Source organism: Medicago sativa, chromosome 8 (genome assembly GCF_051527215.1).
Source record: "Medicago sativa cultivar Bolivia chromosome 8, Bolivia_mono, whole genome shotgun sequence".
In the NCBI taxonomy this organism is placed as follows: domain Eukaryota; kingdom Viridiplantae; phylum Streptophyta; class Magnoliopsida; order Fabales; family Fabaceae; genus Medicago; species Medicago sativa.
This window is the reverse complement of record NC_140756.1, coordinates 14,817,835-14,889,923: the sequence shown is the minus strand read 5'-3', so window position 1 is coordinate 14,889,923 and position 72,089 is coordinate 14,817,835. Positions and strand designations below refer to the sequence as shown.

Here is a 72,089-nt window from a genome sequence, read left to right as displayed (position 1 = left end):
TCGGCATGACTCCAGCATTCGCTCGGAAGTTCTTTTGTTCCATTCAAAAGGTTAAATTCTTGTTGGCTTAGTTTAAATGTTGGTATTGAGGTGTCAAGGTCTGGACCTCATTCGGTTGGCACTTGGATACTATCATTTTAAATCAAGACCAACAAGAATTTAACCTTTTGAATGGAACAAAAGGACTTCTGGATGAATGTTGGAGTCCTACTGCTTAGCAAGTTTGAATTTGCCCCATTCAAAGGCGAGACAATTGTTGTAATTGGAAGGTGCATTCCCGAATGTAATGTAATGTAATGTAATGACAGGACACATTTATGAACATATATAGTTAACATACATGTCGTTTATGTAATGTAACGTAACCTTTATTCGAATTTATTCAATACGCAATTTTTATTCTAATTCATTTATTTACTTTATTCGAATTTATTAATTCAATACGCAATCGTAAAATAAATGCAACAATTAACAAAAATAAAGAAACAAAAATAATAGATATAAAATATCATTTTATTAATATAATTCTTATTACATTTACAATGGGGTAAAACTAAATCTGCGAAAAAATAAAAACCACCAGAAAATCGACCTCCCTGGCGTAAAACTAAAAGAAAACCACCAAAAAACCGACCTTCCTGGGGTAAAACTAAACCTGCACATTTAGTTTTACCCAATCTGGTTCTTTTCCCAAGAAAGCTGCTCACTACTTATCTTTTCCCCAACATTCCCACTACTTATCATTCTTTCTCTTTTTACACCAAAATAAAGAAGGAAAAAAAGAAGGAAAGGAAGAAGATTCATAGGGGGAGAGAGAGAGGAGGAGAGTGAGAATGTGAGATGGTGTGAGGAAATGGGGAAGTTTAGAGGTGTATGTATAGGGGGAGACTGTAACATAGGTCATATCTACCATAAATAGGGTCAAAAAACGTGAAAAAACTTAACAAAAACGTGTAAAATCAATTAAAATGCATTGAACAAAGTCAAAAAAAGGTGTGTTCTTGAGCTCTAACACTAGCGTGAGTTAACTCACGCCCATGTCAACAGTAGCGTGAGTTAACTCACGCCAGTTTGGCCGGTGGTCACAACTCAAGAACACGTTTTTTGGACTTTGGTCGGTTATTCAACCATGGTTTTATTGAGTTATACACTTTTTTTTTACTGTTTTTTGACTGCATTTAGTGCATATAAAACCTATGCACTAAATTATTTTCAATTAGACCTTTATTCTTTTTTTTTGTTACATTTAGGGATTTATTCTAAATTATTTTATTAACTTTATTCTAAATTATTTTGTTTACTTTATGCTAAATTATTTTATTTACTTTGTTCTAAATTATTTTGTTTGCTATATTCAAATTATTTTATTTAATTTATTCTAATTTATTTATGCACTTAAAATAAATGTTGATTTGATACTATTTATTAAATAAATACAAATATAAATAAAAGTAAATGAACAAAATTAATATTTATTCATTAAATACAACATTAGAAAATAAATGCAAATATAAAATAAAAAGGAATGAACAAAATTGAGGCATATAACAATATCTCATTTTATTAATAATTCATACAATACAATAATTCATACAATAATTTATTCAAATTCACTACTTATTTTCTCCTTCTTGGGGTAAAAAGTGACCAACCTTCTTGGGGTAAAATAGTGAGCAGCCTTCTTGAGGAAAATACATCATCAACCCTTGGGCTAAATTTAAATCAGGCTTTTTTTTTACCCCAAAAAATTCTTTTTACCCACGGTAAAAAGTTTCTGGGGTTAAAAAAAGCAGATTTAAACTTATCCCAAGGGTCGATCACTTGCCCAAGTCGTCTACTCACTATTTTACCCCAAAGAAGTTTGATCACTTTTTCCCCCAAAGAGAATATTGAAAAGAAAAAAAAACGAAAGAAGAGAAATAGAGGGAGAGAGTGAGGAGGGGGAGAAAGTGATATAATGTGAGAAATTAGGGAGGTATGAAGGGGTATTTATAGGTGGGAATGATAGCATAGGTTGTAAACACCATTAATGTGGTCAAAAAACGTGTAAAATTTGGTAAAAAACATGTGGATTGAATGTTGAAAAACTGGCAAAAGACCAAAAAACGTTTGTTCTTCAGTTCTGACCACCGGCCAACTAACGTGAGTTAACTCGCGCTAAGGCTCAGTGGTGCGTGACTTAAGTCACACAGAGCTAACACTAGCATGAGTTAAGTCACGCTGTGTGTCTTAAGGCACGTAAATTATACACCAGCGTGAGTTAACATGCATAAGGGCATTTTGGACATTTATTTTGGGAATGAGCAAAACAGTTTGGGTAAAGACCAGGATTCTTTAAACAAATATTTTATGTTGGGCCCGTGAATGCACCATACGTAATCGATTCCTTTAAAAAAAAGGAATACTCCAAGTACAATACTAGAATAGTAAAAAAGGAATACTCCAAGTACAGTACTAAAATAGTAAAATTTGATATCTAAAGTTTGATATTTAAGTGGATAATGAGTTTTATTGAAGAATAAATTGTTTGCAAGAATTTATGTTTGATTTTTTGTGGAACAATTTTTTATCAGATCTGAGACGTAACTATGGGTTGGCTTTGGAAGGTCATGGCCACTCAATTTTTATCATTTTTTATATGTGGGAATTGTTAACTAGTGTTCTTATGTTGAAAATGTTAACTGGTGTCCTTGAGACACTAGTTAAGAAAACAAAATTAAAAAGATTGTATTGAGAATTGTGAAAAAATAAATATTTAACTTTTTTAAAGTAAAAAAATTGTTGTTTTTAATAAAAAAATTCTATATTTAACTTTTTTAATTAGTGTTCCTCCGGCACTAGTTAACATGACCATTTATATATCTGAATTGCTATAAATATTTCTTGCAATTTTTTCTAGTTTTATTTTGGTCCCTTAAATTAAAAATAATACAGTTCAATGATCGCCATTAAATACAACAACTTCAATCCATTTAGTTTTTGTGGAATATTATTGTGTCTATATCCATACAAAAATGTAAATTTTTAACTTAAGTTTGGATTGATGACGGTGAGAATACATAATCAAATTGAATCACTGCAATTTTGACAACACTTTCTAGCTTCACAGAATGACACTATGCCCTTAATTTTGTCAAACTCATTCTATCTTCTATGTTTAACTAGTTCATTTCCTAAAAGAAGCCATAAACAAGCACATTCAATAAGCTACGGAGGATTTTCATCTGTCCCAATTTCTTTAGGGCTTGGACATGAAACTCACAAGCATAACAATAAACTCAGTCCTTAGACAATAAATGGCAATTCAATAAAGCCTTTCTTAAAATTTCAGCTCCTAATATTTGCAAATCTGAAACCTAACTCCTATGTAGTAAATAAGTAAAGGAAGAAATAATTTAAATACGACTAATATAAGATAAACTCCAATGTACTTACATACAAACTATTTGAAGGTGTGAATAAAAAAGCATCAAAGATCCATAGGGAAACTCTCGGTGATACTAGATTGAAGTGTCGTATAAAGAATAGCTACAAGCACATCAGAGAAACTTTGTATAAGGTCAACCAACGATTCTCCAAAAGGTTTCACCAATTTTTGTAGATTCGGCCGATTGAAACTATGGTCATTGATTTTGCTCCTACAAAGTGTGGACGCATTTAATTACTACTACTTATGGAATATTAATAATATGTCAAGTAAACCTTGTATAAGCCACTTCTGGTTGTTAAATCACGTGGGAACTACATTAAAAGAAGGTGTGAATAAAAAGTTAAAATAAAGAAAAAAAGTAAAACGAATTTGTAAAATAACATATAAATTAAGTTTTTTTTTACTAAAAAAGATAATATAAGTTGTTTTGCAGTCTTTACAGCCAAAAAAACTATTTTGTTGTCTGAAAAAACTCAAAAAAAAAAAAAAAAAAAAAAAAAAAAACTAGCCAGTAGCTACGTACTGAAGTAAGTGGATGTCATCTAAAGCAGCAAGAGGTGGATGGAGGATAACATTGGACGGGGGAGTGTCTGATTAATGTTAGGATGGCTTTTATATGTAGTGTTTGGTTCCGCATTTTGCCACCTATGCTGCATGTTTGGACGTCTTTTTGTCGTGGTTTTGAGAAGTTGCTATTTTATGCTTCTGTGTAAAGGTTGATTCATGTTGTGCTTTTGGTCAAACGTGGAAATTGTACTCCACAACCAAACATAGGCTAAATAGAGAGAGGTCAGTTTCATGGTTTCATCTTTATTATATAGGAAATGTTGACTTGTGCCCTCAAGGCATCAGGGCCGGTCCATAGCCCGTCGAGGCTGGGCGATGGCACTGGGCCTCGATTTTTTGGGGGCCAAAAACAGATTTTTTTTTTTTTTAATATGCAAGGCACTTAATTAGTATTTATATTTAGTTAATGCACTAATTAATATTTCAAACTAATTAGGGTGCTTCAGTGGCGCACCTACCTAGAACTAGAATTGGGTGTGTGTACGTGGTTTCAACTATTTTCTTTTAAGTGCATTATTTAGTCTTTTGGGATCAAAATTTAATTTTTTTTTTTCCATCCTTAAAAACCAAAACAGGGCCAACTTTTTTCTTTTAAGTGCATTATTTAGTCTTTTGGGGACCAAAATTTAATTGTTTTTTTCCATCCTTAAAAACCAAAACAGGGCCAACAAATTTGTTAAGACGGCCCTGCAAGACATAAGTTAATGATTCAAATATAGAAAAAAAAAACTTATTGAAATGTGTGCATTGCATTTAATATTTAACTTTTTAATCATTTTAATGCACAAAATTTTAGAGAAAATTTCTTCTTTTAGATTTCTTAACATGTGCTCCAAGGGCACAAGTTAACACTACCCTTATTATATTCATTTTTTCTTCTTCTTCTGTATCTTTTCTTAGTTATTTGTATATTTTATTTGTTTTGTCATTCAATCTTATAGATGCAATTCATATGCCATACATAATTGTGTGATGTTTAGAAGAAGAAAATACAAAATTTCAGTTGTTGCTTATTTATTTTTTGGTTTCAAAATGAAAAGAAGACGAATCTAATTCAACAATCCAAAACAGCTCAACCGTTGGTTTTCATTGGTCTTTCTGATTTTCGTCCAATTTTCCATTCTTCATCCTGATTTGTTGTAAGGCGTTTTGAGGGACTTTTAGACCAATCATAGGTCGGGTCATAGTTGAACTGGCCATGCTGATTTTAGTTACCATGTCTCATAACATCGAATGTTAAATCCCTAAACATATGACTTTTAAAAAAAATATCATTTGAATTAAGAAATTTGATTATTGTATTAATTTTTTTATAATTGTTATTGTTTTACAAATTCACCCTTTAAAATATAAAATTAGTTGACGTTTTCATATATTTATTACAGATTGCAGAAAACTATCTAACATAAATATGAATGTATTGGTAAAGAAGAAATTAAAGCACTTTGAAATTTAAAAATGATCTTATAAAAATGGACAAGTAAAAAACTTAAAATGATCTTGTATTTAAGGATGGATGCAATGTTATTGTTCTTACACTCACTGGTTCTATTCGGGCCTATATATCGAATACAACTGCAAATTTAATATCACTAAAAATGAAAGAATAAAAATATGAATATGAGGATAAACTCACTACATTCAAGCTAATAACATACAACGAGAAAATGTCTGCAAATAATATGATAAAATCAAAGTGATAAGAATACTCATGTCTCTGGATCCGCAACTCTAACACTCAAGTCTTTGATTAGATTTGTAAAAAATTGAAGTTGATATTTCAAAATGACCCAAACGAACACCGCAACAAGACGAAAAATCAAACGATGGCACACCAAAACGAAGAACAACACGTAGCCACACTCAGAAGACGAATGATAAAAACACAAAAGAATGTTTTGATCTAAGTAGAAATCACTATTTAGGTTTCAAGTAGGGAAAAAAGATGCAAATGGTTTTCAGGCCAAAAAATGATCCAAAACCAACCTTATCCGATGAGTGAAGAGTCGGGAGAACTTTTCTAATCTACCATGATTAAAGTCATTGAACTCTGTTTAGCCAAAAATAAAACAAAAAATAGACTTTCCAGGATATCCCCACAACTTAGATTTTTTTTGGGCTTACTTAGAAACTAACCAGAAGAGTTGTGTTAGTGTTAAGAGTTTAACCTAATAACTTCAAAGTACATAGTTCAAAACTCTTCATTTGAAAGGCTTGGAAGTACCAACCCTTGATCTAATGGGGGTACTATTCTTCCTAGCTGCTTTAACTTTATATACTTTCTCTCATATTCTTGTCACCACTTTTTGAAAACCTTGATCATCAATAGCAGGAACAACATTGTCTACACTTTTTGAGGCTTTATTTAGATCAGAAGAGAAATCCTAGCCACACTCTCTTTCTAACACTCTCTCTAACACTCACTCTCCTATTAGGTGAAACTCATGCAGGTCTCACCACTTTATGTGGGATCCATTTCCAATGTGTGGTACCCACATGAATTTCACCCAATAAGAGAGTGAGTGTTAGAGAGAGTGTTGAAAAGAGAGTGTTTATAGCACTCCTCTAGATCAGAATTTCTTGCTACGGGAGTTGTTCTAACTTTTCTTGCACTTGCAATTTTATCAGGGATTAGAACATATTGATCATTTATTATAGCATCATCTTCATTCACTTCCATTTCAGCTAAGTTAGCCCAAGATTCTTTTAAAAACTCAATATCTTTATGGACTGAATCATGGATTTCTTCACCGTTATCATTAACAGTTTCATTGCTTTCACTTCTGATGTCATCATCATGAATTTGTGTGGCATCCACAAATTCAGAGTCAGAGGCATTATGCACTTCCTTATCTGCAATTGTAGTAGGTGTCCTGCTACTGCTAGCTTTATTAGAGGCTTGCACTGCCTCCATATCTTCATTAACTTCTTCTCTAGTTGCAAATCCTCAATTGATCTTAACTGTTCCACATTCCGAGAGTCATTACTTTCTAAATTCACTAGTATTGGTTCTTTTTGTTTAGGGACAAAAACCTTCTTAGTGATAGTAGCAGATTTTTTGAGTTGCTCTTTAGGCTGATTGTCTATATTCACACCCTTTCTTCTCTTGCAGTTATCGAAGTGATGGCCAGTAATATTACAATGAGAACAAAAGTCTGGCAAATTCTCATAATCAAGGTCTACAAAAAATGCATAACCTTTCCTTTCTGTTAATTATTTGCTTTTAGGACTGCATTATGTGGCTTTTCTTTATGTTTATTTTTATTTTTGTTTCAGTTTTTCAGTCAATTAGTGGTTCCTACATTTTAGGAGCAAGTAGTTGTTATTTGCTGAAGTGTTGGAAACGTGTTGTGTTCAGTTTTTGTTTTTTTAAATTACTTAAGTGTATTGCTTCTGCTGTAATGAAAAACTGAATTCCTATTCCTACTCAACCTGCAACTTCCTTTCTATTCTTCTACGTTTTTCATCTTTCAGTCATAAAACCAACAAATTGGTAGCAGAGCTATCATCTTACGGGACCTGTGAAAATGGAAACTGAAACCAGTTTCTCAGCAGTTGCTCCTCCCATCTTTGATGGTGACAACTATGACCTTTGGGCAGTAAGAATGGAGTCTTACCTGGAGGCTTTGGATCTTTGGGAGGCCGTGGAAGAGGATTATGAAGTTCCTCCGCTGCCAGATAATCCTACCATGGCTCAGTTAAAATATCACAAGGAGAAAAAAACTCGGAAGGCAAAGGCAAAATCGGTTCTTTTTTTCTGGTGTTTCACAAACTGTTTTCACCAGAATTATGACCCTCAAAACAGCAAAAGCAATCTGGGACTATTTGAAGGAAGAATATGCGGGGGATGAGAGGATTCGAGGCATGCAAGTGCTGAACTTGATGAGGGAATTTGAATTGCAGAAAATGAAAGAGTCTGAGACAATCAAAGATTACTCTGACAGATTGCTATCCATTGCAAACAAGGTTAGGTTACTTGGCACTCAATTTGCTGATTCCAGAATCGTTGAAAAAATTCTGGTTACAGTGCCCGAGAGATATGAAGCATCAATAACCACCTTGGAGAACACAAAAGATTTGTCTAAGATCACCTTAGCGGCAGTTTTACATGCCTTGCAGGCTCAAGAGCAACGAAGGCTCATGAGGCAAGATCAAGTGGTTGAAGGTGCTTTACCAGCCAAACATCATGCAGGTGGAAGTACCGTAAACAACCAAAGCAAAGATAAGGGGAAAAGGAAAAATTTTCCGCCTTGTGAGCACTGTGGGAAATTGGGACATCCGCCATTCAGATGTTGGAGAAGACCAGATGCAAAATGCAACAAATGCAATCAAGTTGGACATGAAGCAGTGATATGCAAAGGCAAGTCTCAACAAATTGAAGTCGATGCCCAAGTTGTCGAGCAAGATGAAGAAGATCGAATGTTTACAGCATCATGTTTTTCAACGAAGAGTGGCTCAGAATGTTGGTTGATTGATAGTGGTTGTACAAACCATATGACATATGACAAAACTCTTTTCAAGGATTTACAGCCTACTAAAGTTTCAAAGGTCAAAATTGGGAATGGTAGTTATATTTCTGCAAAAGGAAAAGGAACCATCCTAATTTCAACAACTTCGGGTATAAAAACAATCTCAGATGTTCTTTATGTACCTGACATAGACCAAAATTTGCTTAGTGTGGGTCAGTTGTTAGGAAAGGGATTTAAAGTAACTTTTGAAAATAAGCATTGTGTTATCTTTGACACTACTGGTTGGGAGATTTTAAAGGTTAAAATGAGGCTTAAAAGCTTCTCATTTGATCCAACTGAGGAGGAGCAAACAGCCTATGTCAGCCATATTAGTTCGACAGAACTTTGGCACAAGCGACTTGGTCATTGTCATATTCAAAGAATGTTGAACATGGAAAAGAAAGATATGACAAGAAGTCTACCGGTACTGTCCAATCATTTGCCAAATTGCAATGCTTGTCAATTTGGTAAACAACACAGATTACCATTTCCCAAAACAACTTGGAGAGCCTCTCAAAAGTTGCAACTCATTCACACCGATGTGGCAGGACCTCAAAGAACACCATCATTACAAGGTAGTCTCTACTTCATTCTATTCATAGATGATTTTACAAGAATGTGCTGGATTTTTTTCTTGAAATTCAAGCATGAAGTGGCTGGAGTATTTGTAAAGTTCAAAAAAATGGTGGAAAATCAAAGCGGTTGCAAGATTCAATTTTTGAGGTCTGATAATGGCAAGGAGTATACATCAACACAATTCAATTTGTTTTGTGAAGAAGCTGGAATTGAACATCAACTCACAACACCATATACGCCACAACAAAATGGAGTTAGTGAAAGGAGAAATAGATATGTAATGGAGATGGCTAGATGTATGTTGCATGAGAAGGAGATGCCTAAACATTTTTGGGCTGAAGCGGCAAACACAGCAGTCTTTCTTCAAAACCGACTTCCTTCAAAGGCTTTGAAAGATAAAACTCCTTTTGAAGCTTGGTATGGGTATAAGCCGTCACTATCCTTTCTTAAAGTGTTTGGTTGTGTTTGTTTTGCACATGTTCCACAGGTTAAGCGTGACAAACTTGACAAGAAAGCAATTCCGGGCATCTTTGTGGGCTATAGTTCAGTTTCAAAAGCCTACAAAGTGTATCATCCTCAAAGTGGAAAGGTGACTGTCTCTAGAGATGTGCATTTTAATGAAGATCAACAATGGGATTGGAAGAATCCGCAAAGAACAATTGGATCTTTCAACAATAATGAAAATGATCATCTTGGAAAGCAAACAACAGAGTTGTGTGAGAATGAATTAGAAGATGATCTTCCCATTAGAGGCACAAGGCTGTTGTCTGACATATATCAAAGGTGCAATGTGGCAATATGCGAACCGGCTTGCTGTGAGGAAGCATTAAAAGATCTAAAGTGGAAAAATGCAATGGAGGAGGAGATATCAATGATTCAAAAAAACAAAACATGGGAACTAGTGGACAGGTCTGAAGATAGAAAAATCATTGGAGTTAAATGGGTTTTTAGAACAAAACTAAATGCAGATTGCTCAATCAATAAATACAAGGCCAGACTTGTAGTTAAAGGGTATGCACAGATTTTTGGTGTTGATTATTCTGACACTTTTGCACCTGTGTCAAGAATGGATACAATAAGATTAGTGTTGGCGGTTGCTGCTCAAAAGGGGTGGAAAGTATTTCAGTTAGATGTCAAATCAGCCTTTCTAAATGGAGTTTTACAGGAAGAAATATATGTGGAGCAGCCAGAGGGATTTGTGGTGCAAGGTAAAGAAGATAAAGTTTATCTACTCAAAAAAGCCCTTTATGGCTTAAAACAAGCACCAAGAGCTTGGTACAGTAGGATAAATGATCATCTATTGAACATAGGCTTTGAGAAAAGCTTATCTGAGTCCACTCTTTATATGAAGCATAAGGGAACTAGAGTTCTGATAGTTTCTCTCTATGTTGATGATATGTTAGTGACTGGAGATGATACAAGGCTGGTTGAAGAGTTCAAACAAGAAATGATGCAAGCTTTTGAAATGACAGATCTTGGTCTTATGACCTACTTTCTTGGTATTGAAATCAAACAAAATGAAAATGATGTGTTCATTTGCCAAAAAAAATATGCAAAAGAAATATTGAAGAAATTTCAGATGGAGGAGTGCAAAGTAGTTAGCACACCAATGAACCAAAAGGAAAAGTTGAGCAAGGAAGATGGTGCTGATAAAATTGATGAAGGATATTATAGGAGCTTGATTGGATGTTTAATGTATCTCACAGCAACAAGGCCAGATATTCTATTTGCTGTAAGTCTTCTCTCTCGATTTATGCATTGTGCTAGTGAAATGCACTTAATAGCAGCAAAAAGAATACTAAGGTATATTAAAGGTACTGTTGATTTTGGCGTCAAATTTGAGAAATGTCAAGAGTTCAAGTTGTATGGATTCTCTGATAGTGATTGGGCTGGATCCATTGATGACATGAAGAGTACTTCAGGGTATTGTTTCAGCCTAGGCTCGGGAATGTTCTCATGGTGCATAAAGAAGCAAGAGATTGTAGCACAATCCACGGCAGAAGCTGAATTCGTAGCAGCAACAGCTGCTGCAAATCAAGTTTTATGGTTAAAAAAGGTTTTATGTGATTTAGATATCCAGCAGAATGATAAGACAGAAATATTTGTTGACAGTCAGGCAGCAATTGCAATTTCAAAGGATCCGGTATGTCATGGGAAGACTAAACATTTCAACATCAAGCTCTATTTCTTAAGAGAGGTGCAGCAAAGTGGAGAAGTCTCTTTGGTTTATTGCAGATCAGAAGAGCAATTGGCAGATTTATTTACAAAACCACTTCCTGTTAGCAAGTTTGAGTTCTTAAGGCAGAAAATCGGAGTTTGCAGATCCTAAAGCAAGGAGGAGTGTTAATTATTTGCTTTTAGGACTGCATTATGTGGCTTTTCTTTATGTTTATTTTTATTTTTGTTTCAGTTTTTCAGTCAATTAGTGGTTCCTACATTTTAGGAGCAAGTAGTTGTTATTTGCTGAAGTGTTGGAAACATGTTGTGTTCAGTTTTTGTTTTTTTAAATTACTTAAGTGTATTGCTTCTGCTGTAATGAAAAACTGAATTCCTATTCCTACTCAACCTGCAACTTCCTTTCTATTCTTCTACGTTTTTCATCTTTCAGTCATAAAACCAACACTTTCAACCAAAAGTTTATATCTCAATTTTTCTGCTAAATTCATATCCACTAAAACCCTAACATAATGACCGAAGGACCTGTCAATCATAGGCTTGCCTGAAATGTTTCCTGTGAAAATGGGTTATTCCACACCACTTGCAATATAAAATAAAATTTTCTTTCTCCAATATTCCTGGGACAAATCGTAAATTCTTACCCAAACCTGAGCAGTTGAATGTTGTTGAGAACTAGGGTTAAAGTCGTTGCTCCATGCAAAAAGCTTTGGTATTCCAGGAATCAAATTCCACGAGCCAACTGATCTCTTACACTTCTCATATCTTCAATGGATGAAAAAGAGAGTTCATAAAAACCTTTACCAGGAGATGTCAATCCCCATCTTTCTAAAGATTTCCACATCGAAGCTAGCTTGGATCTCAAGCTATCCAACATAATCGGCGTCATACTCTTAGGTCAGATGATTCTACCTTGAAGGTTATGCTTGTGTGCATCAAGCCCGGCTCCGTACTCCTCTTTCGGAATGATGATAGACATTTCATCGCCCTTCACACAAGGTTTTGGGAGCTGCTTTGAGGAATGTCACAAACATTACTTAAAGCTTGTGCAAAAAAAAAAAATTGTTGGGTAATAGGTGATGGATTAGGTTTAGATGGTGGTGGAGGTGGTGTAGAAGAATCCACTTGGAGACAGGGCCATGATAAGATGAAGGGTTTCACAGTGGTCATTTATTTTGTTGGTTGTTGACAGTGGTTTGGTGGTGTAAAGTAGGTTACTTAGTAGGAAGGTAAGGAACAATGAAAAACGCACTAAAAATTTCCAATTGATCGCCTAAGCACATGTTGTGTTTATTCCCACTTTCCCTCTTCAATAACTCATGTTCAATTTTCTTTTTATTGTTTTGCTCTATATAACTCTGATTCACATATTTTTGTGACTCCTTTTTCCTTTTGTTATTAGTTTTTCATCATTTTTCTTAATTTTGTTTCTCCGCTGCCCATTTTACCTCCAGAGACTTCCATTTCATCTTAGATAAGCCACTTAGTTTCATTGTTATTCTCTGAATCTTATGTCCCATTAGATGTAACATAATGACTTTGTAAATTAAGAAACATCATTGGTGGGTCGTGAGAATGGCTGAGATGGGCGATATCCCACACTCTCATACTTAAATGGTGTCATCTTTTTTAGTAAACAAAAATAAATTTCATTAACCATCAACAATTATTTTGGCCAACTTAGTCCTTAAGAAGCAGAAGCATGGGTCTAAAACAAGATTTACTTTGGCTTATGAGTATATGTTTTTCCATACTCAATTAAAAAGTTTTAAGTTATAAAAAATTACAAATTTAGTACATTCAAGGCTTAATTGCATGTTTGGTCCCTTATGTTTATTTTAGTTTTCAAGTTGGTCCCTTACGTTTTGAAAGTTTCAAGTTGGTCCCTTACGTTTTAAAAGTTTTCAAGTTGGTCCCTTACGTTTTGAAAGTTTCAAGTTGGTCCCTTATGTTTATTTTAGTTTTCAAGTTGGTCCCTTATGTTTATTTTAGTTTTCAAGTCGGTCCAAAACATAAGGGACCAACTTGAAAACTAAAATAAACATAAGGGACCAACTTGAAAACTAAAATAAACATAAGGGACTAACTTGAAACTTTCAAAACGTAAGGGACCAACTTGAAAACTAAAATAAACGTATGGGACCAACTTGAAACTTTCAAAACATAAGGGACCAACTTGAAAACTAAAATAAACATAAGGGACCAAACATGCAATTAAGCCTACATTCAATTAAAATAATGATGTGGCGTCCACATAACTATCCATATCAAATTAAAAATGACATGTAATCAAAAGTTTAAATGTAGGTCTAACTTTAGAAATTAAAATAGGGACCAAAATCACAAAATTAGAAATATGAGGCTAAAATAAAAAAATTGCAAATAAAGGAAATAAAAAATACGATTAAGCCTTTTAATCATTGTCGATACAAAATTATCTCTTTTTAATACTATTATGGATCAAATTATTATTATTTTTTTCAATTTTTTGTCAAACTTTACTTACCTCTTTGCCGAACTCTCCAGATCATTAGGGCCATTTTCCCTAATGATCGAAAGGTTAATGCAAAAATTATATTTTTTTTAAACTATTATCAGAATTTAATTATCCCTTTTAAAAAAGATATCACGTAAGACATTGATGAGTCATTGCACATATCATCTTAAGAGAAGAAAAAATTAGTTGTGTTTGTATATATAGGCCCTTATATTATAAGGTAGTAAATCTGTTTTCACTTCAATATTCAATATTCAATATTTCATTCTTTCTGTACTAGTGAGAACATTCCAATAAGTCTACAATATATATAATGATCAAATTAGAAAGTTCATAACAAACAACATGAATTTTTTTATTTGATGCTTGTTTTGTTGCCTGGTCAAAGCTTCAGTTGCTAATTTCCTATTTACTTGGTGTTACTAAGTCAATCCTAATCACTTGTGTTACAGTCATGCTTACTAAAATAGTGGCAACGTCCGATGGGGTGCTCTTTCACTGTGTTATGTGAATCATGCCATAGTTAGGCCTCATTGAAACCCTCAGAATCGTGCCAAACTACATATATTTATTCGAATCGATATATGTAACATCAAAAGGGAAATTGGGAGTCTCTTGTTGACATGTCAGAGCAACGAGTGTAATGGCTGGAACCATGAAGTTAGCTTATTCTAGAGATTATTGGAGAGATAAGGGCGTGGTGACTAACTATTGAAGCAAAAGTCAGATTGAGTCGAAAAGGCTTCACCTAGACACAAAGTCCTTTACTGTTGGCTATAGCGCTAAGCTTGTTGTATTTTTTTTTTTTTTTTTTTTTTTTTTGATAACAGGTAGAATCACGAAACAATGAAACAAAGGCAAACTCAAACAAAAAAGGTCTAAGGCCTTGTAAGCTTAACATCAAGCACCAAATTTTTTTTAGTAATACATATTTATAGATTCACTAAAAAATATTAGATTAAATTACACTCTTCTCAAAGGCCTTGTAAGCTTAACATCAAGCACCAATTTTTTTTAGTAATACATATTTATAGATTCACTAAAAAATATTAGAGTAAATTACACTCTCCTCCCCTCTTGAACTACACTTCATTCCCCTTTTATGTTAAAATATACACTTTCCTCCCAACTTATTCAAAACATATTGAAAAACATTTCACTCCTCTCCTCCTAAGAGAAGTTTCAATTACATTCTCTTCCCCTCTTATGTTGAAATCTACACTTTACTCCTTCAATAGTTTTTTTATATTTATAATAATATAGCAAAAAAAATAATGTAACACACTTCAAAGAAAAATAGTATTGCGAGTCCATTTTAATGTAATCAAAACTTGAATACATATTTTTCGCTATTTTTTATTCACAATTTCATTAGCATATAGTTTTAATCCCTATTATAAAATATGAAACAACCCAAAATAAAATAAAAAATGTGAAAAATTGGTAAAGTCTATAAAGTATGGTTCTTCAAAAGTGAATTTTATACTCTAGATTATAAAATTAATAACAAAATATTTAAATTTAACTATCATTGACATTTAAAATATTAAGAAATGAATTTATTTTTCTTAAATTGTGGTTCAAAATTAGTATATATCATAAAAAATATATATATTTATGTTAAAATAGATTAAAGTATAGTACATGTTTAATTATTAAGGGAGAGGGTTGCAATTCAAACATCTCATGAGGGAGGAGAGTATATATTTTACATTTCAAGGGAGATGAGTATGTATATTAACATAAGAGGTGAGGGAGGTGAGGGGAGTGTAATTCAAGCTTCTCTTATGAAAGTGGAGTGTGGTTTACTCAAAAAATTATCATGGTATATGTTAATAGTTAGATGGGTGATATTTTTTGGTATGTGTGTTTACAAAATTGTCTATTGTTTCTACGTATGTGTGCAAAAAGAAGAAATAAAAAGAAAAAAAATACAAAAGTATATATGAAGACCATAATTTTCAATTTTTTTTGCTCAAAAAAAAAATATGAAGACCAATAAGAGAAGAAACAAATAATTAATGTTGGTGTTCTTCTTCATATATGTTCAAAGTACTAACTGCTATAATTTATAATTTTTCAATAAAATAATAGAACATTGCAAAATTATATGTAATTATTTGGAAAAAAAAATGTTATTTGATAGATGATGTATAAGTGTAAGATGAGTTGAATTTTTTTTATTCCAAATATATATAATATTCAATGCCACATGACATATATGACTTCAAGAGTCATGCTTAATACATGAAGAAAGAGAGAGATATGTATTCTCACAAGATATATCGGGGGTGTGTCATGAAAATTAGGTGACATTTTTTGTGATTGAAATGCATGACTCTGAAAGTCACATTTAATTCATAAGAATAAAGGAAAATCAATAGTGCGTGATTTATCTATTATTTAAAATTTACTTTTTAATTTAAAATTAATATGTTAATTATGGTTTTACCTTTTATTTAATTAGTATTTGTAACACTTAAATTAATAAATCAAAAGTTAAATTTTCAATTTTAGATGTTCAAAATTAAATTGTAGATTATGAGTATCCAAGTTTGATCTCTAATTTAAATAATACTTAGTAATTTTTTTTTTGTAGATAGACGAAATGACAAAGTCATCATAAACTCACACACACAAAGTGGAGGTGTCGGGGTTCAAACTCCGGTTAAAACGTCTGGCCTAACAATTTCGGCACTTTTGCCAGTTGAGCTAAGACTTACACCATCCGATTACTATTATAAGCAAAAATCAACATTCTAGGTTCATTCATTAAATGATGCATGCAGTCTTTATTATAGACGTCTAGCCTAACAAATGGAGAGGATCTTTACCCAAGGCAACCAAACGTGAAAATTCTGAAGTTGCTATTTAAAGCTTCTTGATAGACGTGTGTTTTTTTTCCTTTTCACCGCTCAAGCAAACACAACATTAGTACATTTTCCAATGGTGGGATGAGATTGATATAATCACGTACACCCTCCGGTCACTAATATAAGCAAAAACCCACTTTCTAGATTCATTCAATAAATGATGTATGTAGCCTATAATAAAGACTACATACATCATTAATTGAATGAACCTAGAAATTGGATTTTTGCTTATATTAGTGACCGGAGGGTGTACTTCCTCTGGTCACATTTATAAGCAAAAAACAACTTTTTAGGTACATCCAACAATTAATGTATCTAACCCATAAATGTGACCAGATACATTGATTATTCAATGTACCTAAAAAGTCATTTTTTGCTTATAAATGTGACCGGAGGGAGTATTAGTCAAAGTGATTTTAACAAAAATTATACTTTTAAACTTTACAAAATCACGGTGTTACCATAATTTTGCCAAAATCTTCTATGTTTTACTATCTCGTTTCCTAAAAGCAGCTATAATAAACAAGTACATTCAAAAACATCTCCCAGAAAAAGCTATACAAATACATATATAGTATGATTTCATCAGTTCCAATCCCCCCCACGAATTCTCACATCAGCTATAAGCCTATAATAACGGTTGTCTATTAGACTTAACCGCAATTACTATCCATTATTTTCAACTATCCCAATTTGTTGAGTCTTTGACATAAATTTCTCATGTATAACATGTAAAATCAGCCCTTAGTCAATAAATTGTAGTTGGGTAAAGTCTTTCTTAAAATTTGAGCTCCTAATACTCGTGAATCCGAAATCTAAACCCTATATTGTCTCTACTGCCCGAGGTAGTCGGTAGATTCGCTAAGGGTCTGTTTGTTTCAACTGATAGAGGGAGGAAAGATTGTGAGTGGAGAGAAAGAAAGTGGAAAGGAGAGCTTTCTATTGTTTGGAACATCATAGAAACAGATTGGAAAGAAGCATCATCTATGGGACCCACACTAAAATTGTTTCTGCGCTGCTTTGGACAGAAAGTGAGAAGAAACCCATTTATAAGCTTGAAAAGTCACAATTACCCTTACTTTATTACTTTTATAATTTTCATTGTTTTTTTTAGTTCCAGCTTTTTTTTTTGTCAGTGGCGTTTTTAAGGTGCAGGTTTTAATTTTATTACTATTCCTATGTTCTTATTTTTGGCATTATTTTTTCATTGGTACATTTTTTTTGGGTATAATATTATATGAGGAATGCTAGCAACACTCTCTTTTGATCACTCTCTCTAGCACTTACTCTTTTATTGGGTAAAATCAATGTATGTCCCACCACTTTATGTGGGTTCCATTTTCAAAATGTAGGTCTCACATTGATTTCACCCAATAAAAAAGTGAGTGTTAGAGAGAGTGCTCAAAAGAGAGTGTTGCTATATATATGGGGTTTGCTACAATAGACCCACCTTTTTTCATGAAGGTCTATTTTAGCAAGGTGCACCTTTTGCTTTAGACATAAATACCCATATTTTTGTTTTTTGAGAAAAAGAAAAGCAAGGGACAAGTGTGTAATTCTGCTTTAGTCATTAATGTTTTTTTATTTTATTTTTTTTGTCTCAAAAAACAAAAATATGGGTATTTATGTCTAAAGTAAAAGGTGCACATTACTAAAATAGACCTTCATGAAAAAAGGTGGGTCTATTGTAGCAAACCCCTATATATATATATATATATATATATATATATATATATATATATATATATATATACACATATGAATTTAATATGTGGGTATAAATGTCATTTACTAAATATAGTTTATTCTTTCCTTCCACTTTCTATTCACTTTCACTATAATCAAACAACCTAACAAATCATCTCACTTTCCATTCACTTTTCTCATACTTTCTTTCCTTTAACAATCTTTCCTCTTACAATCTTTCCTTTCACTTTCTTTGGTGATCCAAACACACCCTAAACGATGACCTCTGATATGGCGGTAGAGATGAGAGAAGATCTAAACTCAAATTGGTATGAAAGTAAAAAAGTAAAGAAAGAAATACTTTAAATATTTGCAATTTAGACATGAATAAGACTAATATAATCCTGATTAACTAATCTGGATATTACATACATAATTTACATAGAAACTATCTGAAGTTTGTGAACAAAAAAGCATCAATAAACTACAGGGAAAGTCTCAGTGATACTAGATGGCAGAATCATATAAAGAATAGCTACAAGTACATCAGAGAAACTTTGTACAAGGTCAACCAAAGATTCTTCAAAGGATTTCACCTGTTTTTGTTGATTCTGATTATTACTATGGTTACTGATTTTGCTCCTACAAAGAGGACATGTAGGATTGTTCTTCAACCAAGCACCAATACAATCAGCATGATATCTATGATTACATAAAGGTAATACCTTAACTTTTTCTCCTTTACACATTTGGCTTAAACAAACTGAACAACAATCACTTTCACCTTGATCTATTTCCTTCACTGAACCATCATTCTTGTAGAGTTTATGCAGAATCTTGGTTATGTTTTCTTGAAATGAGTTAGCCATGAGAGCAATTATTGTGAGGAATTCAAGAATGGTTGTTGTTTTCATGTTTGGTTTTTTGGAGCTAAGAGAAATTCTAAGGGAAGAGGTTGAGATATCTAAATTGGACACATCTAATTACTTATAGGTCCCAGCTGGTTGTTGTTATTTATTTTATATATAAAGAAAAACTTTGGTTTAAGAATATTTTAACTTGGTTGTTGGGGTAATGCTAAAGTATGCGTGTACTAAGATTAAAAATGACTCAGAAATTGGAATGTTAATATATGTAATTATTGTTTTTTTTAAGGAAAATATGTTATTATTGTTGTTCCTATCATTGTTTCTATTTGGGCCAACTGCTTTGTTAGGCGTAGAAATTTTGTTTGGCTGCTAATGATTTTGAATGCTGACTGGAAATTTCCTGTAATACTTATCAAAATCAAATATTAATATCTTGTGTACAAGAAAGGTGTTGCACAAATTGTAATTGAGTCTAGCGGAATGAGCTAATCTATTATAATGCGAAAAGTTAAAATTTGAATTTTGATTAAAAGATATGTTTATATTTAATTTCGGTTGTGTCTCCTATAGGATTACCTCAAATGGTGAGAATATGTGGAAGAAAAAAATGAAGGAAGGTTGTCCCAATGGGATTGTATATGTTCACTCTCAATCTAATTTATGGTCTTGAGTTTAAATTTAACACTTAATACCAGTATCGTTTTGGTCTCCAATTTCATTTGATTTGACTCGAGAGGTTAACTATGTAATAAGTGGTTTTATTATAGAGATCAATGACAAATCGCTATAGTAAAACCTAGTTGAAAAATCGTGTGTCAAATTTAACTCACCTCTTGGTAGAATTACATATTATTAGAACCTATTCCTTAAACATGCGGGCTAAGACAAAAAAAAAAAAAAAAAATAATCTTTTTTGACATTATGTTATTTATTCATATGCTTCTATTACATGACAGTGTACTAAAATTGAATCTGAAATTTATAAAATGTATCTGTCTTTTGTATTTTTACGTGTGTACAATGAATCCGTCTTTTGTTTTTTCAGGATTGTTATGTGTTAATGAATCTGATGTCACGATTGATTACTCTATAATATTTGTTGTTGTTGTTGTTATTTATTTATTTATTTATTTATATTTAGTGTAAAGGCTGATTCATCCATCTTTCTTCAAAGAACATGAGCTGCTTGGTTTAGAAGAACAGAAAACTTCTGGAAACACTTTACTTCTAGTTCGTACTATCATTTTAGTTCCGTGAGTAGACTGGTGGCATTTAGTATGCACAAAGCACAAATTTGTGCACATTTACAAAGTTACTTTTTCAATGCACAAGTTTTTGGTACACCATTAGATCAATGAGGAGTACCGATTTTATCATGGTCTAGCTGTATTATATTTTTTACATTCTTTATCATGTTGTCTTCAACCTCCATTAGTACTAATTTTTTCAGATTTCAGAATTTTACATTCACACACCACTGATAAAATCCCAACATAAGTTTGTTGTTGCCTGGGCTTAGCATTTTAACAGGATTCAAATAATTGAATGTGTAGAAAAGGACAGGATTCAAATAATAGATTATTGGCTGGGCTTATCAATCCGGTTAAAACGTGTGCATCTTTGCTCATGAACCATTTCGTTAAAGATTCTATTTTTCTGTAAAAGTATTGAATATATTCATATTTTCAACTAACCCATGAAAAATAAACAAACAAGCATTTTCTTCAACAACTCATCCTCTTCAAATGAAGTTTTATGCTTTTGAGTCTGGAGAATGAAATGAATGAAGGAATGGAAAAGGAAAAGATTTTGATTATTTTTTTAATCAAGACAATCTGGAAACAACGACTTGGAATAACATGGTGTTATTGGTTTGGTGAAGACAAAGTAAGAAAGATGTGATATGGGCAGACTACAATAAAGATCAATGTTCTTTTTAATCTAATGGTTCAGAAAATACTTTCTTTAACTTGTGTATGATACACAAATTTGTGCAGTGTGTAGGCTAAATGCCACCGAGTAGACTTAGAAGAAAGAATAATCAAAGTCCTTATTATTGGTGAGTATAATAGACACCTGGACTTTGGCAGTCTTGAAAATGATGTCACGTTGAAATTTCTAACGAGCTTGAAAGAAAAATCTTGGTTATTACATTCACTGATGTTCTAAGAGACAAGTAATTCTTTAACTTTGACTCAGAACAAAATCAGTTTCTGTTTGAATATATTCATGTAAAAATGAGTTAAAATATAAATTTAGGTGTATAAATCAATTATAGAATCAAAAGCTTGCTTTTAAGTAGAAACAACTCTTTAGGCAAAACCAAATCTATTCAAAAAATAGTCAAACATGTTATAACCAATTCTACACCCTCAAAATCAGTTTTGATCCCTCTAAAAGTGAAACTGAACACACATGTTATCAAACAAACACCAAGTTAATTTATTACATACTTGTTCAAGCAAATAGAATCCATTCTTTGAGTTTTTGAATAAAATAGTAAACAAACACCAAGTTAATTTACATATGTGTACAAACAAATAAAGTCCATTCTTATAGAGTTATGGAAAATTGGAACGTAAAGTCTACTCTCATGTTGTCTACTAGTGTGTTTGGTTCAACATTTTAAAACCACAACGACCTCAAAATTGTGTCTCAATATCTTTTTTTGTTGTGAACTGGAGAAGCCATAATTCCTAACTTCCTCCAAGATATCGCTATGACTTAGACTTTTTAGATCCATACCATGGAACTAATCTCAAGTCGACAACGAGCCATCCAATTTTTATACGAGTTTGACTACTTGCCATGACTTCATGAATCGAACTCGAATTCTTTTTATGAGAGAGTTGTGTGGTTAACTCTCCTAACATCATGTTGGTCAAATACTATATGTATAGGAAGAATGATGCAACAACATATGTTGTGTCGCTTTTTATTTAATTAATGAAGGGCTTCGTGTCTAAATGTAACAATAAAAATACATTATCTTTAAAACTAATGAATGTGAGCTTCATCGCTAATAAGACCTTAATTATCCAAGGTTAGTCTATACAATTATATGTATGATATTCAATTTATAAAAAATATACGGCTTGTGTGTGATATTTGTTTCGGACTAGACCGAAGCACATCAATAAGTGAGTCGGATCACCCTAAGTTACTGGTTTAGGTCATCTTAAGCCACTAGGGTCAACGGCGGAGACAATTGTCCACATGACAGTATTGGGTCCTATCCTTCTAACCCGTGATTATGAAGTTTGACTCCAGGTAAAAGGTCCAATAAGTCCCAAGTCCCAACTACTCTCTTCTAACCCTGGCTTCATTTCCCACTCATATACTGAGCGTCATAGCATATGCAAAGTACACAACCCCCTCCATTCCACCAGGGGCTGAAGGTCAACTGTCATGATGATTATCATCTATCCTCCAACATTCTGTCATCTTCTAGTCCATGCAAACATCCGGTAAGAACAAAGAACAATATTCATTCATACTTTTCTAAGTACACTTGATGTTATGGCTAAGTGTTAAGAGTTTAACCTTGTAATTTTAAGATATAGATTTCAAATCTTATTAGATACAATTGTAAAATAAATATCAATGTCACTTTAACTAATAAAATTTTCGACTTCTCAATTTTTTTATAGCTTATATTTTGTATTTAATTAAATAGTTTGGTAGATTTAAAAGATTTTTCTCTGTGGTAACATTTAAAATATTATTTTATAGCTTATATGTTACATTTAAAATATTATTTTATAGCTTATATAAAGATTAAAAAAAAATTAGATTTTTCAAAGTGGGTTATTTGAAAGAGAAAAAAAAAAGTCTTATTTTTTACTGCTAGCTGTAGGCCTAAGTGTTTCTAGCTTCCAACCTAGTTTAGAAGGACACAGAACTTCTGGAAACACTCGTAGAAATTAGAAAGTACTCTACCGCCCATTTTGGTTCCGTGATTTGACTTAGAAGAAAGAATAATCAAAGTCGTTAGTAAAGATACACGACCGGGACCTACGTAATTTTGAACGTGATAACATGGAAATAATGAATGATTATCATAGCTCATAAACAGATATGTGTACTTCCCCGACATATGGGTTTTAAAATGTTGAGACATGGTTGTGAGAATTTTTTTTTTTTTTTTGACATAAACCAAGGCATTTCATTGATAATGAGGGAAATCCTTCCATAAAGATGGATAGATTTGTTGAGGGAGAGACCCCACCCAACATCTATTTCCAACAGTTTTTGCCAAACCCACAAGACTATGGGCTACTTGATTACAATTTCTACTAGCAAAATTAACAGAACAATTGCTAAAACGTGACAGATAATCTAAACAGTCTAGGATTAGAAACTCAATAGCTGCAATTTTCTTCCTACGGCGCAGGCAATGAACAACCTGTTCAGCATCAGTCTCTATACACAGACTTGCGAATTGCTCCCCTTCCGCCCAGCTTAAACACCATCTAAGAGCAAGCGTCTCAGCCACGAGCGGGTTCACCACCATCTCTTCCTTACGGGTAGCAGAGAACAGAACAGCACCATGGTGATCTCTAGCAACAAAACCCCAACCTGTGCTGCCATCAGTGAAAACTCCTGCATCTACATTGATCTTGACAGTACCGGTCTGAGGAGGGCACCACCGTGTGGGAACGCGGGATATTGGCTGACAATCTGCTTTCCTATTAGCCAAATTGAACTCTTCCACTAGCAGCACTGCTGACTGCGCTATTGAGGCAGGATCAAACGGTGAATTTTTAAAAATCAATTGGTTCCTTCCCTGCCATAACCGCCAAAGGGTAATACCAAAAAACTGGACAGCTAAAGGGTCATCCTTCTTCAACCAAAGTTCCATCCACTCTCTACACATACTGTTGGGAGGAATATGAATTCCAAGTGGAGATGAAAACCAAACAGCCTTCGCTGCCGGACAGTGCAAAAAGAGATGGTTCAAATCTTCCAGTCCAGAGTTACAAAGAGGGCAAGTTTGGTCCAGAGTTATACCTTTTTTGCTGAGATTACATCTGGTAGGGAGAATGTTGCTAGCAAGCCGCCAAAGGAAGTTTTGCGCGCTCCTGGGACCATTGAAATTCCATATCTGCTTCCAAATATCAGATCCTCTCACTGAAGAGGGTTCAGCCACTTCTTTAGATTTGTTCTCACACAGTAAGTGGTGGCCTGACCTAACTGAGTATTCACCTGATTTCTCCCACTGCCACGTAACTTTGTCATCAGGAAGTCTAAACGAGATTGGGATGCTGAGGATTTTCTTCGCAATGAAGCTGTTGAATGAAGCCATAATTCTTTCTCTATCCCACGAACGAGATTCATGAACGATAAGATCAGCTACGACTGCATCCTCATCAATTGTGCCTTCTGCTCTCTGAATCGGAGTACACTGTGTTCCAGGAATCCAGTTGTCTTTGAAAATCCGAACAGTTCTACCGTTGCCAATCACCCATTGAGCGTCGTTTTCCACCAACTCTCTGGCTTTTATGAGGCTTCTCCAAGCATAGCTCGGTTGGAAACCCACCTTGGCCTTAGAAATACTTGTCCGGGGAAAATACCTGCTTTTGAAAATACTAGACATAAGAGAATTATTGTCAGCCATAAGTCTCCAGTATTGCTTTCCAAGAAGAGCTTTGTTAAAATCACTGAAAGACCGAAAGCCCAAACCCCCTCTCTTCTTAGTTACTCCGAGCCTGCCCCATCTCATCCAGTGAATTTTCCTCTTGTTTTCATCAGAACCCCACCAAAATTTGGCCAACATTCCTTCCACCGCATCACAACAACCTTCTGGCAGCTTGTAACAACTCATTATGTAATTTGGGATAGCCTGAGCAACCGCTTTGATTAAAGTTTCTTTCCCAGCACGGGAGAGGCATTTCTCTTTCCAACCTTTGATCTTCTTCCACACTCTCTCTTGGACAAAGGAGAAAACCTCCTTCTTAGACCTACCAAAAATCACCGGCAAGCCTAGGTATCTAGAATGGGTATTCACAGTCTTTATATTAATCCTATGACAGATGATGACATGGTTGTGAGAATTAAGTGTAGATGAATGTGATTGAGTATAAAATACGAACCGTTATAGTTGTGTCTTTTTAACAAGTAATTAAATTTAAGTGGTTCATGAACTCCACCAACTAACAAATTGTTTGAGTCAATTCGAGTTTAAATTTTAAGTAGAACAATTGTTAATCAAATTATACTTACTTCGTGATCAAATACTAGATTACCAAGATCCTCTTACTTTGAGAATTGGAGGACTAACATCACAACAAAAAAGTTGTGTCTTTATAAACCAAAGTTACAAATTGTTTGAGTTATTGTAATTGTATTATTTTATTTTATTTTTTACGGTAAGCAAGAGCTTAACATTTCATAAAATAGAGAATATTACAAACTGATAGTGTTAATATTGAAGGGGTATTCTCCAACAATTTTGAAGAGCCAATACAAGAGAAATAGTCTATCAAATCATGATTTGCAATACACATAAACTTTGCTGACAAGTATGAGAATTTAGCCAAATTACATACCCATCCATCAAAAACTTTCATCTTTTATTACTGACAAAGGAAATGTGAGAATTCAGAGTCTTTTTTCCTATCCAGATACAGATCATTTCTTCTGCCACATCCCATCCATTTCGACTAAAATTGTATTTTTCTTTATATCTTGACATAGGGATAAAAAAAAAATATTATGATTCATACGAAAATTTTGTTTTTTATGATTATATGTTTATTTTTTTGAAAATTTGATATCCGTTCTAAGTATCGACTAATTTAAAGGGGTCAATCCCCATAATCTACTTGTGAGAATCTCATTTAAAGTTTGAACAAATCATAATTTTGAGCTTTATATTAATATATGTTAATCTTGCTAACTAGTGTCCCCGAAGCAATGATTAAGGAATCTATAAATAAAAAAATTTGTCTTAAAAACATAAATTTAACTTTTATTAAGTAATAGGCCAAATACCTCCCTGAGTCCTTTAAGTTTCACGTTTGTTTCAGATAGGTCCTTTAAGTTTCTAAGGTTTCAGACAGGTCCTTTAAGTTTCGAGTTTGTTTCGGATAGGTCCTTTAAGTTTCTAAGGTTTCAGATAGGTCCTTTAAGTTTCGAGTTTGTTTCAAGTTTGACTTAACAGAAAGATCAACTTTGGCTCAACGGAGGTTGATAGAAAGGACCTATCTGAAACAAACTCGAAACTTAAAGGACATATCTGAAACCCTAGAAACTTAAAGGATCTACCTGAAACAAACATGAAACTTAAAGGACTCGGGGAGGTATTTGACTAAATAATAATTACACCACATTTTACAAAGTACATTAAAACCTCGTTGACTTGAGCATTAATGTTTCTTTATACGTACACCCCGCACTAGTGAAAGATCGTCATCAACCATCATCAACCACCACATCGCCGAAATTGCTTTGCACCTCTTTGGCTGGCACTTTTGTTCCTCGACAACAACAAGAATTATCTATTTAAAACAAAAATGATCATTCTGTTGCTAAAAAGATACTCCCTCCGTTTCACAATACTTGTCCATTTTGGAGAATAATTTTGTTTCACTTTACTTGCCACTTACTAGTTTCAATGCAACATTAATTATTGGTTTATCAATAATACCCTTACCTATTTATTGTAGAGAGAGAAATAATATAATGAAATAATAAATGAGTAAGGGTATTATAGAAAAAACACAAAGAATTTCATCAAAAATGACAATATTTATTTGATTCATTGGTATGTGTAATTTCTTCAAAATGGACAAATATTGTGAAACAGAGGGAGTAGTAAATTTATTGATAAAAAAAATTATAGTGAAATCCTTCAATTTCGAAAATGCTTAGAAAGCTTTACTCTGTTTTTTAAGGAAATGCTAACGATTGTCTTCGATGTATTCTTTAAGAAACTTAAATGGTACTTTCTCCTGTCATATTTATAAGTAAATATTGTTTTTTCAGTCAGATTCATTCAATGATAGATGAATTTAGCAAATATTGTAGTATAATATAGTTATGATACATCCGTTTTTTAATGAATCCAAAAAGTAAATTATTGCTTATAAATATGACCAGAGAGAGTAGATTTTTGTAATGTTTGATTGATGTATTGAAAATTATAATATATAGTTGACTTCTTTAAAGAATATTTTCTTAATAAATAATGCTTAAAGAGTACCTCTGAAACACTCGTAAGACTTTTTTTTCTTCAGACTCTCTAACGAGTGATTTCAGAGCATGAATCAACTTCAAGGGTTTGAGATTAGATAATGGTGCAACATATCTCTAAAATAACAAAAGACAAAAGGTGCTGAAGTTAGACGACATATTATGTTGGTTCACGAGGATATATAGTGAAAAATATAGTGTGTTGCTAATAAATTTGTAGATTTTTTTTTTTTAGCAAAAAAATGTAATTTTAAGAAATTCAACTAAATTTTAGTAATAATAATAAGTCTACGATCTTTAAGGTACAACTAAGTTTATGTTTGATTTTATGACGGGTATATCAGAACCACGGTGACTCAACGTAATTTTCAAAAACTCCACATTGTAACTTTTGCAAAATTAAAGTGAGTTGTCGTGATTCTAACATATTAACGGTGATACCAGATATACACCAAATTGATAAAACCCCATTCAATATTTGATCACTTTCTTCATCATTTAAATTATTTACCCAATACTTTTTGTTCATATAAGCTTCTGTTTGGTCTTTCTTTTTGTTGGAAAAACTCTTGAATGAAGTCGACGTGGAACAAAGCCGGCGTGGCGTCTGCGTCGCTGATTTGTTTTAGTAGTAATTTTTATTTTGCCTTGTGTCCATCATCGATTAAAATAGAAATATATCAAAGCACGTTAAAATTGAAATATAAATGTTAAATTTTTTTAATAACTAATGACAATTAATTAAAATGTATGTCATCATCGCTGGCGATGGCTACCCTACAAAATGTGAAACCGTGATTTTAATTTATATAATAAATATATAAGACCCAAGTATGATTCATTTTTCACAAACATGGAATAATCAAAAGAAGATTGGTGAAAACCCAAAGAAATAAGGGAAGCAGTAAGCTTGACATTCCATTGCCTACTTGCATTCTTTTAATCCATATAGATTTTTGCAACTTGCAACTAATCCAGACTTAGGATTTGAAAAACCGGGAGGACCTTTCATGCAAACATCTTATATTAAATCACCATGTAAAAAGACATTATTAACATCTAATCTTTTTTTGGTTACAAAGGCAAAGGAGAAACACAAAAAAAACAGAAGAAAGCAGGAACAAACAGCTAGCCACGGGGGAAGAGGGTTCCCCAAGCATCATCCTTTAAGAGAGGAAGCAATCCTTCAGGGGGGGTGGCATGAATAGACAAGTCTGAGTCCATGGAAGCTCCCAACTTTGCAAGAAAATCGGCGCAGCGGTTTCCCTCACGAAGAGTGTGCAAAATAGGAGTGTTTGAAGGCCGAATCAGGTCCTTGATGTCTTGAATAAGAGTGGCATAAGCATGATAGACCACTGCAGGCCCGTTGATGAGATTGACGCAGTGGAGAGAGTCAGAATAGCAGACAACATCAACAATGTTCAAGTTTTTAGCTTGCTGCAACCCTATAAGGATAGCGTGTAATTCAGCAAACAAAATGTCATTCGAGTGATCTATATGACCTGAAAAACCAGATGTGAAAAAACCAGCAGTGTTTCTAATAAGACCCCAAGCCGGTACGTTGAGGATTACCAAGGCAACTCCCATCCACATTGATAATGAAGCAAGAATGGTTGAAACAATTCCACTTTACAACCCGGTCTTCAGCAGCAGTAGCAGGGAAGAGTTTGAAAGATGTCCGGACAACATTGACCGTGTCTTGAATATTGAAAGAAATACGGTGAAGCGACCAAACCTCAGAACTAAAACACATTGAGTTTCGATATCTCCAAATCCACCATAAGGTTGCAGCAAAGAGAAGAGAATGAGGACCCTTGAGACCGTGTTTTAGCCAAAGATAAGCATCATTTTCAATGAAGAAATCAGCGGTGTTGAAGCCAATATGACGCAAAATTTTGGAGGAGTGCAAACAGTCCCGGAGGCAATGAATAAGCGTTTCAGCATGCTGGCCACAACGGCTGCACTGATAAGAATGAGCAATGTTTTTGTTTCTTAACAAGGATAAAGTTGGGACGGCATCATGACAGGCCAGCCATATAAAGAACATGAATTTCTCCAGTAGCCGTAATGACCAAATCCACGTCCAAGAGATAGAGGTAGAGGCTGTATTGTTATAGTTTGAACGTGAAAGAAGCCAATTATATCCACTCTTAGCTGTGTAAACACCGTTTATGTTGGGGGACCAAACAAAAGTGTCTTCCACGGAGTCATTGAAACGGACATTCAAATTGTTGATGTGATTTGCAGCTTCAGGAGGAAGCGTGGTATAAAGGATGAGGGTGTGAGGTGCCGGACTGCTGATAACGTCTTTGATAGTGAGATGAAGGTCGTGAATGTCGATGAAGGGGACAAGAGGAGCAAGGGGACCTGAAGAGCTCCAACTAGTGAACCAAAAAGAAGAATTGCCGCTGCCATGTCTCCACTCAAAACCCTTATGAAGCACGGATTTTGCGCGGATGATAGCAGCCCAAATAGATGAGCAGCTGGAAGGGGCAGAAGCGCGGAGCACATGAGTATTAGGAGAATATTTATTAGACAGGAGTTGTGTAACGCCCGTTTCGATTATTTAATTATTTTAAATGAGTTTTAGAATATATTTATATGATTAGTGTGATTTATAAGATTTATGTGATTTTATAGAGATAATTGTTATAATGAAACACTTCTACTATTTTTTTTAAAGTTATTATTTGACAATGTGTTATTTGAAGATGTGTGATTTACAGATGTGCTAGTTAAAGATGTGTGATTTAAAGATGAGTTATATAAAGATGTGACATTGTTATATATGCACTATATGTGTTATTTATGATGCTCATGTTGATGCGATGTTTAAGATGTTGATGTTTATCATTTGATATTGTTAAGTTATGATGCTGATATGATGTGACTTTATAAGTGTTGCATATGTTGTTGTTGATCTTATTTAAGATGTAAATGTCGGTCTAAGTCAAAGAGTTTGTTAAGTCGTCGAGTTGTTATGAAGTCATCAAGTTGTTAAGATGTTATGTTGTCAAGATGTTAAGATGTCATAGATGTTCATGAAGTTTCTAAGACGTAAGATGTTGAGTTCATGCATACTCATTTAAAGATGAGGGCTCATGCCCTGGAGCTTTTGCTCAACCACGACGATGGAGCTTTTGCTCAACCACAACGATGGAGCCTTTGCTCAACCACGACGATGAGGGCTTATGCCCTAGGAGTATATTTATGCTCAACCATGACGATGAGGGCTTATGCCCTAGAATGGTACCACATGCATTTGCATTTGTCAAGATGATTTGAGAAGTTGAAGTTGCATAGTCGAGTCGAAGTTGTTAAGATGTTGAGATGTCAAGTTGTCGAGTTGTTAAGATATTAAGATGTCAAGTTGTCAATTTGTTAAGATGTTAAGATGTTAAGATGTCAAGTTGATGAGCTATTAATGAAGTGCTTTATGAATGATTATGATGCTTATGATCACGATTTAAGATAAGATGTTTTATGAATAATAATTGAGATTTTATATTGAGACCCTTGTGCCAAAGATTATTTAAGTTGTTGAAATTATTCCGCTGCGAAGTTTAAAATAATATGATATTGGATTTTGAGGGATAAATATTTATTTATTCAGTTTATGTTTTTAGAAAAAGAATGTGACATTCCGTTTAAGTTGAATTACTCTGATTTTTATTATGAAATTTTTATGTTGGGAAAACGGGGTGTTACAAGTTGTACCCAAAGCTTGTTGGAAGAATGCATTATATCCCACACTAATTTCCCAAGAAGACTAGTGTTAGTAATTCTGGCAGCACGGATACCCAAACCACCCGAGACTTTTGGTTTGGTGATTTTATCCCAACCCACAAGATGTATGCCTTTGTTGTTTGAGTCTCGCCAAATGAAGTTACGAGTAACTTGGTCAATGTTATTGCAAACACTTTGAGGGAGCCAGTTTATTTGCATGTAATAAGTTGGGATAGAAGAAAGAACAGATGATGCTAAAGCTAACCTTCCCGGTTTATTGAGGAGTTTATTTTTCCAAGACGCTAACCGTTTTTGCATTTTCTCAATGATGAAAAGGAAATCACTCTTCTTTGGTCTCCCTTTAATGATAGGAAACCCCAAATACTTGTCAAGGGAAGTAGTACAACGGATGCCGGAGATGGATGTGAGAGTGTTGATTTTAATCTAATTAATGTAAATGCTAATGTTTGCAACAACTAAGGCAAGCCCTAACCTTATGCATGGTAGTTAGCTTTACAACAGGTGAGAAAGTTGTACGGGTAATTCACACCCTCTAATTGAGTGTAACCTTTGACAACTTTCAATTTCATTATCCATCGCTTCTTGCGAATGAACAAAACATGCTGCATTAAACCAATGCAGCACTCAAACAACGAAGTTATAAAAGAAAAATAATATTTATGTGAAAACTATTTACTTCAATAAAAGACAAAGAAAATGATGTTTCAGGTATAAAAAAAAAAAAAAAAAAAAAAAAAAAAAAAAAGAGGAATGGAGAGAAGGTCTAGAGAGGCCCTCTCCTTAGTTAGTACCAAAAATATTGTCGGGTTTTATGGTAAAATAAGAAGAAGAATGCTAATAATATCTCTGTTAAGAATTAAAAAAAATGAATTTCTATAGAAAATTGATATAATTATTATTTTATTGTTAAATTTGGTAAGGACGAAAAAGTGACATTTTTTTTTATGCGGATAAAAAATATTTAACTCATTATTTTAATAGTGAAGACTCAATTTGAAAGTTAATCAATACAATGGATATCTTATTGTTTGTCGGAAACAAAAACATGATTAGCTACAAATAAGTATAATAAAAAAATATGAAAATATATAATCGATCCAAAGGATGGTTAGTGAAATAACTGATGAAATTTAATCTCAACACGTCTATTATTCTTTGAATTTATTAAAATTATTTTGTATTGTGTTTACGCAACTTAAACAAATTAAATCCCAACTCTCTGTTGGCCTGATACCCTATTAAAAAAATATAGGGAAATGCTAATTTGTATCATTAGGGCGGACATATGTTAAGAAACCTGACTGAAAATTTTGTTTAAGTAATTGTGCCAATTCATTCGTGTAAAAATTAAAAATTAATGTTTTGTAATAAATATTTACAATTCTTAATGCATATGACCTAAAAATAGTTTTATTGTTCTGACTTGTTTCGCAAGTGACTAGTTAACTAATTCCACATGATTCGGGAAAGGGTACTGCGAATACTTTCAGAAAAGGAATGGAGAGTCTTCATTTTCACGATTGAGCTAGAAAGGTGTTTGTTTCTCTGCTTTTCAAATTTCTCTCAAGGAATGTATTTGGTAATACTTTTGTTGATTCTTCGTGGATAAAGCTGTGAAATTTTGTGACATTGGTTTGGCTAGATTGGTGTTTGATAAGGATTTGGCGGTTTCGAAATGTTTAGGGTTGATGGGTATGCCTGACATGGTGAGGTTGAGTTTGCGTTGAAGGTGTTTGATGAAATGCCGACGAGTGATAAGTTTGCTTGGACGGGTTGTGCAAATGTGGCAAGGTTGAGGTTTTGAGAGAGAGATATTTGATCGGATGGTTGACACTGATAAGAGTTTTGTTACTTGGAATGTTACGATTAATTGGTATATGAAATCGGGGAAAATTGAATTGGCGAGTGGATTGTTTGAGCGGCCTGCTAGGAGTTTGATAAGCTGAAATTCGATGATAGATGGATATCAGCACAATTGCTGTTTTTCTGACTCCTTCTTTGTTCATTCAATGAAGGATAAATAATTTTTAACTGCTCCTGTGAAATCCGCTGTTGACAAATTTCAACTTGATCCCGAATTCCTCAAGGTAACTAACCAGCTCATTCATTGTTTTATCATCATTGTTTTCGTGATTCATTTTCACTAACCGATGAATGATTTTCACTGAATTCGTTTTGTTTAGGTTCGAGGATTGGTGAATCAACATTTAGTTCTTTTAACTATTTTGTTAACAATGATATCAAGAAAATTGTTCGTGATAATAGTGTTATCAGAGCCTCTGGGTACCCGGATATATAACTAAGGTATGGAGTCTCACTCACTCCTATCATGCCTGCCTCATGTTTGTTTTAATGTTTCTCAACTTACGTTGCATATTTGGAACAAGTTTTCGAAAATCATTATTACTTGTTGTTAGTATTATTATTCATTTCCAAGAAAGTTATACTTCCGGTGTTTTTATCTGAGAGCAATGTTGTTAAGTAGCAGCTATAGTGACACTACCGCTATAGAGTAGCTGAATTTGGAAAAACCGCTATTTTTCCACGGTTCACTATTTAGTACAAAATGTTGTCAAATAGCGGCAATAGTGACACTATAGCACTATAGCATAGTGGAATTTTAACAATCCACAATTGACAACACTGTCTAAGTGTAACATTCATATACAGAGTGTTCCAGACACTGTCTGAGTGTACTCTTATGTTGCTTAGGACTTTTATGCTAAATTTTAAAAAAATTTATTCATTTGTGAACTTATACCTTCTTTTCTGACTTCTTCTTTGTTGTAGTGGGGCATGCTTTGTCCCTGTAACACTCCTGAAGGTGAATCTTGTGGACTAGTAAAGAACCTGGCTTTGATGACTCATGTCACCACTGATGAAGAGGAGGCCCTGATAAGTGCTAGGAAGTGATATTTTCATGTTATATTTTAAGCACTTTTGTTACTTGTTTTGCAAGAAATTTAAGGAAAAGCCGAGATAAAAGTGATAATTGCCTTATTACGCTTTAATTGCCTTACTTTACCCAATTGTGCAGGATTTAACCTCAAGACACTAAGCAAGCATGAAAAAGCCAAGAAAAGTGCAAAAGGCCGCAAGCACTACACTGCTCGCGAGGCGAGCACAGCAGCTCGCAGTGGCGAGCTTCAATTGAAGCCACAAAGCCGTGAGCACCCCCTTGCTCGCGAGGCGAGCAGAGCTACTCGCCGTTGCGAGTAAGGGCGGTTTGACCCTCCCAGGGTGACGTGGCAGAAGCTTAATGGGGAAGGAAACAGTACTCGCCATGGCGAGTAAGGCTGCTCGCGAGGCGAGCTCAAGCATAGTGGGAATTCTATAAATAGCCCACTTGCTATTCTTTGTAAATATCTAGGAAATATCTAGGGTTTCTATTTTCTTCTTAGTTTTTCACCTTTAGATATTTTTAGAGAGAAAATAGGGTAGTTCTTCATAGAGTGATTTTGGTTTTGGAAGTTGGATCTTTATTTCTTTGTTGAGACATCACAAGTGTAATGAATCCTTCCTTTTCAATCCATCCTTGCAAGGCTTCCATGATGATGTGTAGCTAAACACTCTTTGTTAGGATGAGAGGTACTTGATCTTGCTAAACATGTAATCCTTTTGATCTTGCAATATATGATTCTAGCAATTTATATTCAATATTGTTGTTATTCTTGTGTTAATGCTTTCAATAAGATTCAAGATGATTTGGACACAAACTCTTGAATCTAGAGCTAGAGTAGCAATATATCTTAGGTTAACTTACTTGACATCTTTGTTAATCTTGTGATAATCACCATAATCAAGAGTTTAATGCTTTCGGATGCTTAATCAGGCTGGACACGGTCGATTAAGTTATCCGATCGACTTTGTTATCGTTTAAGGGATTTGGACACGAATGTTTAAACGATAACTTAGAAATAATTATATCACTTTGGACACGAAGGGTAGTTTAGAATTGATTGTGATAATGTTGTTTACAAAGCTAGAATTCGTATGGATCATTAGGTTACGTGTGACGCTTGGTTAAGGAACGCTACTCCTAACAAGTTTCAATCCTTATTTATCTCAACTTTTATTTTTTGCAATTAGTTTAGTTAGTTACATTTCAATTCAAACAAACAAGTACTCTTAATACTTGGAATGATAGTCGATGTTAAACTGTCATTGATAACGCACTATTCCCTGTGGAGACGATACAAAAATACTTATCTTGTTTGATGCAAAACTACTTCATCAGGCCCCCCTGATTTCTCTGGTATGTTTTATGTGTTTGATGTCACAGGATCATGAAATCTTTTAATTTATTGTTTATTAGTATGACTATCTGTAATTAGCTACTATAGCTTGTAATGACTTGCTTGTTTAATCACATACATTAATTGAACACCTAAAGGATAAATTTGAGAATTATGGCATTGTTGTGTGATTTACAAGGAAAAAACATTGATTAATATTATGCCTGTTTTGTAACCAATTTATTGGTGTTCTATCCAAAAAGTGGGGTTTATGAACCCTTCACTCTTTTCATTGTGACTAAATTTCAATTCAATGCAATTAGTTATAGCCATGCAGTGTTGCCAATAGCTCGATATAGCAGCTCCTGACCACCATAGGACATGCAGTAGCAGTGCAGTTAGTGTGGTGGTTACGGCAGCTGCTAAATTGCCACACCTCATAATGAGATCAAAGGTTAAAAAAATTCCAAAAACCCTTGTAGAAAACACTAGGGTCAGTTACAATTGGTTGTTGAGTCTTAACGTATATAGCAGAATTAAATAATATAGACTGTATAAAAATTTCTATATAGTGACCATCACACTATTTTCAATGTGTTTTTACACTTTTGGGGTCAGCCACTATACTCAGATGTCTGAGATTGATAATACCGTGACCATGAAACTCATTGAGGATTAAACTCTTGAGCAGTTGATTATTTTTCATTATAATCGGACCAACCAGCCAGTCTAATTTGATTTGGACTGGACTTATGTGTGTTCTAGTCACAATATTGGATTGTTTGTCATCAAATCGGTGCTGCATCAGCAAACTGTGACGACACCAAACCAGAAGCAGCTTTGCTGGAAATTTGAAAAAGGTGGAACTGAAATGTTGAACGTTCAATTGAAAATATTGAATCATAGCATTCATTACATGTGAGAGTATAGTAGCTTTAGCATGGGTTGTTGTTCATAACAGCGTGTAAAGTGCCGCATAAGTACTAAAGAGTTAGTTTTTTATGTGCTCATAAGAACTGTTTGCTATAACTGTTTTTATACAGAGGGTCTAGGATAGCATCTAAGCGAGTGAAGGTTTGCAGATCTATTAATTCCTATAGCCTAAATCTTTAGACTAAAGACTTTAGAGTCGAAATTATCAGAAGTTTCAGTTTTCATTCTAATAGCATGCACTTTTAGTAAACTGTTCCCAAATTTCGATGTAGTGTCCAAATAGAAACATCTTTGGAGGAACATCTCAGTAAACTGTTTCAACATTTAGCTCTGGCTTCGTTAAAAGGAACATCTTTGGTGATGTAGTGCTTGCAACTAGGGGATAAACATTTATAGCCTGTGAGATGTAGTGTACGTTTGATTTGTAGAAAGAGTTCAGGTATGCTCCATTTAGGCAATGCTCGAGGGTAACTATGAGAGAGAGAGCAATGACAGATCTATTCATAAATATCTATGGGAGAAAGAGAGAAGCAATGATGGATCTATTCATAAATATCTATGGGGTAATCACGATGAAATTTGTATAACAAAATTGTTGTCCACAAAATATTATAAATTACACATTTTATCAATCATGATATGTTTCAAACAATTGGGCACCAAGTTTAAAACATGAGGTTCAAAGAAATTCAATAATTTTAAGTCTTCCCTGCTTTTCTCAAAGTCTCTTTGTTTGGAGCTATTTATTTTTTTCTAACAATCCGGCTCCATTCGGATCAACATGGGCTATGTCATATCAAACAATGTCAACCATACAATATAGTCACAGCATTCATATATGAAATGATACTTTGACAAATAGATTTGACAACAAATTTGACGATAATTTAGAAGGTTAACACAATTGAATATATATGTTTAATATATATGGTTAATTATGTTTAATAGATGATTAGTGAATACAGTTATATTTTGCAACTCATTCAATATCCACTCAGGTTATTAATCACTATTTTAAATGTTATTAACCACACTTTTCATTTGCTCAAATTCAAATATACAGGATTTTTAGGTGTTTAAATATATATAATTTTCATTAACTACTATTGGTGTTGAAATATACTACTACACATTAAAATTGTGGTTAATCTTGACAAAAATAAAATAAATTTTGGTTAATGACATTAATACTAATTTTTGTAAGTGAATGTTTAATGAGTTTTGACACTTTGTTATATCCATTAACCATCAACTAAACGTAACTAAATAACCATATATTTAAATTGTGTTAACCATTCAAATTGTTGTCAAAATATTACTTTTTAAAAAAAATTCTAACAAGTGTCCTTTAAGAAAAAAAAAATAGTAATAATGTATTGGAACTTGTACAATCAATTATTTAAAAGCCTAAAAGATACACTTTTCAAAACAAAATTTCCTCTTTTAGACTCCTTAACAACTTCAAAAGGGCGCTTGTTAGCATACTTTCTTATATCTCATACTCTTCTAATTTTTAAAGTTGTGTCCACATACTCTTATGTCACAAGTCTTCTTATATTGAAACTTCTACAAGCCAAGTTGATATGGTTAAACTGTAGTCCAAATACTTTCTGCCTATCATTTAATAGCATACTTCCCTGACTTTTTCCAATTTATCATGTTTGGAGCTATTTCTTTTTTCAAGCTTTCCCATTAGCCAACATCTTATATAAGCACACTAGAATATCTCAACTATCCATACTCCCATTTGAATTAGATATTTTTCTCTGATCCAAACAATCTTTCACAATGACCATTCTTACTTCACAATTGTCAATTCTGTTGCTTCTATTGTTATCTCTAACTACATTTCACAAAAGCATGTGCAGCAATCACACATTGGTTTCATGCAATGAGAATGACCGAGAAACTCTGTTAACCTTCAAACAGGGCCTCAATGATAGTCGTGGTTGGATATCACGTGGTCAATCAAAAAAGATTGTTGTGCATGGAAAGGAGTCCATTGTGACAGCATTACAGGCAGAGTTACAAAACTTGATCTCAACAACTGTTTTTGGAAGGTAAGATCAATCTTTCCATTCTAGAACTTGAGTTTCTGAGTTACTTGGATTTGAGCATAAATAAATTTGATGTGATAAGAATTCCATCCATTCAACACAACATCACACATGCATCTAACCTTGTGCACCTTGACTTATCCTACACCGTAGTTACTGCTTTGGATAATCTTGGATGGCTTTTTCCACTTTCTTCCTTAAAAAATCTCAACCTCAATGGAGTTGATCTTCATAAGGAAACTAATTGGCTTCAAGCAGTGGCTACACTTTCTTCCCTATTAAAGTTACACTTGAGTAAGTGTAAACTGAACAACTTCATCAACCCATCTCTTAAGTATTTAAATTTGTCTTCACTTGTAACTCTTGATCTTTCTTGGAACAACTTCACATCTCCTTTACCTGATGGGTTTTTTAATCTCACCAAAGATATCACCTATCTTGACCTTTCGGTTAGCCATATATATGGCGAGATGCCTTCAAGCTTGTTATACCTTCCAAATTTGAGACACCTTGATCTCTCTTATAACCAACTACAAGGTTCAATTCCAATTGGAATCCACCAACTAGCACATATCGAATACCTTGATCTTAACAAAAACCACTTACACGGATCAATTCCGTATGGAATAGGCCAACTAGCACATATTCAATACCTTAATCTTTCCAAAAACAAGTTAAGTGGTTTCATTCCTTCTACTCTTGGAAACCTCTCATCCTTATATTCCTTATCTATTGGCTCAAATAACTTCTCTAGTGAAATTTCAAACAAAACTTTTTCCAAACTCTATAGTCTAGGTTTTCTAGACTTAAGTAGTTTAAATATTGTATTTCAATTCCATTTGGATTGGGTTCCTCCTTTTCAACTAGGTGGACTTTATTTGGCCCATATAAATCAAGGCCCAAACTTTCCATCTTGGATTTATACACATAAGTCACTAGAAGACTTTGACATATCGAGCTCGGGAATTTCATTGGTAGATAGACATAAATTTTTTAGTCTTATACAAGGAATAAATAATCTTTATTTGTCAAACAATTCGTTTGTTGAAGACATATCAAATCTAACGCTAATGGGATATGAAATATGGTTGGATCACAATAATTTCACCGGGGGACTCCCAAACATATCAGCATGGACCAACCTAGTTGATTTGTCTTACAACTCCTTCTCAGGATCAATTCCACATATTTGGACGAGCCTGGAAAATTTAGTTTACATTAACTTATGGAGTAATAGGCTATCTGGCGAAGTTCCGACGGACCTCTTTGATTTGAGACAATTGGAAATGATTAACTTGGGAGAAAATGAATTTTCTGGAACCATTCCAATGAACATGTCACGATATCTAGAAGTGGTCATATTGAGAGCTAACCAATTTGAAGGGAATGTTCCACCACAGTTATTCAAGCTCCCGCTTTTGTTTCATTTGGACCTTGCACATAACAAACTTTCAGGATCTATGCCAGTGTGCAAATACAACTTGACTCATATGATTAATTACGATAGGTATTATTATGCTATGGTTTATTCTGAGACTAATGATGCAATTGAGTTGTTTACAAAAGGTCAAGAATATTATGTGCATGTTGTTAGCCCAGATAGGCGAACTATTGACCTTTCAGCTAATAACTTGTTTGGAGAAGTGCCGTTGGAATTATTTCATCTTGTCCAAGTTCAAACATTGAACTTATCACACAATAATTTGAATGGAACAATACCCAAGATGATTGGAGGCATGGAAAATATGGAATCTCTCGATCTCTCTAATAATAAGTTTTGTGGTGAAATTCCTCAGAGCATTGCTCTCTTAAACTTTTTAGAGGTTTTGAATTTATCTTGCAATAATTTTGACGGAAAAATCACAATTGGAACTCAACTTCAAAGTTTTAATGCATCGAGCTACATTGAGAATCCTAAACTATGCGGAGCTCCTCTCAGAAATTGTACCACGAAAGAAGAAAATCCTAAAACTGCAACGCCGTCTACAGAGAATGAAGATGATGACTCTATAAGAGAATCATTGTATCTTGGCATGGGAGTGGGATTTGCAGTAGGTTTTTGGGGGATTTGTGGTTCGTTGTTTCTTATTAGGAGATGGAGGCATGCATACTATCGATCTATTGATGGAATGGGTGACATGCTCTATGAAATTTTGATGGTAAAGTTAATTAGCTTTAACAGAAGTTGAGCTCCTGCTGGAAAAGGTTAGTTAGTGAATCTACTTTAAGTTTTATTGAACACACCATAGAGTATTTTGTTTTATTCATAAGTTATCTATGACATGTTTCATTGATCAAAGAGTATTTTGCTTGATTTTGTAATTCTATGCATAACTTACATATATTTTGTTTGCTTCATATTTTATCAGGTGGATTATGCATGTGGCAGATCCTCCATTGTTATACAAATTGAGGATATAATTTTCCAAATAGAGCCAATATTGTGATATCAGCAATTAAGAGTTGCATGAGCCAGGATTGCTTCATTTTTCACTTGTTAATATTTTGTTCATGGAAAACTTTTTATACAAGTCAGGGGAAGGTTGGATTCATGTTGTCAACTGTTTTTCTATGTATCTTCTTGATTTCTGTGCAAAATGTAGTGATTTTGGGAAGTGTTGCTCATGTTATGTACACCTTCTGGTCACTATTATAAGCAAAAATCTATATTTTACATTCATTCAATTAATGATGTATACAGGGGCGGAGCCAGGTTTTAAACATTGGGGGGACCAAGTCTTTAAAGGTAGTATAATTTAGCAAACAAATTTACATAATGGGCTTTTTTTAAAAGTGAAAATGATTTTTTTGCCACTAAAGACAACGGCCCAACATACAAAATAACACAAATGCTAATAATGGGGGGACCATATTCATAACCATGTGTAAATAGTACTATATAATAATGGTATAATAATAGTAAAAAAAAAATTAGAAAATTTGGGGGGGACCACAGCCACCCCTGGCCCCCATGGTCCCTCCGCCACTGGATATATATAGTCTTTATTATAGTCTTTATTTTACATCATATGAGATTTTCTTCACAGCTCTATTTATGAGAGAGATATACACAAATTATGTATTAGTGGAACTCGTCAGTGAGTTCAACTTATTAAATGGACACTTAACTGAGGTGGATAAATAAAGTAAATTTTGACTCCCAAATTTGTTAGTCCTTGGTTCAAATACCGAGTTTAAAAAAACATGTTACCTAAAAATACTTTTATTGCGTTGACTTGTTTTACAAGTAACTTATTACCCAACTCTTTAGCTACGAAGCATGGACACTGGACACAACATGAACATGATAGATTGACACCAAGTTCCTCAAGGTGATTACAAGTTGTCATATGTACTCAATGAACTAATTTCTATCTCCAAAAGTCTCCTTCTGCAACTCAACTCAAGGTCAATTTGGTAGTTTGAGTTTTCATCTTATGAACCACTATGAGATTAGTGTAGGGTATACACAAGTATGTGTTCAAATGTAAGTAGACATTGAATCAATTGTATGTAATCACATGTCAAATAGGGATAACAAACTTGACAATTGTCATATACCGGAAAACAATTGCAATTTTCCAATTTATTTTGTAATATTTTTTTAGTAGTTATTTTGTAATAATTTAAAATTTTATCATGTAATAAAAAAAGTAAACAATCTTATACAATTAAAAAAAACTCCTGAATTGGGGTATGTTTGCGCATAAATGCAAATATTAATCTATCAAGTCAAGTACGTCATTGTGCGTGACAAAATTCTCTCTCAAAACAAAGTCGATAATTTCCTTAAAAAAAAAAAAATTGATATTGTTAAACTGAACATGGGAGAGTTTGTGTGTACTTGCGGGCGCTGTCTCTGGTAGGCAAGGCATATGGGTCTCCTACCGTACGAGAGCAACTTTATAATTTTTTTTTTGGCTGCAAAATGGATTATAGCCCTTGGATATGTTTGAAAGACAATGGATGGTTGTGATCTAAAGATATCTTGACTTACCAAAATGTTATTACTTAAATTATAATAAATTATAATATTAATTAGTAAAGGGTGTTTTGGGAATTGTATTGAAAATTTGGAAATGTTCCCCAGGAAAGGAACGGTTAAGAGATATTGAAATGTAATTTTCTTAATAAATTTTATTGAATGTATAACTATTTTTTTCTGTTTGGTAGTGACCGAGGTTCGAACCCCGGACCTTTGTATATTTTATCCATTGTTCATACCAACTGACCTAAGCTCACGAGGACAACTATTTTTATTTTAATTCGTAACAAACAGGTCCTACGGGGGTTGTTATAATTTAAAAAAATCACTTTAAAAAACATTATATTGATACCAGCGAAAACACGGGCATTTCCGTGCCCGTCTTTTTACTTTTTTATTGCACTAAAGTTTAAAAATTATGAACGTTGTTTTTCAATGAAATTTTACTTTTGATTAAAAGTATAAATATAAATGATTATTGCTGTCAAATTATAACAAATCAAACTAACCTTGTTTATCGATTTCAATGACACAAACAATATAACAAAAAAATATAATTTAAGTTATTATCTTTTTAATGACACCAGCAACATTAATTAATTATTATAGAAAAAACTAGTGTATTTACCCGGTGTTGTCAGTGTTAGACATATAATTAAGGATAACCGAAATTTGGTATGCATGGTATCCATAAATAAAATTCATCACGGACTTGTACAAAACGAATATCTTAATGGGTACACACAAATAAAATTATTATATTTTTAAGTACCCGTAAATTAAAGATGCAAAAGCGGGTGAAATTAATTGAATTTAGTAAAATTTTCAACACATATAAAATACAATAAACATTTTTTAAGTATCCAGCCTCACATAAATCCGTACATGTTATTAAATTAGTAAAATTATACAATTGTCGTATTACTTAAATGAAAATCTTCAACCGTCATGAAATAAAATATAAATGGATTTTCTAATTAATGATTTTTGTGTGATTAGTAATTTGTTGTCAAAGGGAAAGTGAGTGATATAATATTTTTGTCTTATCAAAATAAAAAGAATAATTCTAAGAGGTGTCAGCTGAATGGTTAGAGCTTGACTTTGTAACTTCAAGAGACATTGTCCAAATCTCACATCGAACAATTGTAAAATGATCATTAGTGCCACAATTATTAATAATAAAATTTAAGGAATAAAGATTGTTTTTTTTAAGGAATATAAAGATTGTTGTTGGTGTCATTAATAAAAAAAAGAATTTACATTTTTTTTGTTATATTGTTGGTTTCACTGAAATCAATCAATCATCAATAGTCAATAGTATATATATAAAGTAAGATTTTTTATGCCACGTGTCGCTTTTACGTTTATTCTCAATATTTTTATTATTTTTTTATTTTCTAAAACTAATATTTTATTTCACATAAATATCTCTCAACAAACATCATATGTTACTTTGATTTGATTTTATCAACTAAATATTTTATTTAAGTTTTTAATTCATTTTTTGTATTTATGTACAGAGGTGGATCCCTTCATGGGCTGGGGTAGGGCACGACCCACCCGAAAAAATTTAAAAATTAACGACTATAAGTTTATTTTGTGAGATTTTATACAATTTTGTGTCTATTTTTGGTTTCAGCATATCCTAATTCCTGCAAAGTAGTGTAGTGGTCAACCCGAAAATTTAAATAATTTAATTATATGCTATTTTGCGAGACTTTAAACAATTTTTTAACGGTTTTAATTTGCGGCGGTTTCAAAAGTGGCATACGTGATTTTTGTGTTGCTTATACTTGAAAGGTTAGCAGAGGCTTATAGACCTTCGAATTTGAATGAGTTTCAAGTCTCCAGCATATTGTACCGTTTGCTGAAAATTTTCTCAGTTAATAATTTTGACACTCAATAATTTGGAGATTACTTTTTAGAGACTTTATGAAAAAGCATAGTCAATTTTGTGTTTATTTATCATAATAACAATCAGTGCTTTGAAAAAATAATTTAATTTGTTTGGATACTATATAAAATGAATTTTTTTGTTATAAAATTACCTTCATCTTTAGATATTTATTTTCTCTTGTCTTTAAAGAAACATATTTTTGAAAAGCTACCCTTAATATATTTTCATTTCAAAACCCACTTGGGTTACACTTGTGGTATTAACTTGGGACCTGGGAGTGTGCTCATCCTCAAAGTCTCATGTTTAATTCTTTCCGCTGATAATTTAGGTGGACTAATTTAGTCTTTTATAAAAGTCTTCTCATTTGAAACTGTTTTTTTTTTAAAAATCATTTTAAATTGTTTTAGATTTTTTTGTAGATCATGATTCTTGAAAACAGATTTAACAAACAAATATAATGCTCTTTAAAGTGATTTTTTTAATTTATAACCAACGGCCCCATAGGACCTGTTTGTTACGGATTAGAATAAAAATGATTTTGACATTAAATAATTCAGAGATTTCTTTTAACATTTTATAAAAAAATCAAAATCTATTTTGTGTTTATTTATTGTAGTAAAATAGTTTTTTGGAAAAAATTATTTTGTTTAATACAATTATATAAAAGGAATTTTTTGTTACAAAAATATTTTGAGCTTTTGATAGTTATTCTCTCTCCTCTATATATGATTTTTTGTTACAAAAGACACAAAATGGTAAAAATATTTTTTTGAATGGAAAAAAGTAAAAATATGTGTGTTAATAGCGTTTTATCCCCTATAATATAGGACATTTTTGGTTTTGCCCCCTATAAAAATTTCTTTTAGATTTCATCCTTGTAAAATAAATATTATTCAGAAATAGACCTTTGGCCTATCTGACTCAGCAGATTCGTTGATGTGGCGCAGACGTGGAAATATAATTTAATTTTTTATTTTTTTCATTTGTCCACATGTGTAATTATTTGACACATCATTAATTAATTAAAAAAAACCCCAAAATTTATGAAATTAAAAACATATATTTTATTCCCTCAAAAAAAATTATTAAACATAATAAAAAAATTGTTTATAGAAATTCATCATCATTATGGCTGCCCAGACTCTCACACTTTCTCCACTCATCTTCACCACTAGAGTCTTGCTTTCTTCTCTTCTACTTGCTTTGCAACTTCACCATTCAGTCATACTCTTTCTCTCAAACTCAAACCCAAAGCCTGTCAACAACACATTAACTTCATCATCTTACCTCTAACTCATTTCATTCACCCTTTTCTTCACTACAAAAACTGAAATTACAACAACAACAGTTTTAAATTCAAAATTGGGGAAAACTAATTTGGGGATATAAGGTTTGTAATTGGGTTGCAATTATCATCACCCTCAAAACTCTCTCGCTGCTAAGTCATGGGTTTGTGCAAATTATAGAGAAATAATTTATCTGCTTTTGGGTCATGAGATTGGGTTGATCTCTCCCTTTTATTCTACTTGCTCTCTCACTGCTTCAGATTTTGACATTCCTCCTTCCGGGTCGTCGTGAATTGGTTTTGGTGACTCTACGACGACTCTGTTTCAGATCTCGACTCTACGATTCTGCTTCTGATTTGAAGATTGAGTGGAGATGAAAGATGAAATAAACAACAAAGAAAGTTAAAAAAAATTACCATGTTTTTAATTTCAGGATTAATTATTTTAGGGTTAATTATGTTTCTAGTCCCTATAAAATAGCGACCTTGTAAGTTTAGTCCCTACTTAATTTTAATAACATTTTTAGTCCCTAATTTTGTTTTTCTGCACTGAGTATTAGTCCCTACTCAATTCAAATTTGTTTAATTTATGCTTAAACTCTTAAATTTTTGAACAATTTTTTGCAGACATGTTTAGAACATTACTAAAAGTTCGTCCGCAAAAAATTATTGCAAAATTTGATTTCTACATCCAGATTTTATTACTTTTTATCTTTAACTTTTGTCGTTTTAAAAAATTCATATTTAATTCATTTCATGTCAGAAAATTCTAAATTTTAGTAAACGAACCTTTCAGAGTGTTCTAATCTTGTCTCAAAAAAATCGTTCAAAAATTTAAGAGTTTAAGGATAATTAATCAAACTTTGTTTTAGCAGGGACTAAAATTATAAGTAAATTTTTTTTATAGGGACTAAAAATGCTATTAAAATTAAGTAGGGACTAAACTTACAAGGTCGCTATTTTATAGGGACTAGAAACATAATTAACCCATTATTTTATTTGTGTGTACCCATTAAGATATTCTTCTTGTACGTGATGAATTTTATTTGTGGATACATGCATACCAAATTTCGGCTATCCTTAATTATATGTCTAACACTTACAACACCGGATAAATACACTAGTTTTTTTCTATAATAATTAATGATTGTTGCTGGTGTCATTAAAAAGATAATAATTTAAATTATATTTTTTTGGTATATTGTTTGTGTTATTGAAATAGATAAACAAGGTTAGTTTGATTTGTTATAATTTGACAGCAACAATCATTAATATTTATACTTTTAATCAAAAGTAAAATTTCATTGAAAAACAACGTTCATAATTTTTAAACTTTAGTGCAATAAAAAAAGTAAAAAGACGGACGCGTAAATGCCCGTGTTTTCGTTGGTATCGATATAATGTTTTTTAAAGTGATTTTTTTAAATTATAACAACCCCCGTAGGACCTGTTTGTTACGAATTAAAATAAAAATAGTTGTCCTCGTGAGCTTAGCTCAGTTGGTATGAACAATGGATAAAATATGCAAAGGTCCGGGGTTCAAACCTCGGTCACTACCAAAAAGAAAAAAATAGTTGTACATTCAATAATTTAAAACATTCATTAAGAAAATTACATTTCAATATCTCTGAACCGTTCCTTTTCTGGGGAACATTTCCAAATTTTCAAGACAATTCCCAAAACACCCTTTACTAATTAATATTATAATTTAAGTAATAACATTTTGGTAAATTTAAAACATTCATTAAGAAAATTACATTTCAATATCTCTGAACCGTTCCTTTTCTGGGGAACATTTCCAAATTTTCAAGACAATTCCCAAAACACCCTTTACTAATTAATATTATAATTTAAGTAATAACATTTTGGTAAGTCAAGATATCTTTAGATCACAACCATCCATTGTCTTTCAAACATATCCAAGGGCTATAATCCATTTTGCAGCCAAAAAAAAAATTATAAAGTTGCTCTCGTACGGTAGGAGACCCGTATGCCTTGCCTACCAGAGACAGCGCCGTACTTGCGGTTTATAGTTCCAACACATAAAAGAACGCAGTTCTTCAGTAGACTGTACAACGTGCCGCCCCTCGCATGCGAAGTACTTCGCCGTTTTCCTTTCATTCTCTCTCTCACCGCCATTCTTCTTCATCTTCTTTGTTGATTCGATGATGGATAAAGAATCTCTAACCGCACCTGTAAAGTCCTCTGTCGACAAATTTCAACTTGTTCCCGAATTCCTCAAGGTAATTAAACAACTCATTCATCAATCATCATTATTAATATTATCATTGCTTCTGTCATTAATTTTCACTAATCTTCACTCATTTCGTTTTTCTAGGTTAGAGGATTGGTGAAGCAACATTTAGATTCTTTTAACTATTTTGTTAACACTGATATCAAGAAAATTGTTCGTGCTAATTGTCTTATCAAAGCCTCTCGGTACCCGCATATTGAACTAAGGTACGGGTTCTAACTTTATCATGCCTGTGTTGTGTTTGTTTTAATGTTTCTCAACTTAATTCACATATTTTGAACGAGTTTTCAAAAATCATTATCACTTATTCATTTCCAACAAAATTACACTGATCAATGTTGTTAAATTAATAGCTATAGAGCAGCGGAATTTGGAAAAACTGCTATTGTTCCACAATACGCTATCTAGTACAAAATGTTGTCAAATAGTGGCGATATAGCACTGTTGCATAGAAGAATTTTAACAATCCGCTATTTGTCAACAACATTGTTTGAGTGTAACATTCTTATACGCAGTTTCTCATGAATATTATTCATGGGAATATTGAGGGCTTAATTGTAATTAAGCCTATATTGAAATTAACGCCTTCTAAAAGTATTTTACACAAGGTTTGGGAATGGAGAAATGGAATCAATTGCTTAGCTTATGATTGACTCCGTTTATTTTCTTAATATGTTCATTTTGATAAATCATGATAGTTAATTTGAATTGAAGCTGACTTTTTCAGTTGTTCTTTATTCTTGAGAGGCTGGCTCGAACCACTTTAAGTTGTTTTACTGATGTGCTACTAATGTACAACATGACCTATTCTGCAGGTTTTTGAATGTCAGAATTGGTCAACCGTCAATAACAAGGGATGGTATCCTTGAGTTAGTTACCCCACAGACATGCCGACTATCTGACCGAACGTAGGAATCATTTTCCTTGGAATCATATCTAATGTTTTTTAATAATGCTGAGCTATTCATAGAATTCTAATAATGCTCAAAAGCATTCTCTTAATTTGCTTCTTAAGTTCTATGTTATTTTAATTTCTTCTAGTTTACTTATACTACTGATTTGAAGTTGTAGTGAGACCATATGCCACTTTTTTTTGTTGTGCCTAACTTGCTGTGAATTATGCTTTATCTTGTCTAATATAAAGGTATGATGCTCCGATATATGTCGATGTTGAATACACTCAGGGAAGTCCAGATAATAAAATTAGAGTGCCAAAGGTAATTGACCCCCATTATTATATTATCTGAATTTGACAAAGATATCTTTTATTAACTGAAGCAATTTTTTTTTCTTTCCGCAGACCGATGTTTTAATTGGAAGATTGCCTATTATGTTACGGAGTTGTTGTTGTGTTTTGTCTAATAGAGATGAAGCCGAGCTTGCAAAACTTGGTTCGTTTTATTCATTTAATTGTTTTATTAATCTTTTGCATTTCTTATTATTTTAAACAAAATCTTACCTTCAGTTTTTCTTTGATTAGGCGAGTGTCCCCTTGATCCTGGAGGATATTTTGTAGTCAAAGGGAATGAGAAGGTGATATTCTAATTTAAAATACTTCTCAATGTTAGAAATGCTGGCTGATATTTATTCTGTTCAAGGCCTACTGACTTGGGAAAAAAATTAATTTTAGTTATTTGTTGAATTGTTAAAGAAATAATGTCAGAAGTAAATGAATATAACTACAAAAATAAACTGATATACATTTTTCATTGACTTGTTGAACTTGCATGAGATCAGGTGTTTTACATAAGAATCCCTGATAGTGTATTTTGTTTTTGTTTTCCCATCTCCTCTAAATATGACTCCTTTTATTTTCATTTAGATGGTTTTCAATTTTTTTATTTGCATAAAATTCCCACGAATTTGTTTCAGGTAATTTTAATACAAGAACAACTTTCGAAGAATAGAATAATTATAGACACGGACAAGAAAAAAAAGTAAGTAATTCTTTCTGGCATGATGAAGGCTTATTCTTCATCTTTTTATCTTGCATATACATACTGGCATGACGACATGAGTACATTTATGATTGTTGTCCTCGTTTTACTTCACATTTTATCATACCTGTTAAGCAAGTAAGAAATGCTTTAGATGTTCTCTCACATTTAGTATTGTAGCGTTGTCAGAATGATCTTAAGGTTCATTTTTTGGTATCTTCCTTTTTGGTTAGGCTGGCTCTAGCATGGGTCTGGGAAACATCTAACTTCCAGTGAGGAAATAATGAAATATATTTTAATGAATAAATTGTTTTACATCTTGTATTTTATATAACAAAACCGAAAACAATAAAGAAAATCCTCCAGAATTAACAACAAAACAAAACAATGCTGTACAAGGAGAAAAACAACATCTGCCAGTATTTTTTATTTTTGTTTTTTGTAACCTTTGAGAAGCTTGAAAGTCCTCTTTTGAAGCTATAGCCGTCTGTAAATTTATTTTCTACCTGTGTCATTCGGTGTACACCAAATTGCTTCCCCTTCTCCTTTTTTCATAATTTTCTTTTGGGTTCCTTTTTTTGAGGGATTCTTTTGGGTTCAGTTTTCTTCCTTTTTTGTTTCTCCTTTTTTTCAGTTTTGGTTTCTTGGGTGATTGCTTATTACTCCTTTGTGCTCGGTGCTCCTCTTCTATCTCTACGTGAACTCTCTACTTTTATCCCTAAAAGATAAGTGATGCAGAATAGATTAGCAATTTAGACAAGTGTCCTATTTTGATTTATAATAACTGTGATGATATTTTTTTAAGGACATAGGATATTGAAACATTCGTTATTTTAAGAAATTTTGGGTTTGCTAAAAAATGTAGTGTAAAGAAATTTTAATGTTTATTCTGATTGTGTCTTGGAAATTTTAATGTTTACAAGACCCAACAAAACTGGCTTTATGAGGTGAGGATTTCCCCCACTTATAAACACTTGTTCAGACCATCTCTTATCAGATGTACCATCTCTTATCCGATGTGTGGGATTCTTTAAACACCCCTTCATACCCATCACTATTGGGCTTAGTGAGTGCATATAAATGGTGGATGGCTTGATAGCGGAAACCTGATAGCAGGTGGCCCATCGGGAAACCTGATAGCAGGTGGCCCAATGGATCTTGAACCAAGCTCTAATACCATCTTAGAAATTGTGGTTGGGTCGTACACAACCCCATAAAACCAGCTTGTGAGGTGAGGATTGTCCCCACTTATAAACACTTGTTCATGCCATCTCTTATCCAATGTGAGACTCTTTAACAGTGTGTTTAATTAGGATTTATCTAGATTTTAAATTTATTTAGGATTTGTTGTGAGGTTGAACCGAAAGAGAACTTTGCTCCTAAGTAGTAACTTCGGTTTATAATCTTGTTAAAGAAGAGCATATTTGGGTCATCTGTTCTTAAACAATAGGCATGATAAGCAGCAGCTTCGGGAAAGTTGCCCCATGTGTATAGATCTGTGAGTACTGTTTTGCTGGCCATTGAAATTTCATTTTTATTGTAGTTGTAAAAATTTAAATCCTTGTTGGTTAATATGAGTTGCTGTTTCAATGGGATGCATTCATTGTTTTTGGTTATTTTGTTGGTGGTTATCTTATTCTTCCACAAGTGGTATTTCTCCACTTTTTTCTCAAATAAGTTTTCTTTTCTCTATCTAAAAAGTTATTGAGTAAATTATTTTAGTTTTGTATTTGGTTGGTTGTGCGTTTATCCCTCTATGTTTCTGAAGTATATTTTGGTTAGTTCACAAAAAAAGAAAGAAGTACAATTTGGTTTCTCTTTTGGCTTTCAGCATTACTGCATCTGTTACAAGCAGCACAGACAAAGTAAAAACAAAAACTACCATTGTGATGGAAAAGGAGAAGTTGTGGTTAGAATTGAATCAATTTCCAAAAAAGGTTTTCCCTTGGCCTTTTTCATTTTGTCTTATTCATCTTTAGCCCACTTAGTGGGACAAGGCTTAGTTGTTGTCGTTGTCATCTTTAACCCTTCAATTGCATTATAATTAGGTTTTGGTAATTTTTTTTCTTATTATATCCAATAGGTTCCTCTTATGGTTATAATGAAAGCTATGGGGATGGAGCACGATCAAGAAGTTGTACAGTTGATTGGAAGAGATCCTCGTTACAGTTTTCTACTTATGCCATCCATTGAGGTAATTGAAATGTATATTTGGCTATGGATGCATTAGGATAAACAACTTATTTAGGTCTCATTCATTCAACAATTTTAGGGAGCTTAAACTAAGCACTTATTATTAAGCTATGACAATTATTGTAATAAGCTAAAACAACTTATGGACAATGTTTTTTGACAAGATGGACATAAGTATATCCAAACATCAACATAAATACTTATGTTATGAGATATCTTCAGATAAGTTATAGATAAGTTCTTCCAAGTGCCTCCTTTGTCAAATATAAAAATTATTTTGCACACATTGAATTGTAAAAGTATGGTAGACGCTTATGTTATGAGATATCTTCAGATAAGTTATAGATAAGCTCTTCCAAGTGCCATCTTTGTCAAATATAAAAATTATTTTGCACACATTAAATTGTAAAAGGATGGTAGACGCTAGTGGATTGTATAATAATTACATACTTATCTGCTTTTTTTTAGCTTAACAAGGCATTTTGTATTATTATTATTTATGCTATCTTTGATCTGTTAAATATTTTTGCCCTCTAATCAGGAATGTACAAAAATTGGTATATTTACACAAGCCCAAGCATTGGACTACGTTGATTCAAAGGCGGTAAGTTGTTCTTTCTTATTCCCCCCATTCACCAAGGATTTCTCCGTTCACACAAAATTTATCTAATTACAATATTTGTCTTTCAATTCTGATCTCTCCTATGTATTACCTTCCAATCCTAATGCCTTCTAACCAACTAACTCATTATCTAACTAAATGGTCTAACTAGCTAATCGACCAGCTGTTGTCCTTCTGTCCTAATGATCCATCCTAACAAATACCAACTTAAAATAAAGACATATATAGACATATGGTAATTTACATTATATAGACATATGGTAGTCAAAATTGAGATTCAGATTGTAGTATTGTGTGATTTTTAAGGGGTAGAGTGATCTTGTGTCAGGAAAACTTCCAATTTGATGTGAATGGTTGCATCGCCATTCAAGCATGTAAGTTTGTGTACTCTTGCAAGTTTTATGATCCTAAACAAGATGCAATGAAACTGAATTTGCTAGTGGGTTCCATGATTCAGTTGCAAAAGATCAATTTTTCTGGGTTATAAAACCCGGAACCCATTCCTCCTTCGTGCAAACCTCTATCCCTCGGCCGTCGTCCTTTCATGCATCCATTTTCTCCTTCGCGGGACTTCTGTGGCACTGTTTAATGGGATCCTCTTTGTCATATTCAATGGGTTTTTTCCTGCAAGTGTAGTAGAAAGAATTTTGGGGAAAAGAAGATTTTCCCTGTAATTGTTCTAAAGTGTTGTTCGTTCCTTTTATTTATTTATTTTTTAGTTCAGTAGTCAGTACATTAGTAGGAGGGCATTGTTCTGGGGCCATATTTTATATATAACCCTTTCTATTCTGATGGTATAATTTTTTTTCTTCTTTTGATTATAACTATTAGGCCAATTTAGCATGCATAAGTGCTACATGTGGCACACGCGACAGTGCCCATATGCTTTTTAAAAATTCAAACTTGAGATTTGACTGTGATCTAAATATGTATTCTCACACAATTTTTTTTTTATATTCAAATCTCCAATACTCTTCCTGGTAGCTGCTGCCTTGATAGGAACCTGAATTAAGAGAGAAAAGAAAACTAGTATTATTGGTTGAAAAGAAATATATTACAGAAAATTAACCCCTGTAATCCCAGAGCAAAGCTCCTTGGGGAGGAAATAATTCTCCCTCTAAAGAGTGTGTTTGGATGAGGGAATGTTTTGAGGGAATTCCATTGTTTGGATAATAATTTAGATAATTTTCAAAATGATGAAAATTCATGAAGTATTTTGTTCAAGTTAAATTTAGAGATTTTCACACAAAAGCTAAGAATTTCAAATTTCTCCATTCTTATAAATTTTCAAATTTTGCATTTTAGTCCTCAAATTTTCAAATTGACCCCAATAAATTTCCAAAAATTTGTAATTTGACCCTTTTTTTTTTAAATTGTAAATCTACCCCTCAAATTTTTTGGATTTTGCAAATTGACCCGAATTTAAATTTTCAAATTTGGCCCAAAAATGATGACAATGAAATGTTTAATTACTCCATCCAAACAAGAATATTTAGAAATGAAGTCAATTTAATTGAATCATTTGAATTACCTAGAATTCTAAATTCTTTAAAATTTCTCAATTACCTCTCCTCCACCCTGTATAACAAAGTCTCTCTCTCTCTCTCTCCGGTAACTAACCCCCCCCTCCCTCTAGTTCCTTCTTTTGATGACTCCAAGTGGGCCTTAGACAATTACGTATAAGATACCTATTATGCCTGCTACACCACCGCCTCTTTGCTTCGCCAACAAAAACACGAACTTGACCATTACACCGTCGTATACGCTTACAGAAAATCCACTTTGTTGTTCACAAGTTCAAATTTGTTCACTTACTGTTGCATCTTCCATTTTGTTCACAATCTCATACTTTGTATTTTCTTTCTTTCATCCAATTGAATTTGATGCTTTTGTTGGCGAGATTTGTTCCCTTTCAAAATTGGGGACACGCAAAATAGTAATTAGAAAATCGTTTGTCTAATGCAAAGGCCAAGGGACATATTTTCTGTGTTCCTGTTCTTAACAGGCTTCCTTATTTCATCGGCACATGATTTGCCAAAATAAATAAATAAAAGGCTTCCTTATTTACAATCTTGACTCCTCTCCCTGAAGTAACTGACTGCTTAGAATATCGCTGTATTATAGGAAGCAAATATGTCCAAATGAAAAACATGAAGCCATAAATCTGTCCAGAGGATAAAGGGAAACAATTTCCGCTAAAGATAATCTCAATGTGATTTTTGACTTACTGAAAAGGATTTATTTTGTCCGGCCTCTTGGATAGTTTTTTCTCCACACATTATAGAGGGAAAGAAGAGTGCTTGTTTTGCTGTGCTTTGGTTCCTACTGTTGGAGCAAAGCTCCGAGGTTATCATGAGAGATGTCTTACCTCATACTTATGGGTTAAAGTTGCTTTTTTCCTTTCCATCTGTGTGTCCGTTCATCCCTGAGCTTGAATTGTTTGTTCCGACTGATTTACAACGGAATTGTAGGGTTCTTTTGAGCTAATATTTGTTTCTTAATATGTCTTGTTATAAGAAAGTTGCTTATTCTATGGTTTGTTTTCTTCTCTTACGTGAATAATTCCTTTAAACAAGTTACTTCAGACCTTCTATATAGTTTAGTTTGCAGAATAAGTTATGTGCAAACTTGTTAAGTGATGTACTGATAATTATACTTCATTGGCAGCTTCCGATTTTAATGATATATTTCTGTTTCTAAATTTACATACATATATACTTAATATTTTAGTATTGTTTCTAATTTATTGCTAATGGCATGTGTGCATATCAGGTAAAACGTCTCGTGCCTGCAAACATGCAACCTCAAAAGGTTTCAAATCTCTCTCTCTCTCTCTCTCTCTCTCTCTCTCTCTCTCTCCCCCCATGTCATGAGATTGTTTATTTATGCATTCTCATTCTGTATAAAATAATGTATATATTTTTGTTTTTTCCTCGACAATTTTCTGACTTGTTATTTGAAACTTTTATGTAGGAAAGACAAGCATTTAACATCCTAAGAGAAACATTTCTTGCAAATGTGCCGGTAAGTTTTCTTTGAATTATAAGCAGATTTTGAGTCATTAAGGGTGTTTCTTTTTTCTGAAAGTTTCATCATTGTACAACGTGATTTTATTCTGTTGTAATACATGTAACTTGCCTTAGCTGTGTTAGGCTTGGTCTGATTAGCTGCTTCTTCTATTGTTGTTAGGTGCACGGATATAATTTTCGGCCGAAATGTATATATGTCGCTGTTATGATAAGACGCATAATGGATGCAATTCTAAATAAGGATGCGATGGATGACAAGGTAGTATCTTCTTTTTAACTGTTAAAGTTAAGAATCTTTAGATATCCCTTTGATTGTACAACTTCCTAGATTGATTGTTATTACTCCTAGAGTATTCAACTTCCTAGGCTAGTGCTTACTAATTAAGCATTCAATGCACTTATTGTAAAACCATTATAAATACAAGATGTGTGATCTCATTATACACACAGAGTTTACATATTTTTACATTAACATATAATATTCTTAGGTTACCGGAACTCAATTTACTCAATAGCCATAGTTTTTGGTTATAGCCTATCACTATCACTATTGGTAGAAACTTTCCAATGGTTTAAAAAAGGTGTTGGAACAAAGTTGGAGTCGAAAGCATTTTTAGAACAAAAATTGGAGATTGTGGTGAGATGGTCTGTTTCTCAACAGGTATCTTGGATTGCCCTGGGTTGGATATTGTGTTCTTGGTTAAAGGATTTTAGAGAAACCCTAGGTTATTGTGAATGAGGTCGAGAGTATCGTTTTACTTTAGAGTTTTGTTTATAAGTAAAAAATATAGAACAAAAGTGCAACAGTTTGGTAGTTCCATAGTTCTGCAGGTGTTTCCACAATATATTTTGCTATTAGCTTTTGATTTTCGCCTTGAAGGTGAAATGATTATCATGTTCAAATCAGTCCTAGAAATTAAAGAATACAGCAAAACTTGCTATTTTATAATAACATAACTTAACAACTGAGGCGACCTCACTTTATTTTCCATCCAAATTAGTGCTTTTATTGTGAAAGATCATCTGCAAAATTGATATAGTTCTAAGTTAAAGCCATATAACATGTACTTTGTGTGTGTAGAAATTTGTGTATACATGTGTGGGCATTGGGCAATAGCTACTATCAGCTAACTGTTTCTTTCAAAAAAATTCATAGGATTATGTCGGAAACAAACGATTGGAGTTATCTGGCCAAGTTATCTCTCTTCTATTTGAGGTACTATCTTGTTTAATTTAATATACATTTCACTTCTGCAAGTATATTTTGCACAGATTTCAAGTTATTTATTCTTCTTTCTCTCTTAGGATCTTTTTAAGTCGATGACAAATGAAATTAAGTTTGCGGTGGACAAATTGTTGGATAAGCCAGACAAAGCTAGGAAGTTTGACTTTCTTACTGTAAGCTCTCTTTAATATATTTTTTGGTTTTTGGTACAAAGCTATCTTTAATACTTTTAACCAAACATCATATGAATTAAATCAAAACATTCTAAAATCAAATCCAATCTTGCTGAAGCTTTCCAGAAGTCTCCAGCTGGTCACTCTTTAAGAGTTCCTTTTGCTCAATTCTTTTTCTATGTCATTCATCTCATATTTATTTGAACTTTTGTGTCCAAGATGATTCCTTTATTTATTTATTTATTTATTTATTTATTTATTCTTATTATGCATGAGATTTCCCTCCCATGTCTAGTTAAAGTTGTTCCTCCTAAAAAACCCACAAGTTATTGAAAATTCTGTTCCATATCTTTGATTGTCTAATGATAAAACATGCCTCAAGTGAAAATATACTTTTGTTGGATACCAGTAATGCAATGCTCAGCACAGATGAAGTTGACGAGAACATATGAAATGCAATTTACCTGCAAGTCTCTGATCTTGATAGTCGTTTTTTCTTGGGAAGCTCCAAAGTTTAGATGGCACTAGAAATTTATTTACTCGTGTTATTCTGATATTCATCAATGTAAATCTTTTAAATGCGGCTTGTTTGTACACATGAAAGACATAATTCACTGGTTTCATCATCTTATATGTTCATGTTTGGTGTCGTTGGTTTGTTAGTCCAACCTGATCTTAGCATCTCTGGATTTCAATTTACATAGTTTCTTTGGATGTGTTTATAGCAACTTATTAATCGAGATTGTATCACTCCCGGTTTGGAAAGGACTCTCTCGACTGGTAATTTTGACGTTAAAAGGTTTAAGATGCACAAGAGTGGAGTAACACAGGTTGTGTACTGTTTCCTTTTCTAATGTTCCCTTTTTATCTCCAAATAGTTCTTCTAATGGATTTTGTTTTTCAGGTGCTACAGAGGTTATCCTTTATAAGTGCTTTGGGCCAAATGACAAGAGTCCAGCCACAGTTTGAGAAGTCTAGGAAAGTAAGTGGCCCTAGAGCTTTGCAGCCTAGCCAGGTAAGCTGAAATCCAGTTGCGAACCTTCTTGACATATCATTCTTATGTTGCATTGGTTTTTGGATAGAACAGGATGACATTGTTTGATCCTTGAAGCTGACCTAAAAGCTTTATTGTTGTTGTACTCTTATGTTGCTTATGCCTTTTATGCTAAATTTTTGAAAAATGTATTCATTTATGAACTTATACCTTCTTTTTTTAATTCGTCTTTGCCGTAGTGGGGCATGCTTTGTCCCTGCGATACTCCTGAAGGTGAATCTTGTGGACTAGTAAAGAACCTGGCTTTGATGACTCATGTCACTACTGATGAAGAGGAGGGCCCCCTGATTTCTCTGGTACGTTTTATGTGTTTGATGTCACAGGATGATGAAATCTTTTCAACTTTATTGTTTATTAGTATAAGTAGCTGTGATTAGCTACTATAGCCTGCAATGACTTGCTTGTTTAACCTTATATATTAACTGAACACCTAAAGGACAAATTTGGGATTTATGGCATTGTTGTGTGATTTACTAGGAAAAAACATGGATTAATAGTATGGCTGTTTTGTGAGCCATTTATTGGTGTTCTATCCAGACAGTGGGATTTATGAACTCTTCACTCTTTTCATTATGACTAAATTTCGATTCAATGTAATTAATTATAACCATGCAGTGTTGTCAATAGCTCGCTATAAAATCCCCTAACCACTATAGGACAGGCAGTAGCAGTGCAGTTAGTGTGGTGGTTATGGCAGCTGCTAAATTGCCACCCCTCATAATGACATCAAAGATTAAAAAATTCCAAAAACCCTTATAGCAAACATTAGGGCATTTTGATTGGGTTATTTTATGAACTTTGCAATTTTAAAGCATCATAACTACATTTGGGCAACACTTCTCCTATCTCACTCTATTTCACTCATGGTGGCATTATCACCCTCACACTGGTCGGTTACAATTGGTTGTTGAGTCTTTACGTATATAGCATAGTGATTCTTAAGACTGAAAATATGTTTTATTATTACAGTGCTATCTTTTGGGTGTTGAAAACATGGAACATCTCTCTGGAGAAGAGCTTCATACACCCAATTCCTTTCTTGTCATTTTTAATGGTATGATCCTTGGCAAGCACAGGAGACCACAGGTATTATTGGCCTGTCTTTATCATATTTATTTATTATTTTTATTCAAATATGTGTTCATAATTATATCTCATTTATTGTTCAAGCGTTTTGCTACTGCAATGAGAAAGTTGCGGAGAGCTTGTCTAATTGGCGAGTTTGTGAGTGTCTATGTCAATGAAAAGCAGGTGAATAGTTCTGTTGCATTTGATTCTTTCCTCCTTTTTCTTGATGTTTCATACTTTATACTATTTCCTGTTTTCTAGGTCAATAATTTTTTATTGGTTGGTGAATTCTCTTATTCGGTGGATGTTTCAATTTGTGTTTCATATTTAAAAATATGGTAATAGTGTTTTTGCTTGTAAGCATTGTTGTTCTATTGAAATTTTTTTAAATTTAACTTTTGTATTCATGCATAGTGAATGCCAGGAATATACGATTTCACTCTACTTTTATTGCTGAAAGCGAAACTTCGAATACTATTGAATGAGTTGAAGTGTACAAACTCTAATAGAATATATAGACTAATTCTATGCAATGCTAAATCAAGAACTAAGGAAACTATTATAAATACACTAATGCTGATTATTGCGATTATTATGCTCTTAATAATTACAAATGCGATTCTGCCTATACTTAGTGTGCTTTCTTCAACTATTGTAATGTTAGAAGGGTGTGGGATTGAAATCGGTATTAATAGACAACAACATGTTTTCAGTGTTGTGTTTACTTAGCTTCGGATGGTGGTAGAGTTTGCCGTCCTCTCGTCATTGCTGACAAGGGAATATCAAGAGTCAAAGCTCATCATATGAAAGAGTTAAAGGTAATCACATCATATGCTTTTATCTTAATAAATACTGGAAGCTGTTTATTAGAATATTAATTCAAATGTGCTTTCAGGATGGAGTGTGCACATTTCGTGACTTTTTACGCAATGGCTTGATTGAGTATCTTGATGTTAATGAGGAAAACAATGCTTTGGTATGTGTTGCTCTAAATTACATCTAGCTTCTTTTGTCCTTGAAATCCTTTCTGACGTCAGCTGCTTATTTTTTTTATAGATTGCTTTATATGAAAAAGATGCGACACCAGAAACTACTCATATTGAGATTGAGCCTTTCACTATTTTAGGAGTTTGTGCGGGATTAATTCCATATCCTCATCATAATCAATCTCCCAGAAACACATATCAGGTTGTCCCTTCATGCCCCCCTTTGGGTTTAAGGCAGTAACTGAGATATTGAGAACTTGTATGCATAGATGGTGTTCAATTCCGCACTTGAAATAACTTTTGTTTTGCTTACTGTAGTGTGCAATGGGAAAGCAAGCCATGGGAAATATAGCATATAACCAGGCAAGTAAACAGTTTGTTGTTTATGTAGCTTAAACACTACTATTGAATGATCTTCAAACTTGATCCGATTATTTCTAAACAAACTTATTAAATTTAGATTTCTATTTTTAGTGTGTGTATGATATTAAATACAAACATATAAGTTCATGTCTGAGAATATTGTTTTTGAATATACCTGAATCACATGGTCTCTTTTCAAAACGATATACAGCATGAATTTCAATCGAGTTGCTTCAATTTTGAAGCAATAACTTCTATGTTATTTCGCACTTCATTGCCTGAAATCTTAAGCTCTTAAATTTAATGGCCGTAAGTGTTTGTTATCCTATATATGTCCCCACATAAGAAATTATTTGTGCTTGAAGGTTTGACAAGGTATATATTATATTGATTTTTATTTTGATTATCTATTGATTTTTATTTTGATTATTGCGAAGTTAGAGGGGGTGATTGTTTGCATTGTATGCTAGTTGTGCTATTGTAGAGGTGATGTAATAGTAATGTATCTAACACGGAATTAACCTAAAAGCTTTTACAGTCGTGCACAAATTTAGAAATGAATATATGTCTAAGAAAAATAGATTACACGAGGACGTGATGTTAGTTTTAAAATTAGGCCTAACTATTTACAAGTCTTGTTATTTTTCAATGTAGGACTTGGGTTTTCCTAATACGCCCCCTCACGTCCAACACTATTGGGATTGGTAGGTGGCCCAAATGGATAGGCTCTGATACAATTTTAGGTTTTTATTTCGAGTTCATGAAGTAACTCGACTCAAAAGACTAAGTTCATAAGTACTCAAAAGACATAATCCATAGAAACAAGTCTAGGCATCTAAGACATTATTCAATCCCATGTTTGAGAGATGAAAGAGTTGATAGTTTCAGTAAAAACTGTGAAACACAGAGAGAGGTGAAACAGAGGAAAACGGTGAAACATGGTTCAGTGAGAATAGAGAGGAGATGAACGACGGCTAGACGGCACCGGTGGGAGTGGGTGAGCAGTGGAACAATAGTATGGGCTGTCATTTAGGGTTTCCTGGACAAAAAAAAATCGACTCTGACCACAGCACAAAAAACGCCCCTACATTAAAATGAAGTACGTTTGATCTGCCATGGGACATAGGGTCATACGTTTCTACGTCCCAGCGCTCGTTTTATGAACTTAGTCTTTTCAGTCAAAAACTCATCTCCCCCCTTTATCATCATCCTCAATCCAGAAACCTCATACACACAACCTAAAACCCAGAAACCGAATCCTAAAAATCTAAAATTTATTTTATTTTCAGCAGAAGAGATAACCAATCCAAACAAACTATTGTTTCAAGTTGACAAAATTATTTGCTATATTGTGTAAATAGCCATTAAAAGAAAATTATGAATCCAAATCATGTCTGAACCCAATCGTCGTTGTAGAAGAGAAGTTTTTGCCCCAATTATCGTTGTTTAAATTCCCCTACAATTCGTTCTCAACTTCACAGAATCTGTTCATGAATTATCTTTTTGATGCTTTGTTAGAATTTTTGGATGAAACTAATTTTGTTGATTTGGGTTTGAGGGAAAAGGTTCAAACATTGAATATGGAAGGAAACAAGAGGCACAACTAATTTTGCTGATTTGGTAGCACTTCATTGATTTGGGTTTGGGTTTTTATGTTTCTGATTTTTAGTGGGATGAAGGTGGTTTAGGTTTTTTCAACAAAAAAAAAAACTCAGTTAAATCAAATTGTTTTTCAATTAAGGCAAGAATATCAATGAGTTATAGGTTTGGATGTTGTGTATTTGGAAGAAGATGATGGAAATTTTGGATCTGAAGAACCCTAAAAAAAGGAAAGAGGATAAAGAAGAAGAAGATGACGGAATTATTTTTTCTTTATTTCTTTCTTTCTTTATTTTCATGTTATTTAAGTTTTTTTAAAATAAAAAATTAATTAAAATAATGAGTCAGCCTCCATGTCACCATTTTTGGACCAAAAATGGAAATTAGGATAACCTTGTGTACTTTCTAAAAAATAAAGGATCTAAACGGAAAAAAAAAAGATAAAGGACCCAAGTGTTACAAAAAAATGATATAAAGAACCCCCTTGAGTAATTTTGCCTAATTTTTTATGTTTGTGTGTAATATATGTGAAGTTACAATTTTTCCATTGAGTAGGATCTTATGAACCGTCTTACGATCCTCGTGTTTACGATCTTTCACCGGCCTACCGATCCTCCTTAGAATTTCATGTTTGACTACATTGCTTGCAACTGTTTCTTCTTCTTGCATTTCATGCGTGGTGTAATTATGTTGCTGCACTGTGATATTTTTTTTTGGTAGAGCATGCTTGTTCCAGTAGATAAACTTCCATATTCCATGCTTAGTGATAAAGTTTAAATTTGGGTTTTTAGCTCCGACGGATGGACACCTTACTTTATCTATTGGTTTATCCTCAACGACCTTTGCTGACAACAAAATCAATTGAGCTGGTTAGTAATGTTTCCATTGTTTTATTTTTCATTGAGTCAAGGGCTCGTATTAATCTTTAGTCTTTTAGGTTGGATATGATAAGCTTGGAGCAGGTCAGAATGCGACTGTAGCTGTCATGAGCTACAGTGGATATGATATTGAGGATGCAATTGTCATGAACAAATCATCTCTTGATCGAGGCTTTGGTCGTTGTATAGTTATGAAAAGGTATGCTATTTTATTTGGTGATTTCCTTCTCTGGTTGCAACATATTTCATTGATACGTTTTTAAGGTAGCAATGTCAATCTTAATGTTCTTGAATCTTTAGGTTTGCCGCTGTCCGACAAAAGTATTCAAATGGCACAGAAGATCGAATAGAAAGACCCGATAGAGCTTTAGGCAATATGCAGGTGATATGCCTTTAGTCTACACAGTAATTAACATTTAATCGATGTTACATATGTATTGAATTTGAATTGAATGTTTCTTATACTTTTTAATAATATGGGTGCATATACAAGAAATGTCATAAACCGTGTATAATGAATGCTTCCTTGTTTGCATTTGTTAGTATATTAGGAAATCTCCCTCACTTGTAGGATTTTGATTATATAGGCGCTGTTATTGTATTTCCTAAATTAGCTTGCAATTTTGCATAAATGATTTGAATGTATTCTCACTATGATTAATTGAAGATTAATTCTTTTTTACCCTAATTCTTGAGATGGCATCAGTGCTCTCGAAACCTGTAAGCCGCCGCTTCTTGGTTATGTGAACTATTTTAACAGTTCAGTTTTTAAACTAACAGGTCATGTATATTCAATCTGAGTTCTAATCACTTGCGTATTTCATCCTTTCCTTGGTCTAAATCTTCAAATCCTTCTTCTCAATTAACAAAAAGTTTCCCTCAAAAAAAAAAAAAAAAAACTAACAAAAAGTTGTAAATCGTAAGAGAATTAAAAGTAGAGTGCTTACCCTAATGGAGGGCTTACGTTTATGAAACATGGGCTTAGAGCCTAACTTAATCCTGTATAACCGGCTTATAAGCACTACTTATGTCTCTATAAACAATGTAGAATTGAACATGTCTGTCACAGCCATCACAATGAAGGTGTTGGTTAGCCTCAATTATGGTGTCTAGTGGTGGATGCAATTAAGGCGGTTTTTGAACAACTTGTATTCTAACTTATAGCTTCCCACAGGAACTGAAATCTATGCACTTTAGTCTTTAACTTATTCAGAAGCTCATTTGTGCGGATTCTCCATAAGCAGTTATGAATTTATATGGACACTTTTTTATGTTAGAAAATCCTACTCTTCTTTGTTGGGAAGTTCTTCTTTCCTTTATTTACTAGTTTCCGGATTTCTTTGCAAAATTCTTCGTTTTTTAGTTTCCCAATTTCCTTGCGTAGTCTAACTTTATTGATGAGATTAAATACATTGTCTAATCCCTAAATCTGTTCTCAGAAAGTAAATATTTTTTATTCTTGTTTCTTGCTTTCTCTAGATACTTGATGATGATGGGATTGCTTCACCTGGCGAAATTATTAGGCCAACTGACATTTATATCAACAAGAAATCACCAACTGAAACACAGAATAAAGTGTCGTCAACTAACTTGCCTGATAGGTTTGTTTCATTAACATTTAAATTTAACTGTGGATATGTTTTTGTTAAATATATTTTTCATGTTTTTACTAAAAGTTTTATTTATATACAGTGCATATCGGTCTAATTATTCAACATTCAATAAATGTCATGGAGGTGAAGTGGTTGATAAAGTATCTCTTTGCAATGATAAGGATAGCAACATGTGTATCAAATTTCTAACCCGTCACACTCGGAGGCCTGAGGTAAAACATTTCGGTTTATTGTGAGGTTGTGTTCTTAATTTGAAGTAGCTTATTGATTTCTCTGGCTGTATTTGTTACCTTAGCTTGGTGATAAATTCAGTAGCAGACATGGGCAGAAAGGTGTTTGCGGAACAATTGTCCAGCAGGAAGACTTCCCATTTTCTGAAAAAGGCATTTGTCCAGATCTGATTATGAATCCTCATGGGTTTCCAAGGTAATTTATATCATTCTCAGTAGTTATATGTGGAAACATTACAGGAACCCCTCATTTTTGGTAAATAATTGAAATAATTTGTTTATAATTAATTACTCCAGATGCTCCTCTTTTTTCTCAATGACATCATTCTAATTTAAAAATAATAAATGCTACACCTATTCTTTAGCCTTTAAGGATACTTCACAACCCAATGTGTATGAATATGCTTAAGTAGTCTTATTTGTACAATGGATGTGATTTCTCTTTTATGCTTAAAAAAAAGGGCTGCCCAGTGCCCTAAGGCTCCCATATACGCAGGGTCCGGAAAGGGGTCCCACCAATTGGTGTATTGTACGCAGCCTTGCCCTGTTTCTTACACAAGAGGTTGTTTCCAGGACTTGAACCCATGACATTTCAGTCATGTGGCAACAACTTTACCGTTGCGCCAAGGCTCCCCCTTTCTTTTATGCTTAACATTAAAAAAAAAATTAAATAAATGTAATATAATATTACATGTTTCTGGACGTGAACTAATATTTTTTATGGCATCAGTCGAATGACAGTTGGAAAGATGATAGAACTTCTTGGAGGGAAAGCAGGAGTTTCGTGTGGTAAATTTCATTATGGCAGTGCTTTTGGGGAAGAAAGTGGTCATGCTGACAAGGTTGAAACCATAAGGTATCATATTTCTCTCTGGTAACTTTTTTATGTTTTATCTATATTAGTGTTCTCATGGTTTTCTTGCTCTGGCAGTAAAACTCTTGTGAAACATGGCTTCAACTACAGTGGGAAAGATTTCATTTATTCAGGTTCTCATTTCACTTAAGAATTCTCAATTCTATTTGTGGATGAAAGTATTATTTTTCCATGGAGAAGATTACATTACCAATACCATTTGATATATATTTTGTTTAGAGTGGTTGTGTTTCTAAGCTTTGCATTAGGATTCATAGGAGTGTCAAGAGGCTTAGCATTGATCAATTGTCTCTTGAGCCGTTCAAAAAATAAAAACAAAAATCTGTCTCTTGAATTTCCATTGACGGATAAATATTTGAGTAATACTCCAGTAGTATAGTATTCCTTTTTCTACTAATCAATCTAAGAGGTGTTGTGGTTCATCTTTTTTTAGGTATTACGGGTTGCCCATTACAAGCTTATATTTTTATGGGGCCAATATACTACCAGAAATTAAAACACATGGTGAGTTTGAAATCATTTTATTAACAATGAAGTTAGTTTTATGTTTCTTGATGTTTCAATGTAAAGGTATGATCGTCTGTTTATACTTGATGTGCATTAATGTGGTGAAGTAGTGCTGTTAGTATTGGGATCTAGATGAAAGCGAAAACATTTCTTTTTATTTTATTAAATTATTAATCTGATGGCATTGTAATATTGCTGTCGGAAAGTTATTCATCGTAATGGTAACTTACCCTAATAGACTCACAAGCAAAACCTCTATTGATGATCAGGTGCTGGATAAGATGCATGCTCGTGGTAGTGGCCCTAAAGCCCTGATAACTAGACAGCCAACAGAAGGGAGAGCTAGAAATGGAGGTGTTCAATTTATGCTTTTTATGTGTTTTTTAATCTATTACATGTTGGTATAAAATATTTTATGCTATTTGGTTATTTTCTATATTTAAGTAAGTTTTTAGACTTCTATTTTACTTGTAGCTGTTGAGATCCTTTATAATAACTAGCAATTATAAGTTACTTGTTCCAAGTAGTATGAGAGCCATTAGTTTTTAACAATTTCCTCAGCTTATTTATCATTTCTTGTAAGAAGGGATATCATGATCTTTTGGATTTATTTTATCTTATTTAGATCTTCCTTTATTATGTCCTAAGCAACAATTATTTTTTCAATGCATTCACGTCAAGCATTTAGAGTGATTGCACGATATTTTGTTGAAAGTAAAGTAGCATAACCAAATATGTTGCTATATGTCAAAGGAAGTATGCTCTCAATCCTAAAAAGTGTGAAAAAATTTAGATTGTTAACCAAACAACCCCCCCTGTGATTCCAATATCAAACTTGTGCAAAATTCGGGGAAACCCCACTCAAACGAGTTACACTATATGTCTTATATGTTACCGGTATATATCCTAGATCCGTTCTAAATTCTCCTTGTGGCAATCATTGGAGCATTATGATTCTTGAGAAATTTTGTTGTCATTTTATCCATAAAATTGTTTTTTTATCGAGAAATGCAATATTTATAAATTCCAAAGATTAGTTGGCTAACCAACTTACCAAGCTACTCAGAAGTCCACACACACACACACACACACACACACACACACACACACATATATATATATATCTGACAATGGATATTATTTTCATTGGTTTGGGTGTGATGTTGAGATTCCATACTGTTCTATATATATAATTAATAATATGTGACTAGTTCCAATAGTTGGAATCATTGATTCACAGGAACTGCATCGGCTGGTTTTTTTTTTCCTTCTTGTAACTGCTAGATTGTATATGTAATTTCACTTGCTGTCTACTTTTTGCTCAAACAATTCAGATTGTTATCCATGCCTCTCAAATTTCCTTAATTTTTATTTAGTCTGTGCCCTCAATCTACCTAGTCATCCTCACCCCTAATCTGGGATTAATTGTACCTCCATGTGCTACATACCCTCTGTAACATATCCCCCATGTAGCATTTTACTGGTAATTATGGTGTGGAATTATCGAATAAGTGGAATGCTTTGCAATCGCCACCAATAAAGATTGATTAATGATTGAGTTTAACATCACTTGTTTCCTTTTATGTTTAGGTCTACGAGTTGGAGAAATGGAACGTGATTGCTTAATTGCATATGGTGCTAGTATGTTGATTTTTGAGCGACTCATGTTATCTAGTGATCCGTACGAAGTTCAGGTAAAAAAAAATCTAGACTTTTCGAATTAATAATACATATTTATGTAGCAACAGTTGCTTTTTGTACCAATTTCTGTTTATTTTATAGAACATCATAGGTAGAATTGTTTACAACATTAGAGGAGAAGGCATTTTTGTAGACAATTTCAGTTCAAAATATTTTCTAGAAAAGAATGGGTAAAAGCTGTTGTTTTGTTATTCAGTAGGTAATGCCAATCAGGTACAAAATATCAGTTGGCCAAAACAGTGGAATGAATTAAAGATAAAATTACTGGAATAAAATGTTTAAATTCGTGAAGATAAGCTTAAAGCTCTACTGCTCCCCCTGCGTGGCAAAGTGCCATGTGCTATGAATAACCATGATGATATATGATTTTCCATATAATCCGCTCATTTATATTATTAAATTATGAATAATGTTGATATATGGGGAAGGGCGGGAACTTGAAAGATTATGATTGTGGTAGTTTTTTTTTTTTTTTTTTGACCGAAGTGATCTTGGTAGTTAAAGTCCCGATTTTAATCCTAAAATCCTACGATTTTGCGATTATGAATATACGCAAAATCTTATTTTGGTGGAATCCTGTATAATCCACTTTTCTTTGAAACGGTTCTACAATTATGGCCCCGGTGGTGGAACAACAAAAGGCAATTTTAGTTGTTTTGTGTAGAACTTATGAGTACGTTTTAATTATATAAGTATTTCAAGTGTTATGTTGTTGATATGTGAGTGATAGTGTGCTAATTACATAAGTATTTTAAGTTTTAATTGTATAAGTGTTATGTTATGCAACTATGCTATTATGTGAGTTATGCTTATGAATTTAAATTTACACAAGTATTTCAAGTGTAATTTAAGGTTTTGTGTCTTACCTATGCTATTTATATGCATGTATATGCATATATTTGAATTTTATGAATTTTGTGTAATCCTACAGTTAATGTAACGATTCCATGATTTACGATTTTACCTCCCCTTAACGATTATACGTAAAATCCTGATTTTGCCTTGCAAGACTGATGTTAATTGCTAGCCTTTGATTTTTGGGAAACCTCAGAATATATGTTTAAAGATATATGTGTGTAATTCATTTAATTTTGGTTTTGTGAATAGTGAAAAGACTGTTCTTTAATTTTACAGTGGCTGATGATAGTTTCCCTTTTTATATTTTATACAGGTCTGCAGAGCTTGTGGATTGTTGGGATATTACAACCATAAGTTGAAAGCTGGTGTTTGTTCATCTTGTAAGAATGGAAAGCAGATTTCCACCATGAAGCTACCATATGCATGCAAACTCTTGATTCAGGTAATGTGTTGGAAACTATAATATCTTAGCTGCTAATTATTACTATAGTAGGAATAGCATATATATTATAAGGGTCTTGTTAACGAGTGTCCCCCGAGGCACTCTTTAAGGATTCTAAAAGAAGAAATTATTTTATAAAAAAGTCAAACATTTCGATTTCCAATGCACTGATTACACGTATTTTCATGATAAGTTACCTTATAAAGGTCTTAACTAATGCCCGGGGGCATTGGTTAACATTTCCCATATTATAATTATATACTACATCAGTCTCTAATTATAAGTCAATTTTGACCAAACCACGGGAATTAAGAAAGTTGGTAGTAGTATTAAGTTTGTTTACAATTACTATTGTTTTTACAATTTTAACCTTTGAGAGTGTTATTTTATGTTTTCAATATAGTATCTATTATTGATCGAAGAAAAAATATAAAATAAATAGGGGTATCCATGGAATAAATTTAAATTTATAGGAGGATTAAATGAAAATAACTATTTTCAATGTTTCCTTGGTTTTGATGATTTATGTCTTTTGTTTCTTATAAAAAGGTCAGGACAGAGTAATTTTGGAAATACCAAAAGAGTCTTATAAAAAGGGTTAAAAATATATTTTCAAAAGAGTTTTATAATTAGGGGCGGAGGTAGCACCTGATAGAATCAATTGCTATCATTATTAAAATGGAGAAACACAGATTTCCTTTAACTAAATTTAAAGTTTCAAACTTTTTTTAATCTTGCTTTCCTGTCAAATTAGTATTTTATTTTCTCTTTAAAAATATTTTTAAAGAATGTTTCTCTGCACTATACCACAATCATTGATAAAAAGTGAAAAATATCATGTTAATTATGAATTAAATGTTGTAACAGTCATTATCATGTAATTTTGATGAATTTAATATGTAATTTACTTTTTTGAATTGTAGTTTGGTTCAACGTTAATGATGTTTTTAAACATAGAGAACTAACTTGGTAAAGACATGTTCAAAACTTTAAATTAAGTTAAAAGATTTATGATATGATATAGTGTTTGCCTATTAAAAACTATTTTAGTTTAGCTAAGGATTTATTTTACTGATGCGAAATTTATTATTATTATTATTTGAACAAAATTATTAGTAGTAGTGCTTGGTGTATGGTTGATCAATTTGATATCTATTTCAAAATTTCAGGAACTCCAATCAATGAACATTGTTCCACGCTTAAAACTAGAAGATGCCTAAGTTTTAGAGATGATCCAACTACGAGGATGCATGCAGCTGTCGAGTGAATACAAAACAGAATGGTTTTAGCCTCTTCGATGTTATAACTCATTCAAACAATTTTGATTTATATGGTTTCATTTATATGTTAATATTGAATTTCACGATGAATGAAATGGTTTAATGGTGCTTTTACTAGAGTTGTAGAAACTTTTCAGAGGTTAAAGTGATACTCTATGGGATACCAAATAGAGTTAACATGGTTTTTAAACTTCATTTTATCTATACTGTCAAAGAAAAATCATTTTATCCATTTACGTTGTGAAGCTTTGTGTGTATCATGCTGACTTATTCGAGCTAAGTGGAATTTCGTTGTTTGAAAATTTGTTGTTTTGGCCTCCACATTGCTTAGTCACAGACTCCAAAAACGTCCTCATTGCTTACTCCCTCCGTTTCTTTTTAAGTGTCACTTTTGGAGAAATTTTTTGTTCCTACTCCCTCCGTCCCTTAATGTAACCCCCTTTGCATTTTTCATATTTTAAGAAAAGTTGTCAGTGTAATTAATGTGTCTGTTTTGTGTATTAATATTACCAAATTGTCCTTTGTTTGTGTAGATACACGTTAAAATAGCTTAAACGTGTGTTGCTTATCCCAAACGTGAATTTTTGATCTTATATAGTTGTTTGGCATGCATAGACAACAATGAATTTCAAGGTCCAAACTTGATTCTACTAGAATCTAGATTTTAAAGCTTCCACGACAATTTGAATTGTTTTTGCATTTTATCGGTCCAACACATATTTATCTTTTGACTAATTCCTTTAATTGCCCTAATATAGTTTATTGTTAAATAGATATAGGAAAATGCTATTTATCTAGAAAAATAGTATCAAGAATTTTTCAAGACACATGTGGCAAGTTTTAATTGCATGATTTATTTATCCACTTCCTATTTTTCAGCCACACCTCCTTGAATTGTGGCAAATAGTGCATTGTGATTGGTTGCTTTTTATTCTTGAAAAATTCTTGATGTTTTTTTTCTAGAGATATAGCATTGCTCATAGATATAAACATGTATTTTGGCAAGTACACACTTAAAAGCAATTTTTTTGTATGTTTCCAAACAACATGAATTAATAAGAATTATTTTTATGTTTGTGTGTTCAAACATAAATCAATTTACATTAACTAACTTTTAACTAAAATCAATTCTATCAAATTCAATTCTTATCACTGCAGAACCAAACGTACACTTATTTATTCCATCAATCTTACAATTAGTAGCCATAATAAACAAACATAAAGGACAAAGGTGTCCGACTAAGCTCACGTGACATGTTTCATTTTTTTGTAAAACTATAAAGAAAACAAAAAGACACTATATGTATGTTCCAAGCATACAAATGAGTTCTTCGCTGTTTATTTTGATGATTTAGAAGGAAAAAGATGAAAATTATCACTAATTGAAAAATTTATCATCTATAAAAAAATCATTAAATGCAAAATTTTGTCAAGACCTACGCAGAATATTAAAACATCATTTTTTTTTTGAGGGAAGTATTAAAACATCATGACTCATATCTTATTTCTTATGATTTTATATTGCGTACATCAATATTAATTGAATTTATATCATACGTTATTTTGTTTGTCAAGTAGCTTAGTGACTAGACATTAACCTTTTTCAAGGATATCTTGCGTTATTTATTACATAAGTTTTATATTTTAGGTCATAACTTACACTAAACTCGTAAATAAATTAGTAATTTTT

At 32.9% G+C, this 72,089-nt stretch overlaps 3 protein-coding genes across 3 annotated transcripts; 2 read left to right on the top strand and 1 right to left on the bottom strand.

Moving 5' to 3' along the window:
* Nucleotides 1-18,788: 18,788 nt before the first annotated feature.
* LOC146897247 (putative RING-H2 finger protein ATL19) lies at nt 18,789-19,226 on the bottom strand. The gene has a single exon (XM_085736398.1). It carries the CDS (start codon nt 19,224-19,226, stop codon nt 18,789-18,791), a length of 438 nt encoding a protein of 145 aa, XP_085592524.1.
* Nucleotides 19,227-32,358: 13,132 nt separating this feature from the next.
* LOC146897246 (uncharacterized) lies at nt 32,359-40,944 on the top strand. The gene is made up of 5 exons (XM_085736149.1): nt 32,359-33,208; nt 33,305-33,425; nt 33,912-34,010; nt 35,359-40,551; nt 40,716-40,944. Exon 4 carries the CDS (start codon nt 38,817-38,819, stop codon nt 40,533-40,535), a length of 1,719 nt encoding a protein of 572 aa, XP_085592275.1. The 5' UTR covers nt 32,359-33,208; nt 33,305-33,425; nt 33,912-34,010; nt 35,359-38,816; the 3' UTR covers nt 40,536-40,551; nt 40,716-40,944.
* Nucleotides 40,945-47,529: 6,585 nt separating this feature from the next.
* On the top strand, nt 47,530-70,631 carry LOC146897245 (DNA-directed RNA polymerase III subunit 2-like). Its single transcript, XM_085736147.1, has 37 exons — nt 47,530-47,756; nt 47,852-47,973; nt 48,583-48,675; nt 48,912-48,984; nt 49,068-49,158; nt 49,248-49,300; nt 49,640-49,704; nt 51,536-51,641; nt 51,788-51,898; nt 52,439-52,501; nt 55,292-55,330; nt 55,493-55,543; nt 55,709-55,807; nt 56,705-56,764; nt 56,854-56,946; nt 57,672-57,776; nt 57,851-57,961; nt 58,180-58,296; nt 58,970-59,086; nt 59,171-59,251; nt 59,782-59,886; nt 59,964-60,044; nt 60,125-60,256; nt 60,373-60,417; nt 62,808-62,885; nt 62,954-63,093; nt 63,195-63,276; nt 64,374-64,495; nt 64,587-64,719; nt 64,803-64,933; nt 65,468-65,593; nt 65,669-65,724; nt 66,045-66,115; nt 66,388-66,472; nt 67,709-67,812; nt 68,991-69,119; nt 70,289-70,631. Exons 1-37 carry the CDS (start codon nt 47,679-47,681, stop codon nt 70,337-70,339), a joined length of 3,399 nt encoding a protein of 1,132 aa, XP_085592273.1. The 5' UTR covers nt 47,530-47,678; the 3' UTR covers nt 70,340-70,631.
* The last annotated feature ends 1,458 nt before the right edge of the window (nt 70,632-72,089 follow it).

Coding starts and splice junctions, on each gene's coding strand:
- LOC146897245 (XM_085736147.1), top strand. CDS start 47,679: ATGATGGATAAAGAATCTCTAACCGCACCTGTAAAGTCCTCTGTCGAC. Junction 49,301..49,639: donor TAGTCAAAGGGAATGAGAAG/GTGATATTCTAA, acceptor AATTTGTTTCAG/GTAATTTTAATACAAGAACA. Junction 65,725..66,044: donor GAAAGATTTCATTTATTCAG/GTTCTCATTTCA, acceptor ATCTTTTTTTAG/GTATTACGGGTTGCCCATTA.
- LOC146897247 (XM_085736398.1), bottom strand. CDS start 19,226: ATGAAAACAACAACCATTCTTGAATTCCTCACAATAATTGCTCTCATG.
- LOC146897246 (XM_085736149.1), top strand. CDS start 38,817: ATGCCTTCAAGCTTGTTATACCTTCCAAATTTGAGACACCTTGATCTC.